This window comes from Orbicella faveolata, unplaced genomic scaffold (assembly GCF_042242905.1).
Source record: "Orbicella faveolata isolate gen_17 unplaced genomic scaffold, um_ofav_v1 contig_1, whole genome shotgun sequence".
In the NCBI taxonomy this organism is placed as follows: Eukaryota; Metazoa; Cnidaria; class Anthozoa; order Scleractinia; family Merulinidae; genus Orbicella; species Orbicella faveolata.
This window is the reverse complement of record NW_028301536.1, coordinates 38,463,862-38,533,685: the sequence shown is the minus strand read 5'-3', so window position 1 is coordinate 38,533,685 and position 69,824 is coordinate 38,463,862. Positions and strand designations below refer to the sequence as shown.

The following is a 69,824-nucleotide window of genomic DNA, read 5'->3' as shown; positions in this document are numbered from 1 at the left end:
GTGATAACAACCTTTTGTCTTTTCGTCTAAAGAAAGGAATAGTTTGCTTGCTTTTTCATGTGGCAAGGAGCAGAGTTTGTACAATTCCACTGAATCAAGCAATAACCTCCTTTCCTTTGTACACTATTATTCCTTTCCTAAATCATTTATAATGGTAACAGGACTGAGTGGAGTCCAATTCAGTCTGTAATCATACAAGTGATTAACAAAATCGGATGACTGCAAAGCGGGAGTCTGATTTGTCAATCACAAGTATGATTACAGACTGAATTGGACGATGCGAAGCCCTGTTATTAATTAATCAAAACTATGACAAAATTTGAGAAACAAACAAACCATCGATTGAGCGCTCAACGATTAAATGTCGTTATGAATGCTGAAAAACTCAGCAGTTTACTCAACAAAGTGCACCGCAACAGCACACGCAAAGTGACGCGTACTGTCCAATTACAAGCATGACGTGTACACTGTCCAATTAATGCTCAAATCAGGTTGCTGATAGCCAATCATGTTCAAGAATTTTGTTACAGTTTTGATTACAGTAGAAATAGGTTAAGCTTACCTCAAGTGAATTAGATAGTGTAGAGAATTTTGATCCTGAAACAAGACATTAAAAAACTTTTTATATTTCTATGGATTGATTTGTCAGTCTAAGTTACAATAATACATAACAATATGCTGTGCCTTTGGCACAAATTGCTAACCTACTGACTACAATTGTTGATTAAATTTAATCTAATCAGCGAGTGTAGTCATGCCGTGTAGATTAAATTACAATAAGTAAGAAAAGGAAAATCGTTCTAAGAAAAATCAGTTCCAGTGGAACAAACTCATTGACAAACAGTTGGTAATCAATGCTTTGAATCATTACTCTGTGAAAACCTCCTTAGCTCCAGCTAAACTAGCCTGCAAAAAGGCTCCCGGCGAGGATGGAAAAAAATTTCAGCAAGCGCGAAACAGAAGAATTCGGAGTGCAAAGCGATTGGGGCAGGGACAGGGGCTTCGTTCGGGCTCACCAGGAACCTGTTTGCAGGCTACAGCTAGACGTTTCACCATTTTCTCAGATCATTAAATGTGCACAATGAAATGTAATACTAGAAGTGAATGAAATGGTGGAGGGCCTTTTGTGTTGAAAATGAGGTGTGCTGAATTACATACCTCTTCTGATTGGCAAGAATGTCTCCAGACTGAAAATGTTCTTTGCCTGAGAAACGTCTGTGCCTTAGGAGGCATATCACTGAAGTCATACAGCACAACAAACATTTTAACTACAGTTTTGTTTGGGTTGAACACAGTCTGAAATCACACCAAAATTTAAATAAAGAGGTTATTAATTAAAATACAGAATAACATTCTAGTCCAGGTGCAGTACCACAAACTAAATATGATCCTCGTTATAAAGCTGGTGTGCGAGTAATATGTGAGTCGTTTACAAGTCTGATGGTTTAAAAACTACTGGTGTAAGGTTACCCAGAATCTCTTAAATGCAGACACTTCCTTTGAAGATGAACAGATTAAGTGCTGGTCTTGAATGTGTTCATGCATCTTAGGGAGATTTGACTGAATTATTCAGAAGCAACTTACATGTACAATCTTCATCCTTTGGCAAAACCTTGAAATTATGTCAAGTCTTAATTAGTTACATGTACAGAGTTACTAATTAAAAGTTACTGTCTCACTGTGATTCTTCCCAACACAGGACTTTGGTGTGCTGTTACCTGCTTGAAAGCAGTGTTCAAAGTACATTGGCTGTACATTGTAGAGTTAAACTGGAAACTGGACTGATCATGTAAATTAAAGCCATGATTGTTGTTAGCTCTTTTAAGTTGCACTATGACAGCAGTTCAGTGGCTTACCAGCTGTACAGTTCCCTTGGTGGGTACATGGTATCCTTTCCGGCTGATTCTTGGATCATCTAAACTGATGTAGCCCTAGAGAACATAATTATAACAAGTCAGAGTCTTAATACCTCAACTGACGATGTACATGTACAGCTACACTGTAGCTCTTAAACGCAGCACAAATCTGGTCACTTAACTTGCAAAAGCTCCCCTCAGTCCCCTAGTTAAATCACCATTAAAAAAAAAAACTGACTGTATAGTGTTTGCAAGATAATATTACAGTTAAGGTTCAGAATTTTGATAATACTTCATCATGTGCTTGTCCTTGAGATTCTGACAATATTGTTCTAGAATGACTCACCGTATACATATACATGTAGTATACAAAATTGTACACTGAAGAAGCTAAGCTCACCAAATAAGGAGATGGAGCATTGTCATCAGAGAGACTGAAAAAATATGCCTTGACAGGTAGCGTGACATGCGCTGGACAGAAACAACCACCGGCACCTAACTCAGCTGTAAAACCCTGTGTACAGCAAGAACAGAGGAAACAGAGGATGAGCTTGGGAACTGGTGCCTTAAAGGTTAGCGGGGTGCCAAAGCCATAAGCCGCTAGGAGGTATCCATGGCAACCATGGAAAGCAGGAACCACCCAATGAGCGTCCGCTAACCGGCACCGTCACACTGAAAGAAATTCAGTGGAATCTACTTACCTGGAGAATACTTACCCTGGCCAAGAACAAAACGGGAGGGAGGAGAGGGTGTAAGAATCCGCAATGATTTGCAAGCAAAGCAGTGCAACTGATCCACAACAATCAGCAGAATACACTACAACAATTATGCAATGAACCATAAACCCCTGCAAAACCCCTGAGGGCCGCCCCACAGGTCACATACTCCCAAACAGGGAAACCGCTGGCTGCATAAGCTCATATTTAACTTGCCTAAATGATATTAGTTGGATGGGCATGCTAGCTGGCTGCATTAGCTTGAGTTTAATCTTGGCTAAATGATATTTAGCCACATTAAAAAGAAAAAAAAAGAGAAGATTCAGTTTCAGGCTAGAAAATTCATTTTACTCTATTTATAAAATTATTGAGCAAGTCTACTTTTAATTGATTATTAGCAGTTTCTATTTCTAACAGCTTACTATTAAATCACAACTAAGTATTATTAACAGGAAATCAATGGACTTCATGTTGTCAGTACTCACCACTGCCTGGGTAAGTGACCTAAGACTTAAAAATGTATAAAAAAATGTACAATTTTTATGTACTAACCCAACACACCAGAATGAACATTACCTCAACAGTCCCTAATGGCTCCATTCTACCATTTAAAACTGACTCCTGGAAAATGACAGACATATCAATATGTAAGCATGACTAGAATGAACATGAAAATGAAATGAAAATGTACATTGTATCATACTAATCCTTCTAGAAATAAAGCCAAATACTTAAACAACACAAAAAGAAGTCCATAAGAGCATGATTAGTATTTGGAAAGTTTCAAATATTCTGACTGCACCATCTTGGCCAAGTACATGTAGCAGCCTCATTGTAAGTCCAGGCAAAATGCTCACTGTACTGAATGGGAAGGACAGGCTTGTCATGTCTCTTGTGCTGTTGGCTGATATCATTACATTTATTTATTGGATAAATTTGTGTCAAATAGAATGCTACTTAACTATTTAATGATATCTTATGTACAACATATTTCAACAATGAAAGTAACTGTGATAGAAGAATTGGAAAGAATGTCTTTTAATGTTGTCTTACTTCATCACAAGCCTTCTCTTTTCATGGTCTTTTGGAAGTGACATTTTAATTTTGTAAAAGTTACTTGTCAGTAAACATGCGTGCCAGCTGATTACTTTACCTCAAAGTTTCCAAGCAGACTCTGTGTTGTGGACGCTGGTGCACTTTTACTGAGTATGGAGGTTAGGTCTTTGTTGCTGGACCTCTTTGGAAGGCCACTTAAGTTGTAAAAAAGAAGAAATTGACTTGAAGTTGGTTTAAGTTACTTCTGTCACTAAAAATTATGCATTAATAATTAACAACGATAAGTCCTAGCCAGAGCTGCGACTTAAAGTTGCCAGCACTTGTGCTAAGTTTCTCATGATTAAGAATGAACAAATTGTGTTCATTTTACGAGTAAGTAACTTACTTTGCTAGTTCTCTGTCATCATCCTCAATATCCAAATCTGTAGCTGAGCGCCGAAGAGGAGCCTGATGACAACACACAAAGTTGAAAGGAGCCAAGCATTTCAGAATGAGTTTAATGACACAGTATTAAGCCAAGAGATCGAACTGAAGGAAATTAGGAAATTAGAGAGGAAGAATTTCAACACAGGGGGAGACCAGCTTACTGACCGGGCTTGAAGACACAGGAAGGCCTGTTCTTGAATTGAAGATCGGACGAGTACCAGTGCCTACATGCCGACTTTGAAGTGTTTGGAGGACTCCTTTAGGAATTATGATGTTCGCAGAGGTTTGATACTGCTTGGAAAGTTTCTTGTGATCACAGTTCTGTTAAGTTGAAGGAAATCTTAAAACCAGCTACAAACTGTAAACATGTGAAACATGAATGTACAATTATTATTCAAAAGGCTTAAAAGCAATCTACATTTCTTGAGGCTTCTGGCTCCTACAGCAGTTTGATACAAGTAGTTCAAGATTACAAAGATAAGGCACTACAAAAAATTTTTCTTAGCAAATTTTGCCTGTAGCTTTTACCAGCGAATTTTCCCATGTACAGGGTGGATAACACCTGGATTTCTCTTTCAAGAGTCTCTACATAGTGTTTCCTTTTTTGTTAACAATTATTGCTGGATTGTAAGTGGAAGACTGTAATGCAGAGTACCTTACTTACCTGCTTTGTTTCTAAATTATGTACAGGTTGATGTATTTTGCTGCAGTTGTTTTGATTTGTCTGCCCATGTAATTTTGCATCATTGGTTCCTTCACTAAGACTGCGAAGTTTCAAATAACTTGCTTTTAGACTGTCCTGGGAGATCTTTGGAGAAATCAATAAATTCTCATCACAGTTTCTTGAAACTTGTTCAGCCAAAGTTCGACTTGTTGAAGGTTTTGAAAAGTCTAAATTCTTCTCTTTATTGGTAAGATTATTTTCATTCAAAGTCTGCAAATGATGGTTAGCTTCAAGATCTTTCATACATGACTTCTTCTTTAAGGGAGATCTCAGCAATTCATCATTTGAGATTGTGTTCTCCTTAACATTCTTGTGTTCTTTTTGTTCCTGTTTGTGGCCAGCACTGAGGAGATTGATCTTAGATGCCAAAATCTCATCCGTGAAGTTGAAGATGTCACATCTTGGTAAGGACTGAACACTGACTCGCAGCACTCTGTTGCTATGGAGATTGGCCAGTGGAAAGACATGAAAGTCAGGATCTTTTACAAAGTTACTTGGTGGTAGTTCCTCCCCAGTCTCACATATCCTGACAACAAAAAGTGAAAGAAAAAAGAAATTCTCTTGTACTTTGATAATCAAGGCTGAAAAATAATTTTTATTATGTAACAGGACATGTGCCCAAGAGACAGTCAGTGACCCCAAAGGGTGCTTGAACCCAAACTGCCTTATCTAGAGGTCAATGGGCCAGTTAAATGATCTACAGGCATGATCTCCACATGGACGTTGTAAATAGACACTGTTAAAACAAAAAAACATACATACATACATACATACATACATACATACATACATACATACATACATACATACATACATACATACATACATACATACATACATACATACATACATACATACATACATACATACATACATACATACATACATACATACATACATACATACATACATACATACATACATACATACATACATACATACATACATACATACATACATACATACATACATACATACATACATACATTACACACATACTTTATTTAACCTTGAATTTACAGAGTAGCTTGTGAGCTGATATCTTCGAGAGAAATAAAAATATTGGAAAGAAAAAGTAAATAGATAAAATAAAATAAAATGAAATACAATTACAATTCTATATCATTTATTTATACCATTAACAAACAATGCAGACAGGCTTCCTGTCATGACCAAGAGGATCAAAAGGGACACAATGAGCACTTTCCATTTATGTGGAAAACCCAGTGAGAATCTTCTGCCAAATGCACAGTAAACATTTTCAACAAAGAGGATGAGATGAGATGAGATGAGATGAGATGAGATGAGATGAGTGTTAGGGGTGTAATGATTCATATCCCTTGCGATTTGATTCAATTTCGATTATTGCCCTTCGATTTCGATTATTTCAATTCAATTATGCAAAATAGTAATGTTGTTTAATTCTTACAACATGATACACAATGTAGACAGCATACAGCCCTAAACCTCAATTTTAGGATACAATGAGCGTGTTGCACACGGTTTGCCTTATTTGGAAATTCTCAAGGGGTGTTAAAAAGGCAACATTTTTACCACACAACACAAAATGGCACACAAACTGCAAACGTCTTTACTCATCATTCAAAAATGCACTTTTTAAAGAGTTCTGATTCTGATTTCATCATATAATAACTCACTGAGGGCACTCTGAGAAAGGTATACAAACAATCGAACCAAAATCAAAACCTGAAATCAAAGAATTGTGAATCGAACCAAACGGTCATAATCGTGATTAATCAAGAATTCAATTAATCGTTACACCACTAATGAGTATGCACCATTTGACAACATTCCAGTAGAAAGGTAGGTTAAGTCTGTATACAGGCCAAGTGGCCCATCAGGCCGGAGCTTATCCCGGTCTCCGTAGCATATAGCGACTAGGAGTGTTTCTACTCCCCCTGGATGGGATGCTAGTCCATTGCACGGTTACTCCCAGCATTAAATTTGCTGGTACCCATTTATACACCTGGGTGGAGAGAGGCATTGTGAGAGTTAAGTGTCTTGCCAAAGAACACAACACAATGTCCCTGGCCAGGGCTCGAACCTGGGCTGCTCGATCTGGAGACGAGAGCACTAACCATGAGGCCACCGTGCCTCTCCCAGTGGAAAGGAGCTCTGTCCAATTTCATTTCCCATTGCTCCATATTTCAACTCGGAAGGGGCATGGGAATAGTGTGAAAAAGCAAATGGTACTTAAAGGAGAAGGTCACTCCAGAAAACTTATTTTTTTGTCAGTGCTAATAAAAACCTTGCACTTAGTTTAGTCATTCACTGAAGTTTAAGACTCCAAAGTGCAGGTTTCCACATGAAATTTGTCTCCTAAGAAGCCCAAAATTTGACATCATTGTTGCCATTTTGAACAGTACACAGCAACCAGGCCACGTTTCTGTGACCTAGCTCATTCTGTCCACGACATTTTGTCCAAATGGCTTCTGACAAGCCTTTTAACTACCACTCTGGGATATGGCTGCTCTGAAGCTGTATTATTTTGGGCCAAACATGCTCCAAACTCCAAAAAATGAGATCAGTGAAGATAGGGAAGTGGATAATCACTTGGAAAAAACACATTTTGCTGACCTTGTGAAGGATGCAAAGTAAGTTGCAGGTTTTTCTCCTTCCTGTCAATTTCGAGTCGGACAGAATTACGTCACATAAACACGGTCGGGCTGCAAAGTACAGTTTAAAATGGCGGCCTCCAAAGTCGCTTCTTTCAAGATGAATCTCTTACACAAAGCAGGCAATGTAGAGGCTGAAACTTTGGTGAATGAAAAAGCTGAATGTTTACCTGCTGCAGGGCAGGGCTTCAAGTAACGGCCCGTCAACGGACAATGTCCGGTCAAAAATAGGTTTTGTCCGGTCAAATCCTTGGATGGCCGGACAATTTGTCCCGTCGTTTACGCTGGTAAGGAAAAAATCTAGTAAATAAAAAATCTAGTAATCATTTAATAAATGATTTGTGATGGTCATAAAATTTCCAGCTATTGTTGGAAATTCTTGTACAAATGTGATACTGATTTTGCTGTACCATGCGTTCCACTTTTCCTACATTGAGATCGATGCTCATGTACAATAAATGCTTTGAAAATTTACTTGTTTGATATTTAAACATCATGTGAATGGGGGAGGGGACACTTTTATAGTGATAAGACGCAATCGATGTCTGACCAGCCAAAAATGGGATATGTCCGAGCAAAAATAGATTTGACTGGACAATTTGACCAGCACCAGCCGGAAATTATTTGAAGCCCTGTAAGGGAAGACAAAAAATAAGCCTTTTGGAGTGACCTTTAACAGTAAATTTCTGATTTTTCCAGTAAAAACATAGGAAAGGGAAATTATTAAATATTATGCCTTGAGCTGAAGTTATTCCCTAGATTTTTTTCTGAAACATGTCTACCGGAAATGCTAATTCCCGCCACAAAAAAAGGTTTTTCCATACAAATTTGATGTGTCCAGTATAATTAATTGAAACTGTATTCAATTTATTAGCTGTATCAAATGGGTCATGCTGCAATACTGACCTGTAGATGACATGAGAAGGAATAGCTCCTTTACTTCGACTTAACCAAGCACTCAGCTGAGAAAAATGAATGTGCGACCTGATTGCTTGGATCAGCATGCCTCCATTACAGCCATGAACTTCTGCTCTGTTTGTAGATGAGCATAAAGACATACAGGCAGTTGTAACATCATTGAATTATACAGAAACTATATCGTATGTAGTCATGTAACCTTACTGGTTTTAAAATTTATTTCGTATTTAATTGTATTCTTTTTTTGGAACCACCTTCTTGCGAGTATAGCACTGTAATGCCAGCCTACTTGTACACATACAAGTATTTTAAAGGCTTGTTATGGTGCATTTCAGTCAAACTTTAGGATAAGATTAGAGGACAGCTGATATTTAGCTGGTATCAATCAGTCAGTGATTGATGATCTCATCTCACCCACTCTACCAATTGATATAAAATCATCAAACATGTCTCTATTCCTGACAGCTGCACACTGCAAACTGGCAGCTTTCTTGTGCTAGCCAGGAAACATCAGATTTATAGCCGCATTATTCTCTCTGGTATGATCTATATTGCATTTACTGAACAAATTCACCACACAGTCACATTGTGTTATTATTTATAACCAATTACATGGCTTACCCATCAACTGCTTCAACTGTCCATCTTTCCAGTAAAATCAAACTGTCATTAGTAGGTGCTTGCGTCATTACAGTTATCACCATGGGCGAGCTGTTCTGCCACAACACATTCATCTTCTCTTTCCTTTCAAGCACTTTCTGACACTGCATGATTGCACCAAAAAAGAAAAGGATTGTAGAAAAATATCAGACCTCCATTTTCACCTTTTCAGCATCAATTTTACTATTCTTGTTTCTACTCTACTTGTTACATAACCCCAATTGTCAAGAAGGAGCCAAGAAACACACAAATGTCTCTAAGGAAAAATGTCCCTTGGATTGGCCACATTCTACATGTATCTACTCACGTCAGTAGGTTGCCACACACCCAGCGAGGTTGCCCCAATGGTGTAGTGGATATCACGCCCTACTTAAGTATGTGGGGAGACGTGGGTTTGAATCCTACTTGGGAAAAAAGTTTTTCCTTCATTTCAGAGATGCGTGTAGAAAGCCGCTTGTAAGTTATTTAATATGCCTTTCTATGTCAGCATCAATCTAAATCCCTACAGCTGTAACATACAAGATGTGAAGACAAAAACCTGAACTATAAATTAACTGCTACAAGGGGATCCAAAAAACCCCTGACCATCACGATTCTGGAGGAAATGCTCTTGACTAGAAGCTGTGACTGACACCCGAGTGTTGGTCAAAGCTGAGTTCTGTTTACACCGGCCATGAAGTAAAGAATACAAATTAATGTACAAATTATTTACAAGCCAGACAAATTTTCAACTGCAGCTGTATTTTACTAATTCCACTGAATTACATTGCACATCCTTGCTGCGCAATTATACCTACAAATGTGGTAAGCATGCCCATACTATTAGTTTTTTTTTTGGAAGGTGGAGGGGAGGGGTTGTGGATTGTTATGCTTACTTCATTTCGGTTTTCTATATTTTAGGGGCAGTTTTAAGAAAACAATTATTCGATCCTCTTGCATTTGTTAGATATGAGATGATTATAGGCAACTCGGTGCTCCAGGCCTCGCTGGCTATCTATCATCTTGTATCCAAGTTAAATACATGTATGCATTAAGTATTTTGTTCAGTTTATGAATTGGAGTATATACAGGCACTACTAACACTGTTTCTGAATCAGTCTATGTTAAATTAATTTTTTAGCCATCTGTCCACAATAGGCAGACTTCCATAGCTTGTGGGAAGGGGGATGCAGATGCACCTGTCCCACCCACCTCTCTACGGACCTGCACTATCTCATATTCCTCACTTCACAGTTGTAAATAGCACTTGTGACTGACCAGCTGCCACTGACTTCATAGCTTAGTAATATTAAGAGCATTTGCACCACAATCACAAAGGAATTGCCTTTTATTAAAATATTTAAGTTTAATTTGCTTAAATTCAATCAACTGATCAGTCAGTCAATAACTTTTATGAACATGCAGACAGTACACTTACACTATTGACTCCTTGAGGATCACACACATGAGGAATAACACTAAAAAGAGACAAACAGTGGGGCCCCTCAACTCTTCCCTTGTCAGAGTGCTGGGGAGTCCGTCCTTCTATGATAAGCATTCCTATGTGAACAAAGAACTCTCTGGCTTGCATCTCACACTCCATCTCCTCTGCAACCTCACTTTCTGGTCCTGCTAGAACTTGTGATTGACAGCAAAAATGAACTTACTTCATTGACTGGAAAAACTTAATCTGCTATACGATAGGATTATCTTAGTTTATTAGGGTTGGCTGCTACACATACTAATGTGAAACACAAAGATAAATGAAATGCAAAGATAAAGTACATTTTGCTTCTGAAGAAAATGTTATTTACTGTGTTAAAAAGTCAAAATTATGCATGTCTGTAACCACGACAACATGAAAATTTTCACATGTAAAAGATCTATAAAAATGGTATCTTCACTTCTGGTGACAAAGAAATCCAATTTTAGGAACAAGAAAAATCCTGGTTTTTCATCAATATCTATATAACAGAAGGAAATTTCCAGTACTGTATTGGAGACTAGCATGTGTTGGCATGGCCAAATACATCACTGTTCACAGACTAAAGACTGATGGAAGTATTACTGAAAATGAAATATCACCTCTTTCCCAAAAAGAGATCACAGTTTTTGAAAAATGCTAATGACTTTGACCTTTGTACCCTTAAAGCCTATCTTATCTAAGATTACAACGTTACATAATTTCAACAGTGCAAGTGTTTGTTTCTCCATGTTCTCAGCACTGCATCTTGCAGCTTTTTATTTAACTCTCTCTAATGCGTGAGCATCATGTATATGTGTATATATGAGAACATATTACTGTAGTGTGATCTGAAACTTGTTTTGAAAGGTGTCTTTCTCATGTGTGCATAATGAGCCAAATATCAATGGCAATATCTATTGAATATATGAGCTACTAGCATGGTCTATCTACATGGTTTCAGGCAAATCATGACTGTAGTCTCTCTATTTTTTCATAAATAAAGACGATTCGTTCCATTGAGGGTGCTAGAAATATCAAAATCCAATACGAGGAAAATAATTACACGGTCCTCAAAGATGATATGCTCAAAACACCAGCGAATAAACACATCCTTGAAGACATAAGGATAAAGGATATTTCATGCAAGAGAATGCTGTTGTACCTGCACATTTACATAGAAGTATCACGACATATTTTATACGTTTACAGTGAAGTGCTATTCTGGTATTCTAACAATGCCATGAATAACACAAAGTACACTGTGATTTCATGGCTCATGCCATACATAAATCTTAGAGGAGTAAGCTTAATTGGTTGCGAACACAACGTATCAACTTCGGGTGTTTCTGACTGTCAAGGAATAAGCATAGGCTTAAACTTAGGTCGAAATATATTCTCACCAGTTGGTTAATCGTTCGAATGTAAACTGGCTTTCTTTAAGTTATTTATCCGGCATTGAAAATGCTACAATTTCTTATGCGAGATCTAGCTTTTAAATGTATTTAAAAAGGCAAATGCAGGCTAAAAGTATTCATGTGAAAAACACGTCAGCAATTGCCCTAGAATACCATCAGTCGCTTACCTTCGCCCGGCTTCATCGTCTTCCAAGTGAGTTGACTATAGCAATCTCTTCATTTTGTTAACAGTGTAGCAAAGGCCAGGGCAAAGGCAATGTTTTGTCTTTTATACCGGCTTTGGAAGAAGATTAATTTCTGAATCAGCGACGAAAAAACTTTTTTGTTTTGCGCTCAAATATTATGGAGCTAAACAACTGATTCCAGTGGTTTTTATAGATTTGATTGGCTCGCGTCACTGCGAAGATTCTGTCATCAACAATAGCTCGTTCACGTGCCGGAAGTGGAGTTTGAAAAGTAGCTAAAATAGTAACTCGTGCCGTTTGTTATTTGAGGTTACTGAGCCAATAAATAGAGAATAACTAACTGTTCACATGTCTTCTCAAAATTCCTAGCAACGAATCAAGAATATTTATCAAGCATGTTTGAGAAAAAGAATGTTTTGTGAGATGTGGTAACGGGGATCCATGATTGCGTTACCATAACGTGTTGATTATTCATTTCCGGTGACCTAATCTCGTTCCAGGGTCTTCTCGGTTGTGATGGCGAATTTGGCTTCAAAATATTGAATACAGTGTAGTCTGTTCAGTTCAAACTCTTTTTTCTTTTCGTCTTTCAACTGGATTGTGGAAAATCAGGAGCCCATGACCCTCAGGCTCCTGTAAAAAATTCCAGTAAGGTATCTGCTTGCTCTCGTTTGCTACTCGGATTTAATTAGGCTTATCTTGAAATTCCACGAACCGGAGAGGGGATACGAAAGAGTAGACATATCTGTGCTTGTCTGAATCGCTTGCAAATTAGCATAAATGACAACTTAGCATTTAGCGACCATTTATTACCGAATATTAGCAACTTCACTGGGAAAATCGCGGGCTCATTCTGGGAACTGTTTATGGTTCCCAGTCCCTTCTTGCACCATGTTGTGCAACTAGCCCCTGATGGTTTAACGGTGGCCACCCCGTATATGTTTCCGCGCTGCGCGCGTTTCTCTCTCTTTTGGTCTTTACATTCGAAGGCAAAACCATGCCGGTTAGTAGTGAAAACTTTTCCCTTCATTGCACCTTTCCTAAGGGACGTCAGACATTCAGATTACATCAAAATTTGCTTTACTGTGTCATCGTCCAGTACCTGAGATAAAACAACGATATAACGTTGTGTTCACGCGAGTGAATGGTGTTAAAGTTCTTGCCTTAGAAAACACTTTCGTTTTCGATCTTAGGCCAAGTCTTGACCTTTCGTGGAAAACTCTGGAACGTTCCTATTTTCTTATACAAACATTCAACTTGGTCCATTGTAATGGACGTTTTGGTAAAGCGGTCTGCGAAAAATTGAATCCAGACAGATTTTTTGGGTCGAAGTCAAGATTTACAATTACTTGTAGTAGTTGAACTTAAGCTTAACTTCCCTCATTTGTTGAAGTTCTGCTTTCTGTGCAAGGCATCGAATACTTTGATAATGGTTAAAATCCTGCATTTAAAGAGTAGATGGCAACACTGGCACGACAACTAGCTTAAATGAGTAGTTATACACACTGCAGCGTCTTGCTAGTTGGAATGATTATAAGCAACTTTGTGGCTTTTTAGGTTCAGTTGGTGGCTTGTGCACATTAATTTGTTAGTAGTTGAAAATGTGGATTTCTTAGTCTGTTATGAATAAACAAGTTAACTTAAAAAAAAATTACACAGGTAAACAAGTGTTGATAATTTAGAAGCCAATTATGCATGGATGGTTAGAGGGTAAAATTATCCTGACCATGTTTGGAAGTACGTAATCATCCAGGAATATTGTTTTGTGTAATCGTAATGAATTATTTTCTGGACATTTAGTAACTCAGTTTGTAATTTACTGAATGCAGTTGTTCAAAGATCTTTTGCATCCCTCTGTGGAAGAAGAAAAACGGAAGCACAAACTCAAGCGTCTTGTGCAAAGTCCAAACAGCTACTTCATGGATGTCAAATGTCCAGGTAAAGGCATATTCTAATATGATTGAGTGGTCAGATGGTAGTATGTGATTCTGGTTGTCTGGAGTTCAAATCCTATGCTGCTGTACATCAGTTATAGCATTATGTCAGTACATAACAGATAAAAATGATAACATAACTGATAGAACAATGGGCCTGCAAATCTGTTAGGCCTAGTTCGTACTAGCAACATAACGACATAAACATGATTTAAAAAGGATGTTATGTTGTTATGTTTTCAGTGTGAACATCCTGACATAATGAGGCGGTAGAAACTTAACAGCACAACATTACGACATAAGGAAAAAACTGATTGTTCTGTTTGTCTATATGGTTTATTTTTGGGCTTTCTGGAAAACAATGCCAAGAATTGAACATACTTTGATAACTGCAGAAGCATGTTACAGCAGAACCACACAATCTCAAATTCGGTTATCTTGAACTCCCTGTCATCTTGCACTCAAATCACATTCCTGCAGATATACTTTTTCAGTCACGTACTATCAGCTATCTTGAACCCCCAACATCTGAAACTATTTTTTGTTTCCCTTTGGAGTTTGAGATATTGGGGTTTAACTATACATGACATTGTTTGTGTGTTCCATGTTGCTGACTCTTTTTTTGAGTAATAAGTGTCCCTTTTCCAATTAATGCCACCTGAAAGTTATCAGAGATCTGTCATGGTAGCTGAATTAATCCCCTTTCTGAGATAATTTTGGTCCACTGTCTAATGCAAAATCCAGATATGAATATCAATGTTTATGTGAGCTCTTCTTCATGACTACGAACAGGAGAGATTTGCTGACTTGCGTATTAAAGTACAGAGTGAATGTGCAATGTTGATTTTGTTTTTTATGAAATGATTAATATAAACCTTTCAACAACAACATCAACAAAAACAATGCTAACACAGGGAGACAGACCAAACTATAGGAGCAGTGGATATTCAGAGGAATTGAATGTTCAAAATGTTAGTTACTTCATGCTATTTTCAAGTTGTTCAGAGACTTTTCAAATAAGAAGGAACATTATGCTAAAAGAAAGAAGCCATATAGGATATAGTTTGTTTCGCGGTGTTTGTTCTGACTCGTGTTTTGCAGAGGTTTTGGCTAGCGGCGTATCTAGTATTATAAGTATGTATGCTACTAGCTCACTTGAAAAATCGTGAAAAACGTTTGGAAGAAGGTTCTTATGCTACAAGTGAGTAAATCGTAATACATGTAAACGGTAAACATTGTTCACTGTGAGAAGTTCTAAAAGGTTTAGTAGAGGGACAGCACTATTGGTTTGTTCACCGAAAGTTCTTGCAAAAAATACTAATCTAATGGCATGGTTTTTTGTATATAGGTCTTGTAAGTGTTCCCCCGAGCTAAAATGGCATATGATATATAAGGATATATAAGGCTATAGTAAATTTGTTTTAATTGAGAAAGTGTTAGGGGTAGTATCTTAATTTTGTTTCTTAACTTTGGTATTACTTCTTAGTAAATGTGAACAAATTACATGAAAATTGCCATTGTAAAATGATGTAGTTGTAAATGATGTGCACTGTCAACTTGTTGGTAAATGTTAATCAACTTTGCAGGTTGCTACAAGATCACAACTGTGTTCAGCCATGCTCAGACAGTTGTTCTGTGTGTGTCCTGTTCCATGGTGCTGTGCCAACCCACAGGAGGGCGGGCGAGACTAACAGAAGGTGCGGACTGAACTAGTACCTTGGACATGTTTAGCTTTCATCAAAACTAACACAAGTGTTCATGTTTGTAATAGTAGTAGATTATCATAGTTGCATTTTTACATTAAACAGTTTACCGTAACCCTTTCACCATCAGTGGCTGGTTTCAAATAGGAAATGTTCAGTCCCACCAATGACCAGAAAACCATCCAAACTAAACAAGCTCTTTTCCTTTGGGCAAAACTGGACACTATTTTCAGTACCTAGAAAACAAATTTATGTGCTTGAAAACAGTGATGGTCAGTTTTCATGAACTGAAGGATGAAGAGAGCATATTAAAATGAAGAATAAAACTTCCTGCATGATTTTTTTTTTTTTGCCCGTTTTGGCAACAACTGAATATGAAATCAGTTTTCAAGATCAAATTTAGCTGTGAATTCTAAGAGTTACTGAGTAAAACCCAAATACTGTGAACACTAGTGGGAGGTGCACTGGCCTCGTGGTTAGTGCGCTCATCTCCAGATTGAGCGGTCCGGGTTCGAGCCCTGGCCGGGGACTTTGTGTTGTGTTCTTGGGCAAGACACTTAACTCTCACAGTGCCTCTCTCCACTCAGGTGTGCAAATGCAGTGTTTCAGCCAGAAAATTTTTCTTGAGGGCCAAAGTGGCCCCTGAAGACCTTTTTTAGGGGCCAATTTTTTAGGAAAGGGGCCAATAAATTGAAAGCTACAGAAGGAAAAATGTGTCAGGGTACCAAGGAAAATAACGCAGTTTATTAGGATCTAGGATAAAATTTAATAGTAAGCGCTTTTTGAAGTGTTTCTACTCAATAAATTTCTTTTGAATCAGATACTAGTATGATCCATGCATTACAAGAGAGCAGTCCTTAGGCATACATGACATAGTCAATGATCAAGGGTTTGCAATGCATTGTAGGGCGATTTCAAACTTGAAAGTTTTCCGAGTGAGGTAATCAATATGGCAGAGCAAAAGGATGGACTCACTTCTTTTCTTATGGTGAATGTTTTGGAAGCAAAGATCTTTCAATATGATTGTCTACAAGGACATAATGTGTGACAAAATAACCAGATTGATTGTCAACACAGAGAAATATAGTCGCCATTATGGTGACTAAACCAGAATTTTTGCCAAATTTTGGTCACCAAGGATGAAATGTTAGTTACATTGGTGGCCGTATCAGTCACAATTTCAAGCCCTGGGATGGCTTTTAAAATACTATGCCTGGTTAAGCCTGTAGTCTTGTAAAAGGAAAGGGCCAAATAGGCCCTTTGTACGATCCAGTCACATGGTACAAAATCACACATGCTGGAGTGCAAGTTGCACAGCGGGACTTTCTAAACAATGCCACTGGTACCAGTCCACCTGGACCTGCCTTTGTTTTGGAAGTCCCACTGCGCAACTTGCTCACCAGCATGTGTGATTTTGTACCATGTGACCGGATTGTACAAAGGGCCTATTGGCCCTTTCTTCGTTTTTCTGGGGGCCATCTCTGATTGCAACGCGGGATTCCCGCAATGGCGCGCTCTGGTGGAAACACTGCAAATGGGTACTGCCAAATTTAATGCTGGGGGTAACCCTGTGATAGACTAGTATCGCATCCTGGGGGGAGTAGAAATACTCCTACTTGCTTCATGCTTTATTGTGTGGCGAGGGAAAGCCAATCAGAAGCAAGTTAACAAAAATTGCAAGCTGTAACAGTAATTAGCTTTGTGGCTAGCAGGTTTTCTTGTGGTTTGATCTCCCATCCAATTGGTCATTGCACAATTTAAATGTCAAAGACAAATTTAAGTGTTCACAGTTTTGTATTAAAAGGAAATATATTGACAACTGTTTGATTGATAACTGGTGAAGATGTGTACAATGTTTCAACCAACCGCACAGGCGAATGGGCACCTTTGGACGATACTCATTTAAACAATATATGGCTTTTCCAAAACAGAATACCTGGATCCTTATATCATTTGACCTTAACTTCGTTTTGACAAGGCATACGTCAGAGAAGGTAGCCTACAAGTGTGGCCTTGACAGCCTTTTAGGATGTTTTCTCCTCGATACATTTGCCTGAATCATCAGCATTTTGCCTGAAACTTTTAAAAAAATTTCCAAAACTAGGGGCTAGCTGCCCCCCCCCCCCCCCCCCCCGTCACTGCCTGTACGCCAATGACCAACCATGAACCATTAACAACAAGAATTTCACTTGCTTGTCTCACTGAAAAGGTACAACACTGAAATCAAAATTCTTGCTAGTGCTGGGTTGGCTTATTCTGTCTTGGAATTATGGCACAGTTGTGGCAATGTTGTGCCCCTCTTCACCCAGGTGTAGAATTGGGTTCCAGCAAAAACATAGGGAAATGTGACAACCTCCTTTATGTTCAGGGTAATCTTGACTAGCAACATTTTAACTCTTGTTTATGGATGTTTCTTTTTCTTTTTCTTTCTCTCTAGGTTGCTCCTTCAGGAGGAAACAAAATTAAATCCCTCTTTAAAGAATGTCACACAATTTAAGCAAAAATGACTTTAAATCAACACTGATTGCTGTGTTAATTTTTTTTTATTTGTGTAATAAGCAGATGGAAATTATCTTGTTGGAGCTTGGTATTTTCAGAAGTAATGTAGGTGTTAAGACCAAAGGAACTGTTTGTTGGTAGACTTTTAAGCAGAGAGAAGAGCATAGAAAGGTTTTTTGTGTATTTACTGGTAAAAACAGTGGTGTCGTTACTCAGACATACATCCAAGTATGATCTTGCCACTGACATTGCCTCTGTAAATAATAAAGTCAGTGTTGATTTATTCTGGTGTCTGTGTAGTCTGTTTGTTATCAATTTGATCCATAATTTGTTTAATTTGTTCTTTGATTTGTTATACGAAGAACAATGGATATGGGAAATGCCTACTCCTGAGTATGAGGCTTGCACCCTGATAAATATTAGAGTATTTTTAGCCTAGGCCTTTTTCCAGTCATTAAGAGTCATGAAGGACTAAAGTGGAAAGTAGAAACTATTTATTGATTGGCTAATCAAATGGTGACAAGTGAAAATAAGAATGAATTCCTGTCTGTTTTGTTGAAATAAAAATAGTAATTTAAGCAAAGCACAATTGAAGTTTTTTACTTTCAAAGTGGTAGTACTTTTATTATTCATTCCAAAACTTCTTGAATCAGATATTTACAGTGTACATTACCTGTCCTGGGATCAAATATGTCTGGCCAAGACTAAATGTTGGTACAAATATTTGAAGCCAAATGAAGGCACTATTGTTATCGTCCTCTTTTGATTGTCTTCTGAGAAATTTTTAAATGCTGAAAACAATTGAAACAACTAATGTGTTCTCTGATTTCATTAAGTCACTCTGGTATCCTATCTTAGTGAATGGGCGTCATCATATGTGACTGCCTCACGTGGAATGTGGCGATAGTTGCATTCTTAGCGTTCATTAGCATGATTAGTGTGCTTTCCTAACACCTGATATTTGCCTTAGCACAGCATTTTAGTAAAAACTAGTAACATTAACATTTCTGTATTTCATTGTTATGTTTTTCCTTACAATGTTTTCTTCAAGGCGGATCACTCCTCATTGCTTATTGACTTGCTGTGTTCTTCCCTCTGATGTATGCTTTCCTTGATGTATATCCGCCATAGACGGTGTTACACTTCCTGCATTTGATTTCATAGTCTGAAACATCGCTTTCAGTAAGACCCGGCTCCTGCCGGAGCTCCGGCGGGTACTCTCGCGAATCGCCAGCTGTTTTCCTGCATTAACGTGCTTATGGAGTCAAATAAAAAGGAACTATTCATTCACCCTATTAAATGGTAAGTTATTTTTGGAAAGCTAATAAAAATGTTTAAAAAAAAACCCAACCAAATAGTTAATTTATACACTACCCTGTGATTTTACTGCTTTAAAAGCCACAAGTAGTCGATTTTCATTTGCGTATTAAACGTAACATTGTCGTAAACATCATCGTCACTAAAGGTCACACTCCAGCGCAGATTACATGATGTACCTTGTGTTTTAAGAAGCAGGCCTCGTTTTCATGCATCGACAGTTCCACAACGAAGCGGGAGCAGTCCATGCTGTCGTTTCTGTCTGCTTCTAGTTCTACTTCAAAAAGCTCACGGACGCCATCGGGTAAGGTATTAATCTGGTGTAAGAAGTTAACATCAAGCCAAGTCTTGTATATCACGAATGACTGGCTTTTAAAAGGTCTTGACTTCAGTATGTAACTTCTCAGTAGTATATACACACGTGAAAATAATATTGCATTGAATAATAAAATTGCATTGAACTCTGCAGTAGAATACTTTTTTCTGATAAAAATAATGAATGCTTGGGTGTTAATATTTTGCCTCAAATCACCGGAAATCATGTTTCCGAGCTTCCCGATTTCAAAAAATTTTCGGGGGGGCGGAGACATGCCCCCATACCTCCCTAGAGGACAGGGGCCTTTGGCCCCTTTTATCAGCTCCGGCAGGTGCTAACAAAAGGGAGACACCTACTTCAAATCTTACTGAAAGCACTGCAGTCTGAAAGCTTTGTCTATCGCACCTTTACACTTATTCTCGTTCTTTTAATTGTTCCAAGCAAGTACTGGTACATGCAAGGAATTTTGTTAGGTCTGCGAAGGGAGATCGGTCAAGCTCTGCAAGTATAGCCTCCTACGCAGATGTTCTTGGCTCATTACACAATCTTCTCGGGGAGATTTCGGAAGATTTCATTCGTCGCTAAAAGTTCTGTCTTTCCCTCACTTTTTTTCAGTCATTTTAGTCTTCAGATATTCGTTTAAGCCTTCCTTGGCTTGGACTCCTCCTTTGCAGCAGGTTGGGTCTAGGCCGCCGAAGGCCAAACCTGTAGTCTTGGCTTGCTAAAATAAACCAAACCCTGCACTGTGATTGACTACCCGGACGGGCAACATAGAAGCCAATCGAAGAATAGAGATTTTTCTCAGTCCAACCCCCTGCGTCCAGTTCTCTCGCGATTCTATCCGCGTGTTCGCATTCCACGATCGAATAAAATTAAGAGAATTCTTAATCGGCTAAGCTTATTCGATCAAGACGGCTGGATATTGGCCCAGTTATTTCTTTGCGTGTTTATGGACTTCGACTCCGTCTCGCTTCATAAACACGCAAAGAAAAGAACCAGGCTAATATCTAGCCATCTTGACCTCACGCTTGGTCAGTAGCCCACATATATAGATGCCATACCTTCCATACAGACTGTGCTGCCATTTGATATACCTACTCTAGACACACTGCATCCTTTTTCTACACTAACTTTTAGCTCGAGTTACCGAAATTACATGCGTTAGGTGCTTAACAGGCATTTGACCAACAGTCAATAAACGGAAATTAACATCCAAAGGGAGTTTGTGAAGCGTTAGTTCTTCGTCAGCAGTTTGCAGCTCGAAACGTCAGCTCACTTGCTACGGCAGTTAACTTCAAGCCCGTTAATAAGCAGATAACTGTTTCACCAGCCCACAGGTTCTTTACAAAGTAATAGCTTTAGCCGTTAGGCATCAAGATATTATATTCGAAATACCTAAATGGCAGTTTTCCTTACCCTTTTCTATACTTCAGTTCATGAAATCCCTTCCCTTTTATATATCTCTAGTCTGAGAGAAGATACCCTCAGGGTTGCCCCCGACCCTTAGGATAACCTGTCCCCCAAAACCCCAACGGAATTGTTGCTCTCAGCAGCGCAGGCTGACTTTACTATTGTTTGCTTTTAGTGTGAATTATACAGAGCGAATTGGAATCTACTTTACTCCGTTATCAGGTTTGGTAAACCTGCTCGCCCTTTTTTACATAGTCCAGTACTCACTTTGAGGCAAATAGTTTGGCACTTTCTTCCTTCCTTTCGTTTTTCCGGGCGTGTTCTCTCAGTCTTTCTTTTTCTGCGGTTCTGCTTGCCTTTCATTTGCAAAAAGTTTCTTTTTAACGGTATCCTGAGATGTCAATTATTTTTCTCGATTTTGAGAGAAAAAAACTGTAGGTTTTTTGCGCATCCCCGGCCAAATTTATTCTATCATGAATCATATTAGGATAGGAATACTTGGTGAGTCATGTTACTCCTTTATTAGTTTGATATTTGGATACCAATTATCATCCTTTGAATGAGAAGTGATGAGTCAGTGCAAAGGGTCCTCCACGGCCGGGGTTGGTCTTAAATGGGCAAATGGGTTAGGACTCACCTCCTTTTAAGGAGCTCCGTGTAGCCAATGTTGTCCATTGCCCGATCTTGCGTGACATCTTCGAGTGACTCAGCAAACAAGCTGCAGATTTGATGAACAAACTTCACTGTAATCGTTCATGATGGTCTTTGAGGCTACTAATCAGATCTTACTCCTGTTTGTGGCTGTGTTTCTCCCGTTGACAGGCAAGTCTAACTTAAGTGTATGTCTGGTTCTTCATTAATACACTGTATTGATGTCACTCAGTACTGAGTCAGTAGATTCGAGCTTAAGACATTATTACATCACAGTCACTCCAATTTAGACGCTGAAACCAACACATCAGCAGAAAATATGCTGGATAATACAAATGGACTACTTGCACGGCAAACAAGGACAGAAAAGCACAAGTCGCCCGCTAACTACAGCGATAATCTCGGAATGTAGCTAGTTTTCTGAACATTGTGGAGAGCAAGAGTGTCGAAACCACAGTCATTACGTTGGTCAATATAAGCACTGAGCCCCAGGATGTTCATTTCCTGAGGCTACAGAGTTAACTGCAGCTACCATTTAAGGACATTAAGCCGTGAGATCATTTCACTGACAGTTTGATTTACTAGCTAAAAGTGTCTGTGTGTTTTTCACGGATGGAAGCGTTTTCCTAAAGTCAAACAAAACAAAAACAAACATTCTTAGTCATTGTATGACACATAATAAATTATAATACTAATTGGGTTGTGCACGAGCTCTGATTGGCCAAAAAGCTATGTTTTACAAGATTACATAACATAATAACGGTATTTTGTTGTTTCCTATGTCGTAAAGCATGTAAAGAAGCCAGAACCATATGTTATACTGCCGCTTAAAACTCCGGAAATTTGATGAGGACTGTAGAAAACACTGAACCTTGACTCTGTTTTTCTAGATTTCTCTAGATCTTTTGTTATCAAAATTTGTCAGAGAGCGGTGTTTATTGCCAGCATAATACATTTTTTCAGGCTTCGTTATTTCTTTATTAAGGAAATGGCCGGATGGAGGAAAACTCACCTTTCGACTATGCTGGTGAATGCCTTTTTTGGCATTTTCACTGACTAACCCTATATCGTGCCGATGGAAAACGTTCGGTGTAAACCAGTGAAGCATCAGTAAACATTGTTAGATTTAAATGACGTCAAGTGACATCGTTGTCATGGCAACACCAAAAGTGGTCAAAGATGCGATATTGAAGTGTGGTGTCACCCTCAATTTCCTTAGTAACCAAACGTAGTAGAATATAATTAAGGGGTTAATCGAGCGAGTAATTTGAAATTATGGACATGCACGATTACGCTCTGCAACTCTTGAGGTTTAATTTCTAATTAATCGTTTATCTAACAAGTCGAGGTCAAGCTAAGAAGTCTAAAGAACCTCTTTGGAACGACAAATTTGGTTTATGTGTCATCAGTTTTACAAACAGCAATCAAAAGGAATTGATGAGTCACGCAACTGACGCGCAAATAGATTAGGTGTCCAATTATGTAAGGTATCCGAAAGTTGTACCGGCCAGAATCGGGAATTTTGTTAAAGATATGATTAAAAATACAGTAAGGTATCAAATAAATAAGATGACCTGATTTGCTTAGTTGTAAAACGTGCACAAAGCACTACGAAAAATTTGTTGTGTTGCTACGACAGAAGTTTTAAAAGGAAGTTAAACTTGTCTATGGGCTAAATTTGATTTCATTAATACTCCAGCCGTTGCGCGAATGTGAATCATGAACCGCCCTTTTCTCCGGATAAACACGTCTGTTAAATTTGGCTACATTTTAAAAGCTTTAGTCATTGACTCAAAGATGCAGCCTCCTGATTCCTAGAAACAAGCAAGTCCCTTGGCACCACTATTCGGCTTTTCATTTAGACTATGTGTATGTTTATTCTTCTTGTGTTTCTCTCTTGTTTCAGTCAGCGGATTAAGATGTTACCAATGCCTGAGCTCTTCATCAATGGCAGATTGCAGCAAGACCAGCACGAAACTAACATGCCCAGAAGTAGCTAACAGCTGTGCCAAAATCTCTACTGAAGTTATGTCAGACTACTTCTCGTTCAAAAGCTATTCCTACGGCTGCGCAACCAAGAAGATGTGCGACGATGCCACAGAAGCGCTGAAAGTGTGCGAGCAGATGAAACAGGCAGGCTACAAAGCTGAGTGTAGCATCGCTTGTTGTCAAGGCGATCTTTGTAGTACACTTGTCTCTTTAAGTGTCACGTCGGTGCCAAGCCTCTTGCTGTTACTTCCTTGCGTTATTTTCACTCTAATGAGAGTACTTTAAAGCTTACTTTGTCACGCTTAGCTAAAGGCGCCATAAATCACGTGATGTACATGTTTAGTCCACTGCTCCCAATAAGGAGAAATCTCCTGAACTGCCAAGAATTTTTGTGTAACTGTTGTCAGCAAATAAAGAACGCGTCGTTATGTGCTTACTGTTGTTGCTTGCTGACGAACTTCTAAGATCTAGTTCTTGTAGTTACCCTTTGTGTGCATTTGTTTAGACTACTTAGATTCGTACCCAGTTCGAACTCAACTAATTTTCCTTGGATATAACTATATAACTTTCTACAGTCATTTACTATCGGCTGTTTTTAAAATGCACACTGTTTCGAATCAGTTTTGTTTCTCTTGGCCTAAAATCAACCCCGCTTATTTCGAGCTCCACGGTTAAGATGAAAACTTTAAAATTGACCTTTCACTGTCGCACTCTTGTCTGTACAGTCAGTACTGTCTGTGCTCTACTGAACTATCTCCGTCCTCAGGATACCCCTGCGGCTCTTGGCCAATAAGGCCCAGTACAGACGCCGAACTTTTCGTGAGCCGAACCTAATACGTTGAATTAAGTACATGAGAAGTTCGGCGTCTAAATCAGTTAAGAACGGCTATTTAAATTTGGAACGGCTCAGCCGTTCTTCCCGCCTAGCTCAGCCGGGAATTTCGGCTTTGGAACGGCTTTGATTCAGACGTCAAACTTTTCATGTGCCGAACCTAATGCATACAGGTGTGCATACACCTTCCCTGAAAACCGCTGATGTTTCGATGTGTTTTGGCTCAAACTAAATTAAGTTCGGTGAATTAAGTTCGACATCTGAATCAACAGGCGTACTTTTGATAATTTGGGTCGGTCCAAATTCGAATTAAGTTCGGCTCATGAAAAGTTCGGCGTCTTTTTTAAGCATGGCACTGGCCATGCGGTTGAATGTTTAAATGTTTAGGCTGGCCTTGTCCAGCCACGTTTATTCTTTTGCTTTTCGAGACACCAATCTTGACATAGGCTCGATTACCAGCCGCTGTTCGGGAAAAGAGCCCGCGCTCTTCCCCCGAACTCAGACTCTGCGGCGGAACTTTGTCTCCTTGCACCCCGAAACACGTGATGTGGCCACGCGTGTTTCGGGGCGCAAGTATGGAACTTGATATAGTACACGGGTCATTTTGCAATTTATGTGCGTTGGTAGCCTGCGTAGCAAGCGTTTCCGTGGGGTTTGGGAGTAAAGAAAGACCGAGCAACGGGAATTTCGGTGTTTTGCCCGCGCGAAAAATGGGGCGAGAGCCAAAAAACGAAAGAGGGGGGTGGGGGAATTCGAATTCGGAATTCCGAATTCGGAAGGCTGCCGGCCGGTTGCCGTGGCGCAGTGGTAATGGGTATCGCTTGCATGCCCGTGACCCGGGTTCGATTCCTCGTGGGGTCGCCTGTCAGAAAGTTCTTTTTACGTTGTTTTACTTTTTTTAAAAAAAAATTAAGTCTCAAGGCCGGACACAGAGTATTTTAAAAAACCTGTCCGGCTGCCGGACATGTAGCCACAGCGAAAAGCAGAATGTCAGACAAACTACTTACCGAAATAATTGGTCGAACGGATGGCGAACAAATCCTGAGCGTTACTCTGAATCAAATAAACAACACTCGAATTCATTCCAGAAAACAACTCGGGTCTTGTTCAGCTTTAACAATTGTATGATTCAATCACAACAAATCCAAGATGTATACGCCTCAAAAAGCAGAATGGTAGGCAAATTACTTAAGTACTTTCCAAAATAATCGCCCAACGAGGGAAAAGAAATTGATTTTAACACCTGTTATACTGGAAGTGTAACAAGTATGATTTTTAAAAATACAAAAAAATTAAGTGTTTAGCGTTTTGTTCACTCACTGAGTTGAAAAATAAACAATGTTGTGTTCAATTACAGCACTAATTTGAAACATTAACCAAAAGAAATTGATTTTAACACCTGTTATACTATCGACTCTTGTTTACTAACTCAATTCACTCGTTGGCACTTACCGATAGGTACAACTAGTTATTAATTATTATTTTGATATTTACGCTGATCATTCGATACTTTCCTTTAAAAAACCACGTGACAGCCTTTGGCTATGACCATATTAGGTCTTCTTTCGTGACAGCCTTCGCATAAAACTGACAGCAAGAAATCAGCCAGATTTCAGCCATAGACTCTACCATAATTGTCAAGACTTTTCTAAATCTTCTGCATGTTTTATTGCCGAGTGTTGCTCTGACTGCTCTAAAGTCGAATGGAAGGAGACGAGTTGAATAATAAGAACAGCGAGAAATGTATTATAAAAAATAAAGGGGACTGTTAATAGATTGATTGATAATGAGGCCCCTGGCGAAAGATGATTTAGACACTCTCCACGCGACACGCGCTGGTTTCCAAATCAGGACCGTTCTTGCAACATCCATGCTGGCAGCCCCTTTGTTTGAAACAGCATCAGTTCTTTGAAACCCGGAGCTGAGAAAGGAAGATATGTAAGTTTTCTGTTTCAGTATATACTTTTGTGGAATATTAATAGCCTTTTCTGTAGTACTTTGTTTTGTGTTTATTGGCTTATTGCTTGATTTTCACCAATTAAATATATACAAACTGTGCTCGCTGAGTTTGACTAAACTGGGCCTTGAGCTAGGTCGTGCAGTTCGTGTTGTGGGTCGACTTTGTTTGTTTACCTTTTTCCATTATTTTATTTTTGTTTTTTTTTCCTCAACTAGCGTCCTGGGAACAAAGTTTTTTTCGTTTACATTTAATTTGTCGATGAACATTGGCTCACACATTTCGTTCCATTCCTTTTGCAATTTAGGATTGTATAAAAACGGAATTTTGCATGGTGCAATCAAATTTTCCTGTGTTGGAAACCAATGAGGCTCGGAGAAAACACTGTCCGTTTCAAAACGTTAATAAAAGCAATTTCCATCCATTGGCAACTGTCGTGTAGCTGTTTCCTGAAAAGTAGTTTCCCGGTTTTTCTTGTAAATATAGTCAATACACGTTCGGCTCTACGTGTGCTGGTTCCTGAAAGTCGAAATTTAATATACATTGCTGCCTAACATGAAAACAGGTACACATAAGCTTATAGCAAAACAGTTTTCAAGTGCTCATTTACAATCCACGCCATAATACTGATGGTGAGGACTATAGTAAATCAAAGACTTCATTTATGGCTAGGAAATCAATGAGGCGAATAAGATCAGTAAAATAGGCTTGAGCAGCTAACAACAGATTTAAGCTTAAAAGGTTAGTTTAAATACAGATTCGCGTAAACATTCTTGCAATTTTAATATTCTAGCACGCATGAAAAGCTGTTTCAGGAAACCTTTTCGGTTCAATAAAAATTGAAATCAAGGAAACCTGACTATAGCATCAGAAGAATCAAACGATGACAGTGAGCCGACTAAAAACTGACATTGCAAGAGAAATTTGCGAGAAAAAGCGAACAGGTATAATTCGCAAAGTATTCTCAATATCTCAGTGTATCGGATACGGGTCAGATCAGGCCAGATCGAGTTGCATTCCTCCAGCACTTCTAGTGGTACTATGATCAAATTTTTCCCCCTTGACTTTTTAGGTGTATCGCATAGAATTCCGTGAAAGAATAAAAACGCCGTTGACCGTTTGCAAATATCTGCATAAGTTCTGGAGATATTTAAGTTTGAAAATTGTGTAAAATATGCAAATGAGATGACTGATGACGTCATATACTCAACCCAATTTTAAATCAAGTATATAAATAGAGCTATCTTGGTCAAATTGCAGCGCAGACCATTGGTCTGGAACCCAGAATGTTGCCATGGTAACCAAAATGTTAAGCTCATATTGTGGAGCACATTTAGTAGAATCGTACTGCAAAGAATCAAACATTTCTGATACAAATTGGCTGAGATATCTTTTTTCATCACATTTGATCAAAATTTGGTTGAGTATATGGCGTCATCACTGGGCCAATTTGCATATTTTAAAAACTGGAATATCTCTGGAACGAAAAGAGATATTTGAATATAGTAAACAGCATTTTTCCTCTGACACAGGCTACTTGTTTATGTTTTAAAATGGCTGTGATAGGAAAGATGCAATTTTCGTCATAGTATCACTTTAAGATGTTTGGGGTTAATGGTCAACCTTTTCAAGATATATAACTTGTTAAGATGCAAATGATAAGAGATAATGATCAGAAATGTGAAAGCTGTCATTGTGTTAGCCTGCGAACGCAAACGTATTTCCGGCTGTCGCTTGTCTCCGCCGAAAATAACGTCTGCGAACCCGAGCCAGGAAACGATTTCTCTGACGTAATGACTTTTGTTTCTCCTTGGCCAATCAGATTCCATGATAGAATGAAACTCGAGTGCTCCTCGCAGCGAATACCTCGCGCAATAGTTCTGGGGCTACTTGAGCTAAACTGTGACTTGCTTAAAATTCCTACGTCACAGAAATCGTTTCCTGGCTCGGGTTCGCAGACGTTATTTTCGGCGGAGACAAGCGACAGCCGGAAATACGTCTGTGTCCGCAGGCTATCATTGTGTACTCTGTACCACTTTTATCGTCGAACTTCGCAAGTAAAAATTGCTCAGAAATATTCTCTATCAAGATCTTTTCATGGGATTTACTAGGTACAAGGACTGATTTTTAATTTAAGTGAATATACATTAAGCAGTATTCAATATCATAAAGATACAAAGTAAACAACCTGCAATAATGTGGGTGCCGCCCCCGCCCCGCCCACATCTCACGTCCCGCACAAAAAGTCCAACTATGCATAAGGGAGAAGTTTGCACTCGCTCGTTTCCATATTAATGAGTTAGGGTCAGCACAAGAGACTAAACAGAGCATTCAATCGTGTCTGTACACTCGTGAGCGACGTTTGTTTGCTAAAAAAATAACAAGAAAACTCGCGAAGAAAGCGGACTGCAGGGACTGCGCCTTGTAAGTATTGGCGTTTGAAAGATTTCTTGTAATTTACCTCACACTTAATCTTCTCCGGCTACAGTGTCAACAGATCCTTATTAATGTTCCTTACACAACAGTCCGATCTCGCAATATTGAATGTTCACGTTTCATACACTTTCATTCACATAAATATGAGTGTTTTTTTTCCACGGGTCCTCAAACGATCTGGTTTTGTCTGTTCTTCACAGTTTTAGAAATATCGTGACCCCGATTGAGCTCGGCTTTGCTTTAGTTGGTCGTACTTTAGAGGACAGTCCAGCGCGAACGTATCCTTCTAACACCTGTTTATACGTGACTCCAGTATAGAATATTGCCCGCGATCAGTCGGTTAGGAATCGCTCGCTCTATCAAGATGCTGAGTAGTAGATATTGACATGTTTGTATAAGCCGCCCTCGATTCAGCTGGAATCACAATTGAACCTCAATGTGCCATAGTCCTGGTCTGATTATTTGCGGGCAGATTTACTCCCAAATTTTCACTGCCCTCATCCTGTACTCTTATTTACTTGATGTTAACAATAAATGCATTTTTAACGTAAACACGCTTAACAAAAATTTTGTCGTACATAATCATGCACGCTCTACCTGCAATAATAAAAAATAAACAAACTTAACTGTGCAATTTTAGATCTAACAATTTTATAATCTTAGTTTTCTTTCGTTGGTGATAGTTATACGGTAATTTATGTTAATCATGAGCCACATCTTGAAAATGACATCATCCGAAAATAATTAATCCTGCTTCTGAAGTCAACAGGTTGACGATGTTGAGTTTTTATGGCTGATGACTAACGGGGATTTTTTCATATCTTCTGCAGCAAATTTACTGATGTCTGAGAATTATTCGAGAATCCACCAAAAAAAATTCGTCTGATTCTAATGACCCTCCAACGTGTCTATATTATGCATTAGCACTTTCTCATTGTCAAGTTGTATTTTGCTCAATGATCGGCGAGTCGCCAAGGGTATGGTTGGTGTAAATTGTGTGTGTGTTTGCCAGCTCAGTCGTATGGGACTGTCTCAGAAACGGCGGAAACCGAGCCTACTCTCTTGTTCGTGCGAAAAATCTCGAAACAATAGTGGTATAGCAGAACCTAATTGAATGTTTGAATATTTAATCTTGAACACCTTGAGACAAGATGCTATTAGCATAAGTGAGTTAGCTTTGTTTGGGGTGCGACAAAAGCTTTACAGCACTGTGACTCAAGATAAACAACCAAATCATACAAATACGGTCACTTGTAAAGACTGTGCAAAAGTAGAAATGTTTAAAATGTACCCTAAATTTACTTCATTTTCATGGCCGCCGTGCGGCACCCCCTCGAGATTAAACGGTTGATTCGTTTAATTTTGATGCAGGATAGAAAGTTTGTTGTTTTCTTTTCCTTAGAAAGAATCAATTTAATTAGATTTCTTTTACCTTGCGACTCCGCTAGATGCATGCGCATGTACATGTACCTGTTCTTGTTTATTTTTGCAGTGTTGAGTTTTTGGTTACTCTATCATTCGTGGGTCATCAGTTGTCTCAAAATGTTTAGTCCTTTCTCGTAATTAGATATGCATAATACGATTAGGAGAGCAGGATATAAAGTGCCCATACCGAACTCTTGCATAACTTTATGGATCATGAACTGAAGACTAAGACAAAACAAACAATAGTTTTTCTTTGATTATTGGGTTATTAATTGAATCCTTTCATATGCCGACTTAAATGAGATGAAAATGAGCGAAGTTACGACGTCCTTTAGTGTGTCACTCATTTTCATTTTCGTGCGTTTTAGTCTCTGGGTCTACCCGACTGAAAATACCTGTGTATTGGTTTTATGATATCAAGATAGTGAGCTCTGTTTTACTTCTGTTGGCCGATGTCTAAAACCGTGAGTATAGCCGGTTTTATGCCGGACTGACCGGTCACGCATCGTTAAGCGTTAGCAGGATCCGGATGCATATAAATTTGTAAGTAGTATACATAAATTACCGCCTGTAAAGCGGGAATCTTAGTTCAACCACATTGTGCAACAGTCTTGTTCTGACCGGCTGATTCACTCCGTCTTAAATTTACAAACTGAAGGTAAGGGCCGAACATTTACTCTGTTCTTAGTGGAATTCGAAGAAGGGGCAGTCGTATTTGTAATTGTTGATGTATCAGTGCATTTTTTTTCGATGAGAAAGGTCAATTGGTAAATAATACAAACAACTGGTCTCAAAAGCTGGGCTGGCTGTCATCTTGTCGTTTTCGTTAAGGAAGAATCCATTTTCTTCTACGCATGGATTAGACACCACAACCTGTTTGTGGATTCTTTTCATCTCTTGCTGAGCTTTATTTGCTTCAGATGAGCAGAAGATGAAAACGGGAAAACACGTCACGGACAGTAGGAAAATTTCCAATGCTCAGTAACCGTGAAATGCACGCTTGCTTATGATTCTTTTACCGTGTAGATAATCTGTAGAATGCAGTTTTCACGGTAAATAATTCCGAGGAACCGTTAACGTGATTAATCAGGTACCGTTCACTCTAATGTGTTTTTTATTGATGCGTTTCGTTGATGCATTTTCGCATGATACACTATTAAGGCGCAAACACTTAACTTAATTGAAAATGTTAACTTGTCACGGAGTGGCGCGCTTTAAACACGAAGCCTTTTCGTATAAGTGTTAAACACAGTGAGTGGTGTTTGCGTGATGAAGCCGCATTTTTCGATCGTACCAGTGTGGACGTTAAATGGCGAAAACTCGTCCTTGACGCGTGGCATAGCTGGAGCTCTTGTAAGTAAATGGTTACTACAAGCAGGCAAACGGGGCCGCCACTTTCGGGTAGCCGTTACCTTCGGATGGTTATACAACGTTTACGCACTAACAGTCGTTTCAAACAAAGCGGACGCGCAACGCAAGAATTTTAAAGTTCCTCTTAGGTATGTTCTAACAACCCACATAAACAAAGCAGACTGTATATTAAGCCTGGGCCTAATTTCGGATGAAACTAATTTCCCCCATAAAACTATAGGGAAGTAAATGCCCTTCTCAATTGTTTAGGCAAGACAGTCATTGCTGCTTTGCTGAGACATGCACAAAGGCGGAGCGCACATGTGCCCTATGCCTGCCCACTCCCCGGGGAATCAGAAGACCCTATCAAAAAAGTCTTTAAGTGTGTAGGTGGTCGAGAGGGTATGATTTTGATGATACATTCTGGAAAATTCCCTCGGCAAAGAGGACTGAGACCAAGCGAGACACCTTAATGATGCTTACACAAGTAATTTAGTATTTATTGAACAGCGGTTTGTTTCGGTTCAGTTGTCAGCTTTTCACTTCTGCTTGCTTGCGGTTAACTTTCACTCTGGGTTGCTTGCGGTAAGCTTTTGCTCTGGTTTGCTCGCTGTTAGCTTTCCTTTCTTGGCTAGGTCTATACTATATGTATATATATTTTTTATGTCTGCATTTTACGTAGTTCAAAATTCACCGCCTGTCCACACTTTGAATTTTACGGCATACGGTAACTTGCGTTTCGCTGGTATCGCTATAGTGATAAGTGACCTCAGCGCAGATCCGATCAACCAAGGTTCGTCTCATAGATCTCATGGATGTGACGAAAAAAGTGATTCTTTTTCTTCTCTCTCTAGCTAAGATAGACTAGGAGTAAAATATGTTTATCTTATTCACAGCTATTTCTGAAGATAACTATTTTTCGAGTTAGCCTGATTTCGAACTGGATTTCCAGTTAGATGTCGAATCAAACGGAAACATATCCGGTTGAATTCAAACGCCGCTCAACAGAAGAGCAGCCTTTGAATCAGTTTGTTCAGGCACAGGTGCCGTGCGGCAAAACACGATAAGATTGGCAGGCTTCGTCGCGAGCATCGGCTGATTTTTATTAGTGCATAAATTACTGAAACGTACTTTCAATAAAACAGCGTTCGTTGATGTATTAAAAGATGAGTGGCTTGACTGTTCAAGCCAAAGAGAACAAAATACAGCAGGAAAAAAATCCATCTTTTACCCGAGTTCGCGGTTAGCTCTCAGAACACGATCGCGAAGAAATTACTATAGGAGACAATTGCTTTCAGTGGTAATTAATTTTTGTTGTTTCCTTCGTGATAATAGCTCAAGATTTCGCGTCAACAAAAACCATTTTGAAGGCAGGCAATCTTGCGATTGAATTTGCTTTTATCGACATATTGCTCAGTCACAGCAAAAATTTAGTAACCGCTTATCGATTGCAAATGTATTCCGAGTCATTTGAGATATTCCATCTCGTCGAAGTTAGTTCGACTGAAGCCGGACTCCGAAGGAGTCGTTCCATAGCCTTCCATAACTTTAAAATGAGTTGGGTTTGTTTCGATAGTAGAAAGGGGCATTTGGCACAGCCGGAAAATAAATAACAAACAGGTATTTATTGCCCAACCTGCATTTCAATTCTTTACAGTCACACACAATATGATAAGTACTTTTTTTTGTACGTCTTAGTATGACTGATGGAAGCGTTCGGCAAATCGAAATCAGCTGGCGTCGAAAACATAACATTTTGACGCAAACTTCAAATATTTATTTCATTGCCAGTTTTGACCTTTTTGTCCCTACTGTCTTAGTTTTCGTTTCATTTCTGTTAAATCGAATGAATAGTAGCGCTTGAAGATAAAACAGCTCGTACAAATTTACTAGTAACGCTAAGTAAGGCGGAAGTAATTTAAGAGCTAATTTTACATGTTTGCATTTATTTCGCTACGGATCGAGGATCTCCAAGTAACTGCTGACGTCCAATAATAATCATTGCCGTGTTGTTGGTGAGACCCAGACGTAAGCAAACTTTAATGTTTCGATGCCATTATCGAAGGAAATTCTTGTTCAGTGTAATAGGTGCTGTCGCTTGTCACCTCCAAATATTATGTAGGTGCTTTGGCAAAGACAAATGTCTTGAAAGGCTATCCATGTTTGTCGAGATTCGTCATGTTCGAAGTGTCTTCGAACGAAAAGGGACAGATGGAACGCAAGGGATTGTGGCCGGTACAAAATGGAAACTGATCACATCCAGAATTATTTAGTACCAAATAGAAGATGGTGTTCCTGGTTTTTTCCCAAAATAATACACCCTTGAAGTCTAGAAAAATTGCTAGTTCATCTATGAAAAATAATAATGCTCAGCTCACTGAACTCCAAGTCCAATAACGGGTATACAGCCGCTATATTCTAAAGCCCCATTAATGCTATAAGCAAGTTTACAATGGCTGCATCGTGAGTTTCACGCAGCAAAAAATGAACAAAATCTTAAAGGAACGGGATTCTGGTTGATGCCATCTAATAATGATGCCCGTCTCAAACCAGTGAAACCAACCATCACCATTATTTTTATTGGAGTAAAAATTAACAGAACTTTAAAAGTCCCTTTCGTAGTTAAGAATCCAAATCATGATTACCCTGGTCCTAGAGGCTTTCTGTTTTGTTTCCGCGACTGAAACGAAAATGCCGTCATGGGGATTCGTAACGGGGATTGAGAAATAAAGAGAGAAAAGCTCTAGCGACGTAACCAGCTTTCGTTACATCGCTCTTTCCAGTGAGATTGTCACGTCAGCATTTCTTAGCGTGACATCAACCAATAGAAATCGTTTTCCTCATCTTGCTGACGTACGCGAAGAAGAACTTATGAGAAACGACGTCAAGTGTGGTTGAGAAAAAAAAATTGTAAAAGTTTGTGGAATTTTGGGTAATTTGATTTCCTTGGCACTCGAATCTGAATGAGAAGGTACAGGTAATGCAAACGTGGTGTTACTTACAAAATCAAGTGTCGCCAACATTAGCATACATGTAGGCTAAACAAGATTTTTGTCTGATTTTAGATCCAACCGAAAACAACATGTTAAATGTGAGGATAGTCAAAGGTGGCTGCCGTGGTCGTGAAGCTGTTAGGTTTGGAGTGGTAAGTGTCAACTTTTTGCTCTCCAAAAAGCTAGTTGGTTCAAATACTTCATTCATGGTCAAGAAATCTACCTTTTGATGTCAAACTACATGCCAAAACTGTTGTTTCTGGGGGGAAGATTCCTTCAAAACCGATTCCCGCGATTTCTTTGCGGTAACCTTATTTTCATGTCTCCATTTCAAAAGGCTTTGTTTAATTTCTGGAAGTTTTTTCCAGAGTTAACCATAACCACAAATAAATGCCCAATTGGCCATATTCTATACAGTTTTTGCTGAAAAACGTCGAACATTAGCGAGAAGATTTTGAACGTGTCAAGTGTAGCGTATAATAAACTAGCTTCAGTAGATGCCGTGACTTCAGCTGACGGCCCAGACTGAACATATTATTTATTCATTCAGTTATGAACAGTAAATACATTTATAGAAAACGTATGTTCTGCTCAAGCCCGGAAATCCGTTAGTTAAATTAAAATAACTTTTGGAATTACGAGAGGTTTGAATAAGACGTTCCGTCGACATTTTGATGGCTTGTTCTAATGGAGGCCCAACAGTCACAACTGTCTAACAGAAATGTATTGATGGGAAGTGACATTCAAACCAGCCTCTTGAGAATTCTTCATCTCTCAGTTTAGAAGTGTCAAGCGATTGGCTTTGTGCTTAATCTTGCGATTTTTATTATGGTAAGCCAAGCTACAAAATTTCGCAGCCACAGAATCAAAATACGTTTAAGCTTAATTTTTTGGATCGCTCGGGATTTTAAACCAAAATAGAATCTCGAAAAATGGTTGCCGATAGGGATTCCCTTAGAAAATCTGTGAAAATTTTTCTTGATTAAAGACCATTCAAGGCAGTATAAGTCATATAGATACTGCGTTTTGAAAAAGAAAACGGCTATGTTATTTTGTAAACAGTGAGACCAACCGCGAACTTAGACAATACATCTTGTCAAAAGAATGTAGAGCAAAAGAAATCGTTTTGGAGCGAGGAGGACAGCTTCATTGGTAGCATTTAACATTACAATACAAAGCTAATCTCATAGCCAAGACACACTGCTGGCTTGCATAAAATTTCAATTGGTCATCTCAACTATTCCCGTGTTTTCTCGACAGACGTTTATTTTAATAGCCTTTAAATGAAGTGAATGTTTTAAAATCCTCACTAAATGTCGCAAACTAAAAGTTGTGGAAGGAAGTAAAATAGGTTAAAATGAAGATTTAGGCCTAACAGTCATCATATTTCAGATATGTCCATTTGGTTTTGCTTCTAGAATAGATCCTGTTGAGATTTACAATAGAAATGAGAACGTCGATTTCATCTCCTAGGGTATTTTTCGGACATTTGAAGGGGTTGTCAGTCCCCACAGTGGGGCCCTTAAGGCTCTGCCTAGCCGGGGACGGGGTATTTGTCAAACTAAGAGGACGACAAAGAATTTTATCACCCAGTACAATTTTAAAACCGCATGGAAGTGTGTTTGGAGGAACGACAGGTGTACACTGTTTGTAACACAATCAACAATTTCTTTGTGGTTTCTCAAGAAGCAAAAAGGCCGATTTTAAAGATTTTATCGATACCAGACAGAATCTTTGTTTTATGTATAAACGATCAGGGTTATCTGAATCGATTTTCCTATACGACCATCGACTTTTTAGAAATCTGGCGCGTTTGTGTTTCTAAGCAGCGAGGGGTTTTCATCACTTTCTATCATATTTTTATCAATATCAATACGCTTTATTCTAGAAATTGTTGATTGCATGAATATTAAAAACAATAACTTCATGCTGTGCACAACTGCACGATAAATATTCATATGGTAGTGTAGCGGTGGTACAATTGCATACAAATGTGTGACAAAATTAGAAAGGTGACTGATCTCTTTCTTGTGAGGCTAAATCCCTCAAATGTGGTAAGTGAAATCTCTTGGCAAGCGTCTACGACAAAATCCTTGACTGCGAAACTCGCTCTTGGGCCGAGTCTGAGTTCTTTTCCGGTCATAATCAGCTATTTAGAAATTCCTTTGGCTTCCTATTCTTTATGAACTTTTTTGAGTCGTTAATTGTCAGATAAGTTAAGACCTACTTCAGATTTTAGTTTCACCAGGCTAAGTAAATATTCTCTATGTAAGAAGTGTTTGTATTTTTCGAATAGGATCGGTTATTATTTCTTTGTGTTATTGTTAGTCAAACTTTCTCAGAATCGTTCACTTCTCGTTGTTGGTTCCTCGCTCGAGCTAAAGATCGTGCTCTGCGTTGCTCACGCGCTCGAGCGCCGAGGTCGCGATTTTATTATGATTTGTTGACCAAGATATCGTAGAGTTTTCTAACATAACGATGTGAAGGAACAAAACAAGTTCTACAAGCTTCTACAATTTCAGGTGAACACGAATTGTCAGAAATATTATTATTATTATTATTAAGACAATGGAAAACAACCCCAACATAAAAATCACTGAAACAAGCATGCTGTGTAACACGCTATAAATGCTAATTTCATATGGAGTCTCACGATGACCTACAAAACAGTATTTGTTTGCCGTTTCCTACTGGACGTCTCTCGCGGTGACCAGTTTTCATATGTACGCCGCGAATTCGAAAAGGGCCTGGTGCCCTTTTCTCGAAAGTCCCGGAAACTTTTCGGGCCTGGAAAGCCAGAGCAAAATCTCGAACCTTACGATTCCAGAGCTGTTTTATTCAAGAAGTTTCAGGCGTATATACTTCGCCGTTTTTAGATACAGATGAACTAAACATGGCTTTACGGGCCCGAAAAGTTTCCAGGGCTTTCGAGAAACGGACCCCTGGAGCCCGTTTCTCGAAGGTCCCGAAAAGTTTTCGCACCCGAAAAGCCGTAGCAAAATCTCAAACCTTATGACTTCAGAGCTGTTTTATGCACATATTCTTAATATAAACAGAGGCTCTCTTCATACAAGAAGTTTCAGGCGTATACATCTCTCTGTCTTTAAATACCGGTGAACTAAAAATGGCTTTGCGGGCCCGAAAAGTTTCCGGCGCTTTTGAGAAACGGGCCCCTGGATCGAATAACGACGCAGTGCATTGTGGTATTGTTATCATTGCAACGGTCTCTACAATCTCTGAAGCTTCGATAGTCGGGATAGAACTCCGGTTCACCTCAGCGTTCATGGTCGCAATCGCTAATGTCGCTGAAGAGTTGCTCTGTATGATTGCAACACTCCCCACAGTTGAACTTTTTTTCTGCGATCACAGTTGTGGTACCGATCATATGAGACCAGCCCATTGTAGTCTCGTTGAGACAAAACTCATTGTTTCGCTTGGAAGCACTCGTTAAGTCCTTAATGAAAACAACCTCGTATCTGTTAGGAATAAAAACGTCCATATTATTTCAGAGCAAATGTACTTTTGACGTGTCCTATAGGAGGGGCATTTGCACACTTCTGTAAGCCTAACCTCACCGTGAAGTATTTGTTATGGAACAGAAAGGCAAATGCCCGTTTGGAATTGATGGAACCATAACTTCACATCTTCAATGTTATCGTTGTTACTCGAAAAAGCACCGTGACGTTTATTAATTAATTTTTTCGTCATTTTGAAGCAGCACTTATTCGATCGAGGACGGCGGCTATTAAAAACCGTTTTTAGACGAAACGTAGGAAGTCGTATTTTTATTAAAAAAAAAAAAAGCAACCGCAAGCAAAGTTTTCGTTCTTGTGAAATTTTGTGTAAGAAGTTTTTCGTTGTGCTATGGTGTGTAAATGTTTGTACGTCATCTGTAGTTATCTTTTGGAGGCACAAATTTTGCTCATAAACAAATCTTAAGCACCCAAGGAACTTGGTAATGTTTTGCAGCTTTGGCGAGCATGTTCGACGCTTATGAGAAGCAAAGTGGAGACACGGGCCAGAACGCAACAAGTGAGTTATCCATCCAATAACTACTTTGATGATGACTTGGACAAATCCCAGTCTGAGGAGCTGAAGAGACCAGTGTGTTCGTACAACGAGTGGGATCCTCTTGAAGAAGTCATCGTGGGACGTGTTGAAGGTGAACTCTCTAAGATTTGCGCGCTATTTTGCCTAGGCAAATACCTATAAATAAACCTCCTCGCAAAACTATATACAAATGTAACGGAGAATTAAAACAGTACTCAACGCTTTTCAGCAAAGCTAAACTCGGTAGGTTATCTAAATCTATTTCGACAGCTTTTCGACTCGACTTACACACGGCTTATTATTAGTGAGAGTTCTGCTTTCGTGTTTATAAATGTTTTTTTTCTCAATGACTACAGATGCGCTAATCTCGCCAACCTTGGCCATTAATATTCATTTGGTATTTATTATATGGCTGTATCACAAGGACTGGGAGCTACCGAATTCACGAATTTGATTGGCTGAAATCGATATTGAAAGCGGTCTAGATTTTCCCACCTAGAACGGCATCTAGTCCGGTAATGTTTTGTAATGAAAAAGTTGCAAACTGAAATGCAAAACTATGGACTATTTTCTTCTGACGATATTTATTTATGGAAGTGCTAGAAAGCCTGATGAGAAAAGAAAAGTAAAGATGACGAGCAGACTTTGGCAGAATTAAGTTCAGCTCATCGCCGTTCGCAAGCAAAATGCCGGCTAGTACAAACCAGTTACATTAAACGAATTAAATTTTTCTTTTTTGCCATATAATAAAAATCGGTCTTGTGTACAGACCTCACTGCGTTCGGTCTGTACTCACGACCTCAGTCAAGATTCTCCCATACAGACCGACCAAACTCGATTAATAAGTCGTAATTCGGCCCATTTCTTATAATTCCTTACATCGAGGAACTGTTTGCTCATTTACTTTTCATTGACAAGGGCAAGAAAGACTGCGCATTTTTTGTTATTCATTAGCATCTTTAAGGTGTGGCAAAAGTTATTTATAAACAATCGTTCTTTTGGGCGATTCATACAGTTTTGTTTATTTATTTCAGGGGCTACTGTACCACAGTTTTCCGTAGAAGTCAAGGCAAACACCTATGAGAAAAACTGGCCATTTTTCGGCCAGTTTGGAGGCCAATCTTTTCCAAAAGAGCACCTTAAGAAAGCGCAAGTGGAGATTGAAGAATTCTGTAACATTTTGCGACATGAAGGAGTCACAGTGCGCCGTCCTGAAGTGATTAACTTCTCAGAGGTAATTAGAGGAAATAAAGGCTTAGTAAAACAGATAAATCCCGTGTTTCTTTCACCAATCCACTCTTTCTCAAATGATCTTGTAGTTTTGTATGGTGCGATCATCATTTGACAGCTGATTGATGCTGTTAGTGTGCGTGCAAGTTTGGAGAGCACGAAAAGAGCTTACAGTTGCTCGAGGTGCAGGAATCTGATGCGCAGCTAAGGAGTTTGGTAACTCCACCAATGGAACGATGCGCCCTTACGTATACTGAGTTTGATAGCTCGGCTTTGCGAATTATGCTGTAATTTATGTTTCCGCCTTTAGTTCATACTCATTTCGTTGTCAATCAATATCTGTTTAACTGGTCCTTACAGGTTTTCAAAACTCCAGATTTTCAGTCATGCGGGCTGTATGCAGCCATGCCACGTGACATCCTGCTTGTGGTCGGTGACGAAATCATTGAGGCGCCCATGGCATGGCGGTCTCGTTTCTTTGAATACCGCGCCTACAGGCCCCTTCTAAAGGAGTACTTCAAAGGAGGTGCCAAATGGACGACTGCACCCAAACCTCTTATGTGTGACGCCTTGTATGATCAGGTTAAGAGCATAAATTTGTCGTGTTTCATCCAGAATTTGTAAAGTTCGCATAATGTCATGAAGATATCTTTAAACGAAAGCAAGGGCGGGGCTAGGGATTTGGGAATTTTTACTTAGCGCGCTGCGTGGCTAACGTTAAAAAACGTCTGCTTTTGCTAGAGTCCTTGCAAAACGCAAACTTCAATTTTAAATCATTAGCACTTGCAAACGAGAGAAAAATGAATTTCGTCATGTCAAAACGTTCTTGCTCGTGTTGTCTAACGTTCGCCTGCAATATTTCCTTAAAAAATAACAGGTATATATAAATGTAAGCCAAATCTGTCGTCACGAAACTTATAGTAGAAAAGAGGATTGTGTCTGATTTAGCTGCAGTTAAAACACAGCTGTGTAAAATTAGTGTCTATGACAAACAAAAACTCGCGCCCATCAGGATAGTTGCTATAATTAATGCATCGCCAGTTAAGGCCTAGACACAAATAGAGATATTTCATTATATTTTTGTCATTGAGAAAGATCCAAAGATGATCGACTATTCTCAATCAGATATACTTTAATCTCAAATCACTTGTTTGTGCAGTTCACTTGCTTTCACTTTGCTCGCTCTTGAAGAATGTGAAAGAAATATAAATATGTTGTCGTGAATTTCCAGGACTATCCAATACGCACTGTTGAGGATCGTCATAGGTTGGCCGCCCAAGGAAAGTTTGTGACCACTGAATTTGAACCATGCTTTGATGCCGCTGATTTCATTCGAGCCGGACGAGATATATTCGTCCAAAGGAGTCAGGTATTCTAGTTTTCAATTTTCTACTTTTGGTAATGGTTGTTTATCGAGTATATAACCAATAGCTGGTTTTCGCATGACGTCACCAAAACTATTTATCTTCCTGAGATTTTGCTTAAATGATGTATAAGAGCAGCTGAAAACTAATATTCATAAAAATTTTCGCTCCGAATGGGTTCTTGGTTTTGTGATACACTACGCTTGAATTTCTAAGCTTTTGCGTGACGCGGCATTCACAAGATGGCCTAGCGAGCTGCCATGATGGTTAAAAAAGTGACTTATTTCGGGGAACTTGGCTATCTGAACAGTTCATGTCTTAGACAAAGTATTATTTTAATGTTTTAGAGTTCCTCGAGGGATAAATTCACGTCTTTGTAGCAAAACTCAGTGACAGATGTTTCTGTTGGTTTCCGGCCGCCATGTTGGTGTCCATACGGATGGGCACCAGCATGGCTTCTCCATACAAATCTCTATAAATTTGGGTAAAAAATTTCTCCGCATATCTCGCATAAGAAAAATTGCTGTGACCAGAATTTTGGCGAGAGTCTTCGCATATTTACCTACTTTCATTTCCCAGATTCTGGACTGTATCTATTGACCGGTTTTGATTTTTATTTTGATCTATTTTGAATTGCGTGACACTGAAAACCAGCAATAGCATCAAACGGTAGATATGGACAGACAGACAGACAGACAGACAGACAGAAAGTCAGTCAGTCAGTCAGTCAATCAATCAGTCAATCAATTAATCAATCAATCAATCCATCAGTCAGTCAGTCATTCAGTCAATCAGTCAGCAATCAATCAAACAATCAATCAATCAGCAGTCAATCAATCAATCAGTCAATGAATCAATCAGTCAGTCAGCAATCAATCAATCAATCAGTCAGTCAGTCAGTCAGCAATCAATCAAGCAGCAATCAATCAATCAATCAATCAATCATCAGTCAGTCAGTCAATCAGCGATCAATTAATCAGTCAGTTAGTCAATCAATCAGTCAGCAATGAATCAATCAATCAGTCAGTCAGTCAGTCAGCAGGAATTTGTTTCAAACTGCTCAAGAATGTTAGGAGACGTGTTGCAAGTAGTATTTCAGTTCTTGTCTGGCTGATAGTAACCCAACACTCCAGAAATATTTTTTTTGTCTTTCATGACGATCGTATTTTACTTTTAATCCCCTATCGTTTCAGGTCACCAACAACCTTGGTATTGAGTGGATGAGCCGCCATCTTGGTGAACGCGGATATCGTGTCCATAAATTATCTTTTGATGATCCTAACCCGATGCATATCGACGCCACTTTCAACATCATTGGACCAGGATTAGTACTGTCCAATCCTGACAGGCCTTGTCATCAGATTGATATGTTTCACAAGGCTGGCTGGACAGTAGTCAAGCCACCTACTCCTCTCATTCCGGACACACACCCATTATGGATGTCGTCCAAGTGGCTGTCCATGAATGTTCTCATGTTGGATCCAACCAGAGTCGTGGTCGATAAAAACGAGACAACCACTCAAAAGGTAGTTTTGATGAAGAAAAAACTATTTCTGAGATATAGATAAAAGGTTCCTCTTGCTGCTTTCTAACTCATTACAGTCTTCTGTTTCAAAAGCCTAAGTTTGCGTTAGAGCTCGCGAGCTGCTCGAAAATTTCACGCTCGTTCTAAATCCTTATGGCACGCAACGTTGTCTTGCAATGTCTGAGCTTTCTTTAAACACTGCGCCTCCCTGACCCGGAAGTATTTTTGCTGCAGAAAAAGGTTTAAGTGGTACTGTGAGCTGTTGCCATGCAGTCGACAAAATGATTGATTATTTTCATAATGTGATTTACTGATGTCGGATTCTTTTTGATCAAATATGCTATGGAAAATCTTATCATTACCATCTCAGCCTCACTCTCAGAAGTCTGGGACTATCTTTTAGACAAAAAGAAACGGAACCCCTTAAGAAGTTGTCAAACGGTTATCAACGAAAGTAAACGATGTACAACACGGTAACTTCTTTTGATAAGACAACCTTATACCTAGAGTCTTCGTTTTCCTTGACCAGCGGTCGGCAAGTGAGCTTCTTTTTGCTGAGTCAAGCTTGCAGTAAGGAACGAAGACTCGAGGAATGATTCGAACGAAATTGTTTAACACAGCATTTTTTTCTCACTAGATGTTCGAGAATCTTGGAATCAAGTGTATCCCAATTTCCATCCGCTTTGCCAATTCTCTCGGAGGAGGTTTCCACTGCTGGACCTGTGATGTCAGGCGCCATGGAACCTTGGAGTCGTATTTTTAGTTTGACTCTTCATATTTCCTGGATTTTACAAAATTGACATTGCTGTCATAATCCAGTATTCTTATTTAAGTGTTCAGATACATATGTTGCGCTGATTGCAGTGAATTTATCGGCTCCTCCTGGTTGCTAAGAGGTCCTCAAAGGACGGATTTTATGCACCCTTTGAACAACATCGACCAGGAGTAAAATTATTCCTTTTTTAAAAAATATTTATATGCGTTTTATGAACTTATTGCTAGGTGTTGCTTGTTAGCTAGGAGACCAAACACCTTGTAGTTAGTTGTTTTATGAGAGTGTTATAACGGAAAGTAATAAAACAGATCAGAAAAAGTTGATCCTGTTTTGTCTATTTACCATTGACGTTTGTGTTGTTGTTATAATACAGTGAACTACCATAAGGCTCAAAACAAGTACGAAACGCAGAAAACCTCGGGAGGAGTGATCGCTCCACCGCCACCCCACCCCTCACCTCTTTTATTCTTGTTCATTTCTCGTTACTCTCCGACTAACCTAAACACCTGTAACAGGCTTTAATATCGCTTTTGGATAGAAATGATAGTTGTTATTTCTTGTATAAAAGATATTCTTAGGCCCGGTTCAAACGTCGAACTTTTCACGAGCCGAACCTAATAGCCCCAATTAATTACATGACGAGATCGACGTTTGAATCAATTAAGGTCGACTCATGTTGTTTGGGTCGACCCGAGAATAAAGTTCGACATGGCCAGTCGGTCAGTTCGACTACGGAGCGACTCCGATTCAAACGTCGAACTTTTCATGTACCGAACCTAATGCATACATTACAAATACATTAAATAAATTAATTTTTACCCAGAGTTCTGCATGTTTCCCATTTTTGTCATGCGTACACAGCTTGTTTTGATCTTTTGGAACAAAATGACGGGAAGAGCGGGAAGATATGTGTTCCTCTTGCTTCGAGAGCACAAAATATACTTGCTTGATGTGCATAAACCACTTCTGTTTGCGGCGTTCCGTATTTGAAAGCGATAAGAGTGTAGCGGGTTGGAAAGCAGGTGGCGTACTGTGAGTCAAGTTTTTGAGAGAAAATGACAAAATAAATCGGGACGTAACGCATCGATCGAAATCGATCATCGGAAACCTAATCGATAAATCGATATTACTCGATTTAAGTCGATAATAATCAATCGATTAAGCAAATTAATCAATCCAAATCGATGATCACAGTAGTTTAAGCATCGGGTATAGATTTCTATCGATTTTGAGAAACTGTTGGGTACCGCGACAAAACACCCGATAATAATATACTCCGGAAGCTAATTTGATCGAAACAATAGTGTCGAGAGCGTCAGTGATATCAAGGCATTAGGAATACTGTGTACCAGTCACGAATAGGTCGAATAGGGGACATTGACTTATTACAGGCTTAGCTTGTTAACCGTCGCTTGTAACCTTACATTGGTAACCTCAAGCGTAAAACTCTAGCTTAGGAAACACATTTCGTAAGCAGGCGTAAGCTATGATACTCGGCAAAAATATCTTTTCATTAAAAACGGATCCATTCATTACGTTACAAAAATGTAGTCGTTCGTCCACCGGGCTAGTGCACCTTTATCAGTTTCATAGCGAAGGTTACTTATACTGCTATACTATGGCGTGGAGCAGCCAAAACAGTTTGCATTCGAATGAAAAATACTGTACATATCAGGCGCGAGCGAGGCGCCATATGAAAAGGAGAGGATACTGGGGAGAGGGTCTACCAGCGTCATTTAAATTTCATATTTTTTTTCAGCATAATCCGGCATAATGCATCTGAGCCTGTGCAACAAAGCAGACAAAACACAAGCATAAAAAGAATAATAATTAAAGCAGCCCAATAGAATCAAGGTACCTGTATGAAGCATGAATGTGTAGCTAACCGCTGCACTACCGCATGTCTTAGGTCAGTTCACAAACGTATATTCTTCGCGGAGTGATGGTGGTATATTCTTTGTTCTAAAATCAACGTTAGCGACCTGATCTGACTGACCGTTAGCGAAACAACTGGCAGGCGAAACGACTGCAATTCTTTCAGCGTCACACGTCAGGATTGATTTTGAAAGTTGCTTTTCCTCAGTCCCCGATATAATCGATCAAAATCGATACTAATCGAACCTTAACGAAATCGATCAAAATCGATAATCACAAAGAACCTGGCCATCGATTTTGATCGATTTCCGCCGTTTGCATTAGTGTCTCTTTTATTTTTGCAATTAAGTTCGACTAAATAAGGTTCGACGTTTGAATCAACTGCCGAACTTAATTATTCGGGTCGACCCAAATTGGTATTAGGTTCGGCACATGTAAAGTTCGACGTTTTGACATAAAAGTTCTGAGCTTTATACAGTACGCACCTAAATATCGTACGGCCACCCCAAAAACGTTTTCGAAAGTCATCATTCAGCCAATCACAGCGTGATATTTGGTTGTAGGTCACACCTTGAACAGTTTTGCGCATCATGGTGGATTTTTGGCGGCCTTCATACTTACTGGATTTTTAGCGAAAAATTTCGGGAAGAAAATTAAGCGCTACTAAAAATAAACCTTTAATGGAGAAATTTTCTACTTCTTACAGTTGAAACCCAGCTAAAACCCGGAACGGTGAAATGTTGCATTTCATTCACAATTCGCTTTCATTGTTTGTCTTCATCGGAACCGTTGAAGGATCACTAAATTCATCTGGAAAAACAACGCTGAACAACACGACAAACCAAGCGTGAGTTAAAATATTCACACCACATCAAAATCCTTGTTTCTCCGGCATTTCCCGCCAACACGTTTAGACCGATTTTAAAGCCAGGAACGTGAAATACCTGCTTTGAGGGTTCAAAACAAATATTTAGTACTCTGGTAGGTTTGTGTCAATAAAAGCGTAATTTTATTTTACTTTTACTTTGTACCGAGTGTTTCCAGTATTTGTGAACGGTAACGCTTTATGGAAATGAATGGAAATCCACAAATACAAAACCTTCGGGAAATACAACGTACAAAACAGAAACCTAAGTCAGTCGTAACCTTAACGTGAGAAGTAGTGGCCTCGGAAAAGGCGCGTTGCACTGTAAAATGAATCGAGATAATTATTTTACGTCACTTTGCTTGTTTAAATTTTTTGTGGTAAGACGTCGATGCAGAATAGCTATCTTCAGTGCTCTATTTATAAAATTCATACAGGTTTCCTCGCGAAAGCTGTAACCACCCTAATTGCCGTAGTTTAAATAACCATTTTCTCATTTTCTTATTTCGTAATAATTAATGTTGTGTTCAAAACAGCGTGATAGTCCTCCTACTTATGTTTCTTCTTTTTTTGTTTATTTTTGACGAACTCTTCGTGTTATTGAGGTTTTAAATAATTAGTATTTTTCAATTCAAGTTTGTAAGTCCAGCGAATAAAAGACAAACTCTGACTTGGTTGTACACGCATATCACTCAAACCATCATCTCTCGGGCTACAAATGACCAAGGCACACATGCCATCGTCGATTCAACTAATTACTCATTCATGCAGCCGTTGTACACCTGTTTGTAGTCTGGCTAGATCTATCCTTGCAAAACTCTCCATTTTTCATAGCTGAATACATGTTCTAATTGATACTATAAACTAAGCTCATGGGGAACAGTTGGAGCGATCCTGTTTTGTTTCCATGAGCTTAGTTTAAATTGTATTCCACCCACCTCTAACGGCACAGTCTGATGATCGCTTAGTGCGTGAAACTCGAGTAACTGTCCGCATGGTCTCTATCTTTAATTATAGTATTCCGCTCTGCATGTATTTGCATCGAGCACTTCTACGATTGTGTGAAACCTTTTACATTTTTCTTTATTATTCTAATTGATAGATTTGTGTAGTTATCGGGCCTCGGATGAAAAATATCATCTGCATGTATGGCTTCAAACTCAAGGGTGGCCTTGCTGGGAATATCAAGCTTGGTTTTGACAGCAGGGCCCGGCCGAGTATAGTCCGTAAAGCAGTTTAGCCTAAAGCTGACCTGTGGTTCGGTACGGTCCCGAGAATTATTAAGACTATACGATTGAAAAGGAGCTATCCTAAACAAATATTGGTCGGGCCATTATGAATTCTCAGTTATGGATTAGCTGCTAGAGTTATCGGCCGGGAGCCGCTAACCTACGGAATTGCATTTCGCCGGTGGAGCCCCTGATCTATGCTACAGGCAGGGCTGAAAAGGGTTGGGCTACTTTTAAGAGCCCTGCTTCAGGCGAGGCCGCGAGGGAATTTTTGCTTAAAACAAAACACGCGCGCGCTCGACATGCCGCCAGCTTTGCAGGGTCGGCAGGTTTAATGGGGAGCCGTAAATTTAAGATCCGATGAAAGCCTCCCTCATCTTCCTCAAAATTACCAACTGGGCATGTTTAGCTTGTGTTTACAGCAGATGACAGTTGAATTATTTGTTATGTGCCTTATATTGCTCTCACTCTCCCGTAAGCCATTGAGCGCGCAAAAGAGCAAAACTTCCAACTTGTCTAGGGTAGGATTGGTATGGCTCACCGTTTATCTTATTAACCTATGGAATAAAGTATTCAGTAAAAGGAAAATTATTATTTCTGTGAACAATGAAAACAAAAACACCTGTCTCCAAAAAAATAGCAAATTATTGGTTGTTTTCGTATCTAAGCAACAAAGAACAACGAAATTTCCTGCTGCGTTTCTGCTCACGCGGAACACGCAGCGTACCCGTGTTGGGAATGTTGTTTTATCAAGTAACGACCAACTACAGGATCAGGTAAACCTGAGTGTGAGTTTTGACAGGAGTTTCTGTCTTCTTTTTATTCACATCCAGCGTATTTCTCAGAGGAAACATTCATTTTATTCCGTGTAATCCTTTTTGGTGGAAAGGTTTAAGATTATGGCTCTCCGATGTTTATTATTAAGCTTCATCTTGTCTTCAGTGCTAATTGTAAGCGTGAATTCTTCAGACAATCTTCATGTCCCTGTTGGTCATTTGAGGCCTTTAGGTTCTCACAGACCACCAGAAACCAACTTAGTGGACGATTTACAGGAAATGCCATCTCCTCAAGAGTTTTGGACTAAATATGTTCGACCCTCTAAGGCTGTCGTGCTCCGAGGAGCCGCAAAATACGGAAGAGCATTTACTCAATGGACTGATGAATATTTGAAAGAAAAGTTTGCAGATTTGGAGGTTCGCCTAGAAGCAAAGAAAGAAAAGAGCTCCAAAGTACCGATTGGTGCGAAAGGAGTTGGAAGAGATACAATTGGTAAGTGCTATAGAGGTTTTTCTCTTCTTCTTCTCTCATTGGTTTCGACACGTCATTTTAACATGAATAGAATAAAACGTTCTCATTTTTTTAAAAATACGATTACGAATATATTACTGGCGAGCCTTAGGGTACAAAATACAGGTGGGTGAGAAAAATAAAGGTTGTGAAAACTAGTTCGAATAAAATGTTAACCTACTAATTCATTTTATCATATACCTGTAGATTATTTACTACATTTACAAAATGTAAGCTTTCTTATAAAGTTTCAGTTGTAGGCGATATTCACAAAATGGGGCTTACATTAAGCTTATATTTTGCTTATTTATACCTAGATGAAGTTTACATGGATAACGTTGTTTGTACATGTAATAGGACTACATGCTGTCCAATTTGGAAATAATCGGATGAAAAAAATTCCGAGGACAGCCAAAATTGGACGAGGCCGAAGGCCAAGTCCAATTTGGCTGTCAGAGGAATTTTTTTAATCTAATAATTATTTCCAAATTGGACAAGCATGTAGTCCTGTTACTTATTAATTTATATAGCTCATGAGGTAATACAGCTTTGCAAGGAAAACTACAGTAACTGTCTCTGAAGAAAGACAGACCGGGCCCTTGATCTTCCGAAACTTGGGGAAGCTTCGAAAATATCCGGTGATCTTCAGAGATTGCCGGGGATTGTCACAAGTCTGCAAGACAAAGACAAACAAAGACAAACAAGACAAACTGTCCTATTTTTACCCAAATTGGACAGTTTCTGCGTTTTTACTCAGTCCTTATCGAAAACTGTCCAAATTAAATCCCAAATTGGACAGTTTTCAGAAATTAAAGGATAATAGCTGTGCTGACGATATTGGATTAACTGACTGCTATATAATTAGTTTTTTAAATGGTCATTTTTGCACTGTTATAGTATATGATTTGGAATAGCGTGTTTTGCATAGGGCTTCATATAAATAAAATCCATGATGGTTAGCGAGATCTCTACAGGCCTGCAAATGATCCCAGCCCGCAAATGATCCCCAGACCGCAAATGATCCCCAAATTGGACCACAAATGATCCCCATATTGGACCGTAAATGAACCCAGGACCACCGCAAAAAGTTAGGAATGGCGTGGACTCCATGAAAAGCCTATGGATGGTTACATATTTTCTCAATTATTCTAGGAGAAGAAAAGACAGGCACCTCAGACATACTGCACAAAATACCAAATTGACATGTGTGGACTGTATAAATTTTTCTATTAGGAAACGCACTGCAAAAAAAACCAGGAATCTTTGAAGATGCCTCTGCCATCTAATTAACCACCTAGAACTTTTCCCTGTCTGCTTCTTATACGTGCGTCCTGGATAGACATGGGGTCCCACGAAAGTGCACAAGATTCCTCTGTGTAAGTTTCCGCAGTGTTCTTTAGATAGATTTATTTGCATGCCGTACAAGTAGAGCTGTTGCTTTTGCTCGTGCAAAAAATTTTACTGTCAATAATCTCCTCTGTGCCAAAAGCTATGCAAAAATGTAGTCAATCCACATGGAAATTCTCCATTGTCTCCAAATTTAAGCAGGTAGTGAACATCCTGTGTTATCATACATCTCAGGCCGGGATCATTTGTGGGCCTGTGTAGATCCTTGAAATTGGCATGCAAATGAGAACAATTCATGTTAATTCATTTGTAGTTTTTCTCCTTTGATGTCTTTTAATTTTATCAGCAATCTAAATCTATTGAGAAGTCCTTCAGTGCTTGAGACCACACACAGAAGTAGTATTTTGGCTTCGTTCAAAGCATTGTGAAGATTGGTTAACTGGCAACTTGCTGGTATTTTGCTCATAAAAACATTTTGAGCAAGTTACCAGGTTACCAGTCTTCACAAATTTATCTTTAGTTTCGAAAGCATATATGAAGTTTTCAGTTTTTTAGCAAAATCAATATAATTTTCCATGGAAATGATAAACAGAAAAACTTGAAAATTATCAGCAAATGTTGAATTATGTGTGAAGCACATTTATTTGCTACTTAATGTTTGCGCTAAGTGACAACTGGCGAGGAGTGGCTGGGGACGCAAAGAGTGGAGACACCAGGGTCTGGTCCCAGATCGAGTTGGGAACCGGAGAGAACAATAATTGCTGTATGTTTGATTCTAAATAAATCGTAACAGTAGTAAGATAGATATTTTGCATTATAAACAGTGTAAATCGGAACATTTGGCTCGATCCATTTTCACAACAAAGGCCATTAATAAAAGGAGTTATTCCAAGGAAGTTGCATTTTGAAAAAATTAGCCAAAAGTACCTGTTAAGTTTTAAATGATGCCATTAATTATCTGTCCCAAATTATCATAATTATAATAATTCTTGTGCCTCTGTTAAAATTGTAGTCTATTTCCTCTCAAGTCTTTTTATCATTTTTAGTGAATTAACATATTTTGAGGCTTATTTTGATTTGAAGGTAAATCTACACATTACAAATTATAGCTAATTGATCAATATAATAACAGCATATCCCCTTTAAGTCTTTGAATTGTTTAATTTCTTTCACCTTTTACAAACACTTTTTTTTCTCTTTTTTAAGGAAACTTCATCAGCCATTACCATGAAGAAAACAACAATCTCTATGTAGTCTCAGAGTTACCCACCCCAATGTGGCCAGATGTGACAGTCATTCCCCCCCTGACATGTGGCCTTCTGAAGGACAGACTGGTTGAAGTAGACTTATGGATGAGCGGTGGAGGTACTAAAAGTATACTTCACAAAGATGCTTACAATGCGATCAACTGTTTGTACAATGGCACAAAGGAATGGAAAATGATTGAGTACAAGTATGAAGATAAAATATACAAGGCATGGGAGCCTCCACAAATGGTCGGGGGATTCTCGCGCATTAATGTGCTAAAAGTTGACTTGTTGAAGTATCCCAAGGTTGCTGAAGTCCCATGGTCATTTGTCACAGTAAATGCTGGAGACTGTCTCTTCTTGCCCAAAAGTAAGTCCTTGAAATAGATTACATGCCTTAGAAATATCTAGGGTTTTTATTATTTCTTTTTAACAATGTGATAATACAATATGTATTTAGTAATGTAGCTATTGCGTGGTTGTGAAGCTTATAAAGATAAATGCTAGCTTGACAAGGCACTTGCTGTTATTTTTACTCACTGAAGATGGGGCTGAAGATAACACATTAACCACAGGAGACTACACATGTTTTACCACTTTTCTAAACACCAAGAGGGGAGTTGAAGATACCACATGTAGCAGAGTATTCTGGACAAAATTCAAGATGTTGGAAAATGTAATGGCACACTGTCTTGTGTATATCTTCTCAATCAAAACTAGATCGAACTTAGGAGAAATTGTAAAAAGCTAATAATGTAAATTAAGATTTGATTTCTGAACATTGTCCCAGCATAATGATTTCCTTTGTTTAAACCAGCTGAATTAACTAATAACTATAATTATATGATTTAAGTGTGGCTGGGTGGGTACATACAGTATGTGGAATGTTGTATTAATGCCAATAGTAATTATCAAATTTTCTTTTGAGCAAATGGCACTGCATGACTAGTTTTTAGATTGTGTTTCATGGCATTTAAATTCATTCTGTATTTAATTTTATTCAGGTTATTATCACCAGGTGAGCTCATATGGTACAAATAATTTAGCAGTGGCACTGTTATTTTCTCGCCTGGATGGTTTTGACAACATTGATTTCAGTGGTTGCGATGAGGTGCTAGGGTTTAAACCTTTGAGTGAAATGGATGTGGACTGGAAATACTCTGGACATGGCAACCTCAGCATGGGTAACACTGATCTAGAATCAGTCAGGTATGGGATCTTCTAGAAAATTATGTTTAATCATCTACTCCATGATTTTGTTCTTACAATATTATACATGAAAAACTCAATAAGCTACTGGGTTGCTGTACTTTGGAGCACCATAGATACTATACTGATAATTTTAAGCAATTCTTTGCCAAAGTTAGAAAAGACATTTTTATTAAACAACTAGACTTAAATAGGACCTCGATTCAAACGCAAAGCAAGAACGTGACGGATTTTAAGTTTTATTAGAATTATGGAATTATTTTATTAGAATTTTAAATTATTAGAATTTGTAGAATTGTTAGAATTGTAGAATTATCATATTATTACTGTACATATTTCTGTTTCTAATGTAAACGCAACCCCACAAACAAACCTATTGCTTTAAACTAAATTGTGTGGATTGTTGTTGCTGTTCTTTTCTCAGAGTGTCAGTAACAGAGCAGTAAATGCATTATTTTGTTTTCTGAAAATGTGTTTTAAACTTAATTCATCTATGCCAACTGACATAACATATATGCTATAGAAGACCATGTACATGTAAAGTGAAGCTTACTGAGAGTGGTGAATCATTTGACTTGGTAAATGATGTACTTTCTTGTAGGGGAGGTATGCTTGAATTTTTTGGAAGTGATGAGAAATTGGATAAGGCTGGAATTCAAATGAAAACTCAAGATTCAGTAGAGTTTGAACAGGTAGTTATAAGTTCAATGAGTAATTATCCTAATTTATACAGTTGTTTGTTCTTTGATTAGACAAAAAAAAAAAAACAAACAAACAAAGATTCCATCACAAACCTTGACAACTGCGCCATCAGGTGATCACCATGCAATATTGTCTAATAAGTTGATGTATAATTTGTACATGCAATTGAGTTAAGAAAGCCTGATGTTTATTTAATGAACATTTGAAAATTGCTGCTCTAATCCACCATCACATTCTCATCATCATCATCATCATCATCATCATCATTATTAAATTGTTATGATTATTATAATTAAGTTAATAATGTAATGTATTTTTTATCAATTTTGTATTTTTACTATTAGCAACTAGTGTTAATGCAAGGATGAGTAAGATTCCATAATTAGTAGAATACATATTGTAAAGTTTGAGAGTACTTTTTGTTTGTTTTTTGATTACTTTTGGTGCACAATTGACAACACAAACCACAAAAACTTTTGCTACATTTCTGTGACATTTTAAACAAGCCCTTCCAATTCTGATTTAATTGATTTTGACCATAACACTAAGTGGGTATAGGGCCAGACACTCTCATTTGCCATGTCACACGGTCACGAGCAGCCACTGTTGCCTCGCTCCATGAGCCAAAACCCAATGCTGTTTTTTCTTTTTCTGCAGTTCTCCACCAAGTCTCTTTCGGTCTGCCACGACTTCTTCTTCCCTCTGGGGCCCACGTTAATGCTGTCTTGGGATGCTTATTTGAATCCATTCCCTAGAACGTGGCCAATGAACTTCCAGTGCCACTGGAAGATTTGCTCACTGATGGTACTGATGTTAGCCCACTTTCGAATCTCCTCATTTGATATTTTCATAAGCCAATAGATCTTCATAAGCCTTCTCAGACCTTTATGTAGAAATACGTCCAGCTTGGTCGCATCTCTTTTAGTCATATGCCATGTTTCACAACCATATAACAGACTAGCTATAATGTTGGACTTAAAGATCTTCAGCTTAGTTTTCAATTTCAGTTGACTGCTCTTCCATATGTTTCTAAGCTTGCTGAATGCTGCTCTGGCTTTTTTAAGTCTGCTTTTGATGCCTTCATCTGAACCCCCCTCCTGGGTCACTGTTCCTCCTAGATAAACAAATTTCGACACCGTTTCCGGTTCTTTCCCACTGATCTGGACCTTTCTGCCTGCGGTGTTGTTCCAGCACATCATCATGGTCTTTGCTGTGCTTATCTCGAGGCCCGTCATTTTTGCATAACATCCCAGGGTGCTGACTTTAGTCTGGATATGACTTCTACTGCTAGAGATCAGGGCTAGGTCGTTGGCAAAGTCAAGATCTTCTAGGAAGTTGTTGAACTTCCATCTGATGCCTGTGTTCCCATGTTTGGTGGTCTTTCTCATAATCCAGTCCACAGCAAGCAGGAAAAGAAACCCAGACATACAACAACCCTGTTTAACACCGGTTTTGATCTCGAACCAATCATACACACCTGACCCATCAATTACAGCGCATTCACTCCCACTGTATATCATTTTCACCATCTTCACAGTCTTCTCAGGAATGCTGTAGCTCCTCATAATCGTCCATAGTACAGAACGATCTACAGAATCAAATGCTTTCTCGAAGTCAACAAAGCAGACATAAAGGTTAGCGTTCCATTCAATACACTGTTCAATGATATTGTGCAGTATAGATATTTGTTCCGTTGTACTGCGGTCCTTCCTGAAACCTGCCTGTTCTTGGCACAATTTAGTATCAATTCCATCCCATATTCATGTAATTATGATTTTGCCTAGAACTTTTGCTGCAAGTTACCATAAGCGTTATGCCTCTCCAGTTGTTGCATTCAGTGAGATCGCCTTTCTTTGGTAGTTTCACTATCAATCCCCGTTGCCAGTCCTCTGGTATTTGTTCTTGCTCCCACACCTTATGCAAGAAGTAGTGTAAGACATCCACAGATGTTTCCAAATCTGCCTTTAGAATCTCAACGGTCAAACTATCAACTCCCCCAGCGGTTCCGTTCTTCATCTCCTTAAAGGCTGCGTAGATTTCAGCCCTTGTTGGTACATCAACGTCAACAATTGGTTCAGATTCAGGAATCACATCCTCAAGATCAAACTCTCCTGTATCTTCAGGTGCTGGACGATTCAAGACTTCAAGGGAATGCTCCTTCCATCGTTTTTGAATTTTGTATTGTTTTGTCAGAAGCACTCCCTCTTTACTCTTTATCATATCCATGGTCTTGCCCTTCTTGGTTGACAGTTTCCTGGTAGCATCATAAACTGTTTTAAGGTGGCCCTGCTCTGCAACTTTCTGTGCTTCCTCAGCGACCTTCTCTACCCAGTCATTCTTGTCTTTCTCGAGCTGTTTCTTCACCTCCTTGTTTTTGGTTGAATATGCATTTCTGAGCTGCTCCCTGACCCTTTCTGATCTGGTGGAATCCATTTTCCTTTTCAACTCTCTCCTGTCATCTATTTTCTTCCAGCTTTCAGCACTGATCCATGGTTTGTTTGACCTTGATTGAAACCCCAGAACCTTTTCAGCTGTTTTTAGGTAAGTTTGCTTGATCTTCTTCCAGTCAATTTCCACATCTTGATCATGATCATCACTGCCAGGCAGCTAAATCTGTTCCAAAGTTTGATTTTAAAATTCTGCGCCACCTCAGGCACTTTGAGTTTGGCGGCGTTGTACTTGCTTAATCTGTTTTTGTTCTTCTCAATTCTACACAACTGCAACTTGATCTTTGCGATGACTAGGTGGTGATCACTGTTGACATCGGCTCCACGAAATGCATGGGTGTCTAGTACTGATCTTCTAAACTTTCCACAGACGGCCACATGATCAATCTGGTTCTTGGTGTGGACATCTGTAGATACCCATGTGTGCTTGTGGAAATCCTTATGGGGAAACAAAGTGGTTGTGATGACCATATTGTTGTTGTGCACAGTTCAATGAAGCGTTGCCCATTTTCTGACCTCTCCGTGGTGGCTCACCACTCCTTCTACACCATCTTGTTGATCCCCAACTTTCACATTCCAATCCGCCATCAGGATCACTATATCATGTTTTGGGATTTTGTCAAGGACTGTTTGCACCTGCTCATAGAAGACATCTTTTGCTTCTTCCTCAGCGTCGTTTGGGGAGCATACACTTGGACAATGCCAGTTCTGATATAACATGAGTTGAACCGTGCTGTGATAATTCGATCATTCACAGGAGACCAAGAAATTAAACAGGTGGTTGTCTTCCTACTCAGCAACATGGCGACACCGCTCAGTTGTGCATCGTCGTCCCTTCTTGAGTACAGCAACATTTCACCTGTTTGTACCCTCATCCGCCCAAAACCAGCCCATCTGCATTCACTGATTCCCAGTACATCGATGTCGTATTTCCTCATCTCTCTTGCTAAAACTGCGGTTTTCCCTATTCAGTACATCATTCCACGTTCCTATCTTCATAATACATTGGGGAGAAGCCAACGACTCTATCGGAGAACAGGCTTCCTTTCGGCTTACACCTGTTCCCGTCATCAACCCATCCTCCCATGTCATAAAATTATCATTTGGAATTAGGCAAGTAATTGTGCTGTTCCCCATGTAACATTGTTTGTTAGAGTTTCTGGCTTCTGTAATTGATAATTTTTTACGGGATGGAGGAATTGGCCCCATGCCCAACCCCCAACCTGGAGGGCCTGTGTTTTCTGTCAGGGTGTCCTTCCCTTAGCCACAACATCCTGTTATTTGAAAGGCGCCAGATACCCGCCTTTTGCTGTTGTCACTCAGCTGCAGCACAACTGCATTACCGGGGTTGTGATGAGGACATGTGACAGCTGACTTGGTGGCAGAGCCTGTGACACGGTAGGCATTTCCTAGCATTTGTGAAGGACACCTGGTGGCGCCAGCGCACTCCACCAGGACCCCTTACCACCCTTCAACCCCAATTCTGAGGTCTTCTCAATTTTAGTTATTTCTGGAAACTACATTTTGCTTCCTTTTTAACAACTGTATTACAATTGTTCTTGTAAATAGTTTTGTGCTGTAAATAATTATCATGTAAAGTTTTTTAATTAGTGATTTTTATTAAATTATTATCATCATTATTATATATTTATTTATTCATTTTCTATTTATTATTTTCAGTTAGTGGCTAATTAACACCAAGAAGAAAATCCTGACTTATGACTGTGACTATTTTCAGAATAATTGGTTTATACTACATGTGTAAGCATTGACCTGAATTCAGTGTGTGGTTTCTTTCTTGTTTAGGTGGGGTTGTATAGTTATGTTGAAGGTGTGAAAGAGAATGCTTTATTGGTCAGTATGTACATGCAAGTGCAGTTATAATAATTATTTAAATATGCAGAAACAATAACTACAGCATTTAATTTATTTTACTGAGCATACCTGCTACAGTAAACCCAGCTCAGGTTGTTTATTTAATGTTATTCTAATAATCTCAGTAGTAGCTGCAGCCTCAGTAAAACTGATTTTAAGGCTATGACATACCAGACGGCTACCTGCAGTTCTGCTGGAAATAAACACAGACAGTGATAATCACAAATTTAAAGCTTTTTTGAGAGAGCATCTAGCAATACAAGAACAACAACAACATCATTAGCAACAAAGCAAACAAAACAACAGCAAATGGGACATAAAGAGAGATATGCTAGTAAAGTTACTTTTAAAAATGCACAGGGTGACATGTATCAGCTAAGCCTCCTTTTCAATTGAGTCAGTTGAAGGATAGTGAATGCTTCTGTAAATAAATAGAAATTCCATGTGACACTACCTCTATAGGTATGAGAATTGAGTTTAAAACAGTTTGAAAGAATGTTGAGTATTATCTAGCCATAGTTACATATGCATTCAGTTTATTAATGATTATTGTAGGGGACAAATGATGAAAAAACGTCAGCTGATTTAAAGATGGTTTCATGGTGATTATTATGCATAAATCTTGTCATTAATCTACCGCCACCTCATTAATATTGGACCACCTCGTTACTACAGGCACTTTCTTTAAGCCCATTTAGAAAAGCTGAGTCAGTAATTTATATTTCCACTCTGGCAAGTGATAATTTTGGCAGCCCTTTGGTGGCCAGATCAATGGGCTTCCACTATGCATGGTTCCAGGTATTAAGTTTTAAAAAGGTATCAATAGTCAACAGGTCAATAGATCTGAACCTGAACAATACGTTTGCTTGAATTTGTCAGATCAGGTCTAGTAACTCATCTTGTTAAATTTTATTCAAACCTGTGACTCCAATTCCCTCTTATGAGGACTCTAAATAAATAAAACATCATACTGTGACCTTGGATATTATGATGATCACATGAAAACATGACATCATGCTCATCTGTGTAAGTTGTTTGCAGTTTGTCATTAGGTAGTTCGTGGTTGGCAAGGTTCCCCAAGGGGCGGGTCATTCAGAGAAAGGTGCTGATCAGAATAATTAATCAAGACAATAAGCTCTACATTAATCATTAGAAGTACTACTTGATAAAAATAATAATTTTTTTTTGTTTTGCAGATGTTTGACTGGCTTGGCGGCAACGAAAAAGGATTTATAACTAAAGATGATGTCAGGAATTTAAGTCGTGATAAAATGAGGGCACTTGTTCTCGAGTTTGAAGGAACAGATGTTAGTAACACTGAAGAGGCAGAATATGGGGTCATTGATGTGTCACAAGTCAGGTAATACTCGTGTCCTCTTCAGTTGGAACTCTCTGCTGTAAAATGTAAATGTAAATCTTATTTATAGTGGTCATGCACTTAGCTATACAAGCACTAAGCTTAGATAGTTTACAGGCATGCCACTGAAACAAAGGAAAGAAATATTTCAAATAGACGTAACATAGTTAAAAATCTCAGCTGGCAGGAGGCAGACCAGTTGGCTATTTACAAAGCGTGACCGAGGATTTGAACTCAGGGCCACCGAGAAACAAATCCCGCTAGTGGCAGGGTGGAGACCTTGAACCCAGGACCTCCGGATCACAACACCAGTGACCTAAACCACTCGGCTATGCTACCTCCAAAATAATGATGTTTGGTGTTTTGCTGGAAAGTGAAGAATATTATGTAAAGACTCGAGTGATCATCACAGTTATGTACACAACTTAAGGAATTATAAAAATAAGGCCTGAAAAATTCAAACCCATGAGCTCTGCGATACGGGTGGAGCGCATGTTATATTTTGCTGGTTATTTGCAAGATAAGTTGGAACATTTTGCAACCTTAATCCTTCATCTATATGTACATGCATTAAATGTAAATTGTGCTTAAGTTATCAGTTAACTTTCTCTATGTGTATCTTGTATCTCTATCTTGTGTGTGTTCCTGAACACATACAAGATGTTTGTTTTTTTAATGTGGTAAAAATGATGGTCCTCCCATTAGAAGGAGGCAACCACTTACCAAATAGATCTCTATCATTTATTGTGATACGCATGTACATAGGTTCTAGCCTATTTTCTCCCAAATGGTGTTGTGATTGACCAATTTTGGGAATTTCTATATGTTAATTTGCTATGCGTACTAACTGGATGTGCTTGTTAATATTACACCACACTGTAGGGATGTACTTAATGAGCTACTGGCTGTTGACGGGCATGTGGTTAAGGACAAGTTTATCAATGCTTATGTTGAGGTAATTAACAGTCATCAGCTACTCAGATACACATGTGCAGTGTCATTTTATTTTTTGAAGAATTTTTTTCGATCAAAATGGTCAAAATCACCAAAATGGTGGCAAAACTAATATAGATAATGAACCAAGAAGGAACGAGAAGAATTGATCAGTTTTGCGCTGTGGGATTCCCATGAATTTTTGATCGGCAAACGCGAATAATTTACACAGACTAAATCTTTAAGAATGTGCATGTATACACTGTACTGGGTTGCTAACATGTAGAATGTAAATTTAGAAAGCGGTCGCATTTTTCTTTTAATAAATTTTTTTGCTTCCCCAACACAGGTGATTCAAGGAACAAAAGCCACCGCAGAGATTGTAAGTAAAACAAGACATTAATTTCAGATGAGAAGTGATGGAAACTGTTTGTAGCAAGTACAAATGGTTTCTGTTCCCCAATCCTGAAATAGGCTTTTGTTTTTCTCGCTTTTGCTGCTGTTTTAAATCTTGTTTCATAATAGCTTTGTTTTTATTGTTTTATAGCTTTTATTTCGAGAACCCTCCAGAAATCTCTGCTTTTCGTGTGATTCCCTCTTTAAACATTATCCTCAATTATCCTCCTTGTTAAAGGAGACGTGCATGGACTCGAACACAAGGAAAATTATCGTCCAAAATAGAAAAAATTAGAAAAAATTGTAATACATGGGAATGATACAGTTACAAACAACGGACAGAAAAAGGTAAGATAGAACGGAATCGATTTGCGAACTACAAAGATACAACCTACATCTATTCAGGTTGCCAGGGGCACTACTCACATTAACTGGAATGTCATCAAGGCTGACAAAGTGCTATTCCCAGGCTAACGAGAGTACTATGTTATCCGTTCCCAGTGCATTTGAAGCTCGGAAGCATTCATGTATTAAGCGCGTACTCGTGTTCAATCTTTAATTAGTTAGAGGACGGTTCCGTTAGGAATTGGGCCATGCATTACTTGTGATATTGATCACTGTAAGTTGTTTTATTGTGCGTGTCATAAACAACTACGCATTATGTTACGGTCACTTCTCGTTAACTTTAATCACAGATTTTTGATAAACTACGCGACGAAACCAACACTTCAGACCAGGTTACAAAGAAAGAAGTACAGAGAAATCTTCGTCGTGCCATACAGCGGTTTATAGACTGGGCAAAAGAGCCAGATATTCCCCCAGGCATGGACAGTCCAGAACCGAGTGACGCTTATATGGACGATAATGATGATGAGCTGGAGGTGACTAGAGAAACAATACAGGAGGAGGGAAGGCATCAAGAGCTGTAGATTGACGGCTGAATGAAATATTCCGTAGTTTAGACGAGATGTAAAGAAAATTAAGTTACCAAGCTGGAACAAGTTGTTTAGTGATAAATGACTTCTTGAGTATTATTGTATTAGGCGCTGCAAATTGTAAATAAATTAAATTAAAACACATTGAAAATGAAGTAGAATATTGTTAAGAATCTCAAGTGCTGGGAGGGTAGTCCAGTTGGCTAGTGACAGGGAAGTCGGGCCTACTGAGAAAAAAATCCATACAGTGGCAGGATGGAGGAGTGAAGTCATGGGCCTGCAGATTGCAGTTAATTTAGCAATAGCGCACTTTTTCCGTCATCACAAAGCCTCATTTAAACACGAAGGGGGTTTGGAAAATCCCAAACGACTCTCCCCCACCCCCCCCCCCCCCCCGCTAGTGTTTAGATGAAGTCATGTAAGCACGGAAATGTACCCTGTTGCTTTTATAAAATAGTTCTCAAAAATACGCGCGAACTCTCATCTGAACACACCAATGAGACCGCGCGTGGTATCTCAATTATCTTACAGTACGGATTTGCAACCAGGAAATCCCTCGCTGTTCGTAGAAATTGTCTCCCCTGAAATTATAATTTTCCACTTCAAGAGTGACCAAAGTTCCAAGTGAAATAAAACCGAGAATTTTGTAAATCGACTTGAAAACACATCTTCGTGTATTGACTGAGTTGCGTCAAGAAATATAACATGGCATGCACTGGCTTGTTGACCTTGATGCAAGCGCGAGCCGCTGGCAAAGGTCACATGCTAAGGACCTGTGTAACGATAATGCGCAAGCGCGATGCTGTAAAGTTCCCTGGACAAGACCCTGGACAGTTTTTAACCAATAGAAATCGTACAACTCAGTAGTTCATACCACGTGCCACTGGGGATCATTTGCGATTTTTTATTGCGGATTTGTGATAATCTTTTGTCTTTAGAAACCTTATTGTCCTGTCCTCTTTGTATGGATCAAACTCCCTCTGCAATCATAACGCAAGAATGCAAAATCCGTAAATAAAACCTTAAGAAATCGGCCGTCGGTGCACAAAAAATAAATAAATAAATAAATAAATAAATAAATAAATAAATGAAAAATACGCCACCGAACATGCGCAAAAGAACGCTCCATGCCCTATAATATGGAATTTGACATTTTCCCGGCAACTTATGTTGCATGAAGTTATATACAGGCATAACCAAAGTGAAACCATTTCTGATTTTTTTTTAAAACAAAGCCAGCAAAACGCAATGATACATTATACATCATAACTTGGTGTCAAGCGAAACAACAAAAAATAATACTTGGACAGTTGTGCGCGCTGGAAAATATTGGAAGGAATTACGTAATTCACTTTAATTACTTTGTTACGTAACACTCTAAATAAAGACGGCTGTATGAAAAGTGTGTAGAGCCAGAGGACCTTAGAGGGTGATTCAGGGTCAAAAATCAACACGGACATGAGCGAGAGTGGGGAAGCAAGTGGACCACCCATTCAACAAGAAAGCGACAGTGAAAGTGATGAAGATAATGATACAGACTTTGACCCAGAGGAGATTGAAAAAGAGATTATGGGAGTAAGAAGCTTGTTAAGGAGGCATTGTGGTCATCATAAGGTATTAACGAAATCAATAAATGATCTGGAAGGAAAGAATACCTAAGACAAGAGCCCTTCATCAAACCGAACATTAAGTTACTGTTCTTCAAACTCTAAAATTTGTTCCAGAACAGCTCTATCCAAACCTAGCCTGAAATTTTCTAATTCAATTACTTTGTGAAATCTCATGTCTGAGCGACTCATATAATCAAAATTAACTCATGCAATTAAAATTCACTTGGTTTGCGACGAAATACGTTTTTAGAAAGTTTTTCCAACTTGAGCGCTCAAGATGAGGTCAGCAATGTACTCTGAAACAAGATAAAATATAATAATTACTACGAGTGATATTTGAAAGAATTTTCAAATTTCACGAGTAGCATTAATCCCTCATTAAAATTAATTGCTCAAGCATTATGTGACCGAGAAAACTACAAACGTTGCCAGCTCTCAGCCAATCACAGTGAAGTAATTTTCTCAGTCATATTTTGACTAGTTTATTGCATATTATAATTAATCATAATGTGCTACCAGTCGATAGCTGAAGAATCATAATGCCACAACTGAGAAATGACTCAGGGCTTAGCAAGAAGAAAGCAGTGTGACCGCTAAAATGATCTTCCGTAAGAAATCCTTCCGACTTATTGGGAGGAAAATAGTTTCTAATTAGTTTCATCCACAGGCGTGCACAAGGGAAAATATAATTTTATATTTCATCAAGGAGGAGCTACGAACTGAACCACTGGCGGCAGTATGAGGTGCACATTTTCCTTTTTAGACAAATCACAGATGTCGAACTCGCCGTAAACAAACTGTATCAGCAAGTCACAGCCCCTAATGAAACGCTTTTTATGTAAGCATTCAATTACCGCTTGTAGTTTGGTGAGGTATCGGATCCGATACAAACTGGGAAACAGACGGGCAGTCTAAAAAAGAAACAAACAAAGAGTTATTTACTGTCTATTAAATGTTTACTAACTAGCAATTTCAATCGCTCCTTGTACAGAACGTGGCAAAGTTGAAAAGTGAACACGAGCACTGGTTGATAGACGGGACGACGCTGTTACAAAATTCGCAAAACCTTGAAGGTTCCGACATAAATGAAACTATAAAGTTGGTTAACAAGGCAGAAGAAGTTGAGCGAGCTCGCCGAATGTCAATACCTTTCTCCGCTGACGTGGAAGAAACAGAACTTGACATCAATGTCCAAAGTGGCCAGCTATCGAATGTCCATCAGGAACTTTTACATCTGTTTGCTATTCATGATGTAAGCTATAATGTTAAATATATTTTGTTCTCTCCCTTTCCTTCCGAATGAAAGAAAGGTCAGTTAGTCAGTCAGTCAGTCAGTCAGTCAGTAAGTCAGTCTGTCTGTCCGTCTGCCTGTCCGTCCATCTGTCTGTCTTTCTCACAAACTCACTACTTCAATAAACACCGATCTCTTACTTTCCATTGGTTACCTTACAGTTGACACATTGTCGTCAGCAAAGATGTGAACTTATCATTCGACTTATTCTCCCTCCCTACTTTAACTTGGCAGTAGATACCACCTCTTTACACGCGGACAACTGTTTTTTGTATGTGAAGCGACACAACACCGTGAAAAGGAGCAGGGGGAGTGCCAACAACAGATGTATCAGACTATTGAAGAAACAACGAAAATAAAATTATATTTTCTTAGCTCTCGTTTATCTCCTCTCTCATATTTGGAATTATTTTGTTAGTGTTTTACAAATCAAAACTTTAATAGCTTGCTTGATATGGAATACCGAGTCAGACAACAACTGGTTATCGTGAGAGCGAAATAATTATACGTCTTTTTTTTTTTTTCTATTCGATCCACGTTTTTAAAATTCGTTTACGTTATGTTACGTTTCAGGCAAAATTTCAAATGGACTGTGAACGTGAGCGACGAACTGTAGAAACAACAAAAAATCAAATGCATGAAGAATTACTGAGAAATATGGCACGGCAAAAAGCTCGACAAGAATTTGAGCTAGAAAGAGAAAGAAAGATTAAAGAGATGCGAAAGTTGACAGAGACGATAAGCGAAGAAGGAATTGCCATGGCCGAAACCAACGACAAGCTTAATCACGTACATGCTGATTTGAAAAACGCTTTTAAAATGATGCGGGTGAGTTAGTATTTAACAAGGACGGGAAAATTAGCCGTTTGTAACGTCACGGTTTTCAGCACAAAAGGCATCAAGTTGGCGAGGAAGCCAAAAGAGAAAACATGGTTTATATCGTTAGGCTTCTTGATTGCAGTAAATAGAAATGCAGTGCTACTGTATAACAGGGGAGCAGGGATGGCGCAGTGGTTAGAGCGCTCGCTTCCTACCAATATAAACTGGTAAATTATTATTATTACTATTATTATTATTATTATTATTATTATCATTAGCATTAGCGTTAGCATTAGCATGAGCATGAGCATGAGCATGAGCATGAGCATGAGCATGAGCATGATCATTATCATTATCATTATCATTATTATCATTATTAATGTGGCCCGGGTTCGATTCCGTCCCGGTGCCATGAGTGGGTCGAGTTTTCCTCCCGCCACAAAAACCGACATTTCCAAATTATAATTCGCCCAGGATGGAGGACCCACATGAAAACCAGCTAAGGCTCATGTGGCTTCCCCCGTAAATATTGTAATTTATTTTATCTGTGCAATGGCTAAGATGATGATGCCCACCAATTTGAGTTTATTAGCAGGGGCAATATGGTACTGAAATTCTTTACAACTGATATACTCAGTGAATTTGTAGCCAATATAACCAAGGATATTAGACTAAATGCTATTACGATAAAACCCAACAGCAGAACCAGCAATTACACGGTAATATTCTTTTCACCGAATATTTTGTCCTAACGGGTTAAACTCGAAAAAAAATCATCAAACGTGTTCAGAAAAGTGGGATTCAAGAAAGAGGTTTTTAGATAAGATATCGACGGAGTTTTTCTCCGGCTGAAGGAAAGTGGTCAAAAGTTGCGCGGACCACCAGTGAAATCACAGCCCGGGGGGGGGGGGGGGGACTCCCATGTAAAAAAGATGGGGGTGCTCGTCTGAAAGTTCGAAGAGAACCTCTAAGAGGTACCAAAATCTTGTTTTGTGGGCGTGGCTTGAAATTTTTTCCCCCCTAAGAGGTACCAATTCTTTCATAACACATTAACTCCTGTCATATTTGTTCTGCTCAACACCCTAACGTACCGCAAAAGCTCCCGCGGTGGACCTTTCAAGGCTAAACACCCCAAGGGCTGCCAAGACCGCGTTTCAACCCCTAAAAAAAAAATAATAATAAAAACAATCTTTAAAGAGGAAGCGCCCGTCACGTAAATACGTGGTTTTCAGGGAGGTCCTCTATAAAATAAAAAGTATTAAAATCTAAAATAAGAAATACAAGTATCACAGATCTAAAATATAAAATATACAATAATTAAAACTACTAAAACTACCAAAACTACCTACTGTCATTTTTTCTAAAAATGTTTATCCATTAAGAACCTTAAAAGGTTTTTCTTAAAAATTGCGCATGGCATTGGCTTTCTTAAAAATACCGGGAGAGACATCCAGATACATCCAGATACGACGAGGACCCCCTTCATTTTGATATGGGAGTCCCCCCGGAATCACAGTCAGTAGTCTCTATAAAGAGCGGAAATTATAGCCTGCCGTTTCCTCTTTTCAGGACGCTAAAGCGGCAAAAGAAGAAAGTCAACGCGAGAAAACCGAGGACTTGAAGGAGATGATGCTGCAAGAGATAAGACGAAGACCGCGAAAAAATGAGAAAGAACTCATAGAACAAGAGAGAAACAGAAGAGCTGAATTATATCAACAACAAATGAACGAAAGAAGAGGTTCAACCGATGTACTCCTAGAGGTTCAAGAACAGCTGCTGAAAATATTCTCCAAGCTCAAGGTTTGATAAAATTAGTACACTTATCCGCCCACCTGAAACCAAAACGTCCTTGTAAGCATTCAAATAACTTCACGATTTATCTGGGCTTGAGTCTTTCGTTCGGACACTAAGCCGAGGACATTTGGTACTTAACTTTAACAGGGACAGAGGCTTGGCTTTCACCATTGTTCTATTGCCAACGAAACTTTCTAGCTTTCCCAACTCAAGCTTTCATAGATAAAATTTTTATTAAAAAAAAGTGATACATGTACTGGTGTGAAAGCGTTGTATGCCGGGGTTAAAATTAACATTATATTAAGTATTACAAACTTTATGTCGTTATAGATACCCGCAATTACGAATTTTCTTCACAAGATGTTCTGTCATGGTTGTTTGTGAGGACAGTAACTGAAACTTCTACGAATTAGTCATTCTAACGCGCAGTTTGAGACTGGCGCTAGTTACGTTTGTCATGCTAACTACAAAATGACGTCATTCGCAGAGACTCTCGGCTGAATCTGCAGTTAAAGTTCTTTACATTTCAATGTTAGCTCACTTTTCCGTCTGCATGGATGTATCTAATCAACAAATAGATTATGAGCTCAAAATTTCTATCGCGTGATGGTTAACGCGAGTGCAGCTCTCGTCAACTATCACGCATAGAAATCGAGCCGTTTAAAACTTTATCTAAATCCTATTCCCAGACATTTCAAAAACCCCACGAAGCGGCCGGCAGTTTGTTAACAATCTCACACTGCTGGGCTACTCACTATCTAAAACAGAATAGTTAGTGAGTAGGGCAGTCAAACAGAGAACGGCAGAAATAGATACAGCATCAAATAATATAAAGTGATTTTTATTCCGCCTTGAAGAGGGAAAAGAAGATAAAGAAGATTGAAATTAAACAGCATCAAGAAGACAACAAGGTGCGTATGCAGGAAGAGCTCGTACGGAAGTCCTTCCAGAAGGAAGTGTCCATACAAGAAGCGCATGAGAAGGCTCGGAGGATCATGGAAAGTAAGAGTGATATTGCTGATGGCGATGAGGAAAAAACTAAGGCAATCGACATGTTGATTGACGTTCAAAAGCAACTACTGGATGTCTTCGCCATATCAAAGGTAAGGGTTGGTTTTCCCAGGCCGAATCCACATGAAATGTTTAAAAGGTTAAGGTATTTCTCACTGGCCTCCAACAATAACCAATCAAAATAGAAGATTTAAAGTGGTACAGTTCAACCATTTCCCAGTCTTTTAGTTCGATTTTTTTGGCGACCGGTTCACAATTACGTCATTCCTTCTGTTCCACATTCCTCTGGCACGTCTTAAAAATATGCCTTGAGCACTTCACTATAGTTTAATTAAATTCCTCGCAGTTTGTTTTCTTGCGTAAAGTATATATATAACGCGTGAACCACGCAAAGAGAAGCGAAGATTATTTTTGCAAGACTGAATATCTTTTCATGAACAAATACATTTTCAGACATTGCCAACAGTTTTCAAGCAAAAAACTCAGTGGAGACTGACTCAACTTTTAGCTTTTTATTGAGGGAAGTTTTTGAAACTACTGAATCGTGCTTTGAATTTGCAAGTTCGTCTTTTTTCTCAGGTTCAAGATGTTAAGCAGCGGATGAATCATCTAAAGTTAATGAACTGCCGTAAGAACATGCTGCGACAGATAAGGAGCAGAAGAGTGGACCGAGAAAACACCAGCGGCTTCACGTAAGTTGCGCATGGGTATAATAAAACGAATGTCTGATGGCAGCGAAGTTTGGATCATTAGCTAATACGCAAGAATAGCATTAAAAATCTTTATTTTTTTACGCTCTTATAATTTTTCCCCCACTTTTTAAAAATGGTACTTAGAAGTCAATATTTTTTCTCTTACATTTTGGACAATTGTTGTTTTTATTTGGATGTTTTAGTATTGTGGCCATAGAGTTCAGGAGCAGTGGAGATTTTCAGCTAACATCATACCAGCTATGAATTAATTTAGTTTTCAATTTTGTTTTAGTTTCTTGTTTTAACTTGTCAGTCTTTTTCTCCACTTACAATAGAATGTCATTTTAAATACGATGTAATAAAGTTAAGTTGCACTGTAAACTTCAAAACAGAAAAACTTAATAGTTTACATCAGTAGAAAAACAAATAAAAAACTAGATTTTGCCTTTTAGGTGCTAAAACATTCAGTTTATTTTATTTTATTTGCTGTTATCCAATAGACCCAAACCTAACGCATCCATGGCAAAGTCAGGGAAAAGACTGTCTTTAATCGGCGAACGTTTCGCAAATGATGTCGTTCACTGACAGTACGTCACAAGAAACTGACCTCAAGAGGAGCGAGTGTAAATGTTTTATCACGTCATGTTACCTTTTTGTCTATCACTTAAAACCTTAAATTTTAATCATGATAATTTTCTTTCAGTGACATCCGTAAAGACTAGTTTTGAGCATTGCAGATTTTTGCTAATCAATGGTAAAATAAAGAAGTTAATGAATCTGTCTCAAGAATGCGTCTGTTGTGAACTCCATCAGAGTTCTGTATGTCCAAACCCTCGTGAGCAGCCACCTCGGGGTGTAGAAAGGTGGTCGTATTAGTTGATCTACTGTATACCAGAATCATCTGATAAAACACGATACAGTTCTATTGTTTTCACTCGTGCATAATCGTGCGAAACGTACTTACGCAGGCGCACTAAGTTGTCGATAAGTCGCGCTACTTAACAGGCAGCAGAACCTTACTGGAGTCTTACTTGGTCTTCTCCCATTGCTTATGCTCATGCGCAATTGAAAACCAGAGGCCTTTTGATATTGATCAGATTTCAGTTGGAGT

At 38.8% G+C, this 69,824-nt stretch overlaps 7 protein-coding genes and 1 pseudogene across 13 annotated transcripts in view; 5 read left to right on the top strand and 3 right to left on the bottom strand.

The window, feature by feature from the left end:
• Positions 1-12,263, bottom strand: part of LOC110062824 (atos homolog protein A-like) — a 14,786-nt gene extending 2,523 nt beyond the window's left edge. Inside the window, exons 1-13 of one of the 2 annotated variants that reach the window (XM_020769765.2) lie at positions 12,019-12,262; positions 10,410-10,609; positions 8,954-9,096; positions 8,321-8,446; positions 4,719-5,304; positions 4,220-4,375; positions 4,014-4,075; positions 3,726-3,822; positions 3,149-3,193; positions 2,257-2,370; positions 1,857-1,931; positions 1,159-1,296; positions 563-597 (exon numbers count right to left, since the gene is read on the bottom strand). In XM_020769765.2, coding sequence (XP_020625424.2) covers positions 563-597; positions 1,159-1,296; positions 1,857-1,931; positions 2,257-2,370; positions 3,149-3,193; positions 3,726-3,822; positions 4,014-4,075; positions 4,220-4,375; positions 4,719-5,304; positions 8,321-8,446; positions 8,954-9,096; positions 10,410-10,609; positions 12,019-12,034 — 1,793 coding nt within the window. In that variant the 5' untranslated portion in view covers positions 12,035-12,262. Of the gene's footprint in view, positions 1-562; positions 598-1,158; positions 1,297-1,856; positions 1,932-2,256; positions 2,371-3,148; positions 3,194-3,725; positions 3,823-4,013; positions 4,076-4,219; positions 4,376-4,718; positions 5,305-8,320; positions 8,447-8,953; positions 9,097-10,409; positions 10,610-12,018 lie in introns of both variants that reach the window. The other variant, XM_020769766.2, reaches the window with a different exon arrangement.
• Positions 12,264-13,859: 1,596 nt separating this feature from the next.
• LOC110062826 (small ribosomal subunit protein eS27) lies at positions 13,860-18,177 on the top strand. Its single transcript, XM_020769769.2, has 3 exons — positions 13,860-13,974; positions 15,557-15,667; positions 18,111-18,177. The coding sequence occupies exons 1-3, from the start codon at positions 13,860-13,862 to the stop codon at positions 18,137-18,139; spliced, it is 255 nt and encodes an 84-aa protein (XP_020625428.2). The 3' UTR covers positions 18,140-18,177.
• Positions 18,178-19,089: 912 nt separating this feature from the next.
• LOC110062827 (uncharacterized) lies at positions 19,090-20,106 on the bottom strand. Its single transcript, XM_089275612.1, has 2 exons — positions 19,669-20,106; positions 19,090-19,427 (listed from the first exon to the last, which is right to left on the bottom strand). The coding sequence occupies exons 1-2, from the start codon at positions 20,077-20,079 to the stop codon at positions 19,236-19,238; spliced, it is 603 nt and encodes a 200-aa protein (XP_089131738.1). The 5' UTR covers positions 20,080-20,106; the 3' UTR covers positions 19,090-19,235.
• Positions 20,107-21,879: 1,773 nt separating this feature from the next.
• LOC110062825 (uncharacterized) lies at positions 21,880-24,291 on the top strand. The gene is made up of 2 exons (XM_020769767.2): positions 21,880-22,037; positions 23,773-24,291. The coding sequence occupies exons 1-2, from the start codon at positions 21,971-21,973 to the stop codon at positions 24,138-24,140; spliced, it is 435 nt and encodes a 144-aa protein (XP_020625426.2). The 5' UTR covers positions 21,880-21,970; the 3' UTR covers positions 24,141-24,291.
• A 2,253-nt stretch (positions 24,292-26,544) lies between these two features.
• LOC110048211 (glycine amidinotransferase, mitochondrial-like) lies at positions 26,545-44,113 on the top strand. 5 transcript variants are annotated; one of them, XM_089275611.1, is made up of 8 exons: positions 26,545-26,625; positions 34,921-35,000; positions 38,818-39,010; positions 39,933-40,132; positions 40,489-40,710; positions 41,360-41,497; positions 42,686-43,018; positions 43,655-44,113. In XM_089275611.1, exons 2-8 carry the CDS (start codon positions 34,938-34,940, stop codon positions 43,778-43,780), a joined length of 1,275 nt encoding a protein of 424 aa, XP_089131737.1. In that variant the 5' UTR covers positions 26,545-26,625; positions 34,921-34,937; the 3' UTR covers positions 43,781-44,113. The 5 variants fall into 5 exon arrangements, with proteins under 5 accessions (XP_089131737.1, XP_089131735.1, XP_089131734.1 ...); XM_089275609.1 differs by lacking the exon at positions 26,545-26,625 and adding an exon at positions 28,919-29,068; XM_089275608.1 differs by lacking the exon at positions 26,545-26,625 and adding an exon at positions 31,063-31,163.
• Positions 44,114-48,465: 4,352 nt separating this feature from the next.
• LOC110048239 (uncharacterized) lies at positions 48,466-61,647 on the top strand. 2 transcript variants are annotated; one of them, XM_089275607.1, is made up of 10 exons: positions 48,466-48,549; positions 48,731-49,030; positions 51,602-52,012; positions 52,647-52,851; positions 53,453-53,543; positions 57,807-57,854; positions 59,072-59,235; positions 60,115-60,187; positions 60,515-60,547; positions 61,257-61,647. In XM_089275607.1, the coding sequence occupies exons 2-10, from the start codon at positions 48,817-48,819 to the stop codon at positions 61,488-61,490; spliced, it is 1,473 nt and encodes a 490-aa protein (XP_089131733.1). In that variant the 5' UTR covers positions 48,466-48,549; positions 48,731-48,816; the 3' UTR covers positions 61,491-61,647. The 2 variants fall into 2 exon arrangements, with proteins under 2 accessions (XP_089131733.1, XP_089131732.1); XM_089275606.1 differs by having other exon boundaries at positions 48,474-49,030.
• Positions 56,091-57,209, bottom strand: LOC110064374 (protein CFDP2-like; annotated as a pseudogene).
• A 554-nt stretch (positions 61,648-62,201) lies between the features above and the next one.
• On the top strand, positions 62,202-69,298 carry LOC110048240 (uncharacterized). Its single transcript, XM_089295142.1, has 8 exons — positions 62,202-62,300; positions 62,907-63,110; positions 64,098-64,358; positions 64,971-65,225; positions 66,786-67,016; positions 67,868-68,113; positions 68,601-68,713; positions 69,214-69,298. The coding sequence occupies exons 1-8, from the start codon at positions 62,202-62,204 to the stop codon at positions 69,296-69,298; spliced, it is 1,494 nt and encodes a 497-aa protein (XP_089151268.1).
• The last annotated feature ends 526 nt before the right edge of the window (positions 69,299-69,824 follow it).

Coding starts and splice junctions, on each gene's coding strand:
- LOC110048240 (XM_089295142.1), top strand. CDS start 62,202: ATGGCATGCACTGGCTTGTTGACCTTGATGCAAGCGCGAGCCGCTGGC. Junction 62,301..62,906: donor TAATGCGCAAGCGCGATGCT/GTAAAGTTCCCT, acceptor AAAAGTGTGTAG/AGCCAGAGGACCTTAGAGGG. Junction 68,714..69,213: donor GAAAACACCAGCGGCTTCAC/GTAAGTTGCGCA, acceptor GTTATCCAATAG/ACCCAAACCTAACGCATCCA.
- LOC110062825 (XM_020769767.2), top strand. CDS start 21,971: ATGATGGTCTTTGAGGCTACTAATCAGATCTTACTCCTGTTTGTGGCT. Junction 22,038..23,772: donor TGTGTTTCTCCCGTTGACAG/GCAAGTCTAACT, acceptor CTCTTGTTTCAG/TCAGCGGATTAAGATGTTAC.
- LOC110048211 (XM_089275611.1), top strand. CDS start 34,938: ATGTTAAATGTGAGGATAGTCAAAGGTGGCTGCCGTGGTCGTGAAGCT. Junction 39,011..39,932: donor CATCGTGGGACGTGTTGAAG/GTGAACTCTCTA, acceptor TATTTATTTCAG/GGGCTACTGTACCACAGTTT. Junction 41,498..42,685: donor TATTCGTCCAAAGGAGTCAG/GTATTCTAGTTT, acceptor CTATCGTTTCAG/GTCACCAACAACCTTGGTAT.
- LOC110062826 (XM_020769769.2), top strand. CDS start 13,860: ATGCAGTTGTTCAAAGATCTTTTGCATCCCTCTGTGGAAGAAGAAAAA. Junction 13,975..15,556: donor CATGGATGTCAAATGTCCAG/GTAAAGGCATAT, acceptor TCAACTTTGCAG/GTTGCTACAAGATCACAACT. Junction 15,668..18,110: donor GCGGGCGAGACTAACAGAAG/GTGCGGACTGAA, acceptor CTTTCTCTCTAG/GTTGCTCCTTCAGGAGGAAA.
- LOC110048239 (XM_089275606.1), top strand. CDS start 48,661: ATGGCTCTCCGATGTTTATTATTAAGCTTCATCTTGTCTTCAGTGCTA. Junction 53,544..57,806: donor ATTCAGTAGAGTTTGAACAG/GTAGTTATAAGT, acceptor TTTCTTGTTTAG/GTGGGGTTGTATAGTTATGT. Junction 57,855..59,071: donor TGAAAGAGAATGCTTTATTG/GTCAGTATGTAC, acceptor TTTGTTTTGCAG/ATGTTTGACTGGCTTGGCGG.
- LOC110062827 (XM_089275612.1), bottom strand. CDS start 20,079: ATGTCTCCGCCCCCCCGAAAATTTTTTGAAATCGGGAAGCTCGGAAAC. Junction 19,428..19,668: donor CCTGCTTCTTAAAACACAAG/GTACATCATGTA, acceptor TGACTCCATAAG/CACGTTAATGCAGGAAAACA.